The 71,173-nt window shown below is 44.9% G+C and overlaps 4 protein-coding genes and 1 pseudogene across 5 annotated transcripts; 1 reads left to right on the top strand and 4 right to left on the bottom strand.

The window, feature by feature from the left end:
* Window positions 1-17,849: 17,849 nt before the first annotated feature.
* LOC129856986 (platelet-activating factor acetylhydrolase IB subunit alpha1-like) lies at window positions 17,850-28,114 on the bottom strand. Of its 2 annotated transcripts, none has more exons than XM_055924823.1 (7): window positions 28,092-28,114; window positions 27,714-27,747; window positions 27,130-27,222; window positions 26,852-26,941; window positions 26,554-26,670; window positions 26,209-26,331; window positions 17,850-19,273 (listed from the first exon to the last, which is right to left on the bottom strand). In XM_055924823.1, the coding sequence occupies exons 1-7, from the start codon at window positions 28,097-28,099 to the stop codon at window positions 19,013-19,015; spliced, it is 726 nt and encodes a 241-aa protein (XP_055780798.1). In that variant the 5' UTR covers window positions 28,100-28,114; the 3' UTR covers window positions 17,850-19,012. The 2 variants fall into 2 exon arrangements, with proteins under 2 accessions (XP_055780798.1, XP_055780797.1); XM_055924822.1 differs by lacking the exon at window positions 28,092-28,114 and adding an exon at window positions 27,967-28,009.
* An 85-nt stretch (window positions 28,115-28,199) lies between these two features.
* On the top strand, window positions 28,200-31,974 carry LOC129856987 (uncharacterized). Its single transcript, XM_055924824.1, has 3 exons — window positions 28,200-30,244; window positions 30,518-30,645; window positions 31,094-31,974. The coding sequence occupies exons 1-3, from the start codon at window positions 29,980-29,982 to the stop codon at window positions 31,304-31,306; spliced, it is 606 nt and encodes a 201-aa protein (XP_055780799.1). The 5' UTR covers window positions 28,200-29,979; the 3' UTR covers window positions 31,307-31,974.
* An 89-nt stretch (window positions 31,975-32,063) lies between these two features.
* LOC129856985 (toll-like receptor 13) lies at window positions 32,064-42,905 on the bottom strand. The gene is made up of 2 exons (XM_055924820.1): window positions 42,850-42,905; window positions 32,064-36,940 (listed from the first exon to the last, which is right to left on the bottom strand). Exon 2 carries the CDS (start codon window positions 36,683-36,685, stop codon window positions 33,761-33,763), a length of 2,925 nt encoding a protein of 974 aa, XP_055780795.1. The 5' UTR covers window positions 36,686-36,940; window positions 42,850-42,905; the 3' UTR covers window positions 32,064-33,760.
* An 8,573-nt stretch (window positions 42,906-51,478) lies between these two features.
* On the bottom strand, window positions 51,479-62,794 carry LOC129856783 (toll-like receptor 13; annotated as a pseudogene).
* A 110-nt stretch (window positions 62,795-62,904) lies between these two features.
* Window positions 62,905-64,816, bottom strand: cnfn (cornifelin). The gene is made up of 3 exons (XM_055924396.1): window positions 64,687-64,816; window positions 64,346-64,482; window positions 62,905-63,576 (listed from the first exon to the last, which is right to left on the bottom strand). The coding sequence occupies exons 1-3, from the start codon at window positions 64,814-64,816 to the stop codon at window positions 63,487-63,489; spliced, it is 357 nt and encodes a 118-aa protein (XP_055780371.1). The 3' UTR covers window positions 62,905-63,486.
* Window positions 64,817-71,173: the final 6,357 nt, after the last annotated feature.

The following is a 71,173-nucleotide window of genomic DNA, read 5'->3' as shown; positions in this document are numbered from 1 at the left end:
GAGTTTGACACCCCTGATCTAACTGATTGTCTATTGTATCATAGATGGACCGGAGATGCCTATTATAACAGGACCAGTATTAGGAGAAACAGGACACAGCGTGACCTTCAACTGCTCGGCCTCCTCTCAGCCTCCCAGCCAGTTCAGATGGTTCTTCAATGGCTCCCAGGTGGCGACTGGCTCAGTGTATGAGACTGGCCCACTGACCTTAGCCAGTCATGGGGAATACACCTGTGTGGCCTTCAACAACATCACTTGCCTTAACAGCACTGTCTCCAAGATGCTCACTGTTGTTGGTGAGACTCGTTCTAACCGTAATCTTTTAAATGATTAATTTGGTATACTTTCTTGAGAACAAATAATCCCTCTGCAGCCAATAAACCTACTGCAACCATTGAAACAGTTTCACTTTGTTCTCAGCGCCAATAACCTCAGTGTCCATAAGCACCAGTGGAACCCAGGCGATAGAGGGTGACCCCTTTACAATGACTTGCAATATCGTTGGTGATCCTAGCTCCATTCACTGGTGGAAGAACCTCACGTTAGTGCATCTGGATAACAGAACCCACGTCTCTTTCGACAACAGAACACTGACCTTCAACCCTGTCCAGTATTCTTCCTATGGAGAATATCAGTGTATGGCCAGAAATAGTGTGAGCAACAGAACTAGCAACCGCTACACACTCCTAGTGAATTGTAAGTAATAATGGGGATGTATTCTTGTCAAAGATAGAGAAGGAAATAACTGTGATGACATATTAAGAAGTCAATAATCAACCATAAGGTAGTTAAAGTTGAATGTTTCGATGTTGTTGTCTGATTTTCACAGATGGACCCATGCAACCTGTGATAGCTGGTGCACCCATTGCCGAAACAGAACAAAGAGTGACCTTCAACTGCTCAGCCTCCTCTCAGCCTCCCAGCCAGTTCAGCTGGTTCTTCAATGGCTCCCAGGTGGCGACTGGCTTAGAGTATGAGACTGGCCCACTGACCTTAGCCAGTCATGGGGAGTACACCTGTGTGGCCTTCAACAACGCCACTGGCAGAAACAGCACTGTCTCCAAGATGCTCACCGTCATTGGTAAATCAGACTACAGATTCCCATAAATTGTCCTTATGCACAAAAAGTGTATTTCTCTCAAAAGTTGTGCACAGATTTGTTTACATCAAAAATCGAATTCATTTATATAGCCCTTCTTACATCAGCTGATATCTCAAAGTGCTGTACAGAAACCCAGCCTAAAACCCCAAACAGCAAGCAATGCAGGTGTAGAAGCACGGTGGCTAGGAAAAACTCCCTAGAAAGGCCGAAACCTAGGAAGAAACTTAGAGAGGAACCAGGCTATAAGGGGTGGCCAGTACTCTTCTGGCTGTGCCGGGTGGAGATTATAACACAACATGGCCATGATGTTCAAATGTTCATAAATGACCAGCATGGTCAAATAATAATAATCACAGTAGTTGTCGAGGGTGCAGCAAGTCAGCACCTCAGGAGTAAATGTCAGTTGGCTTTTCATAGCCGATCATTAAGAGTATCTCTACCGCTCCTGCTGTCTCTAGAGAGTTGAAAACAGCAGGTCTGGGACAGGTAGCACGTCCGGTGAACAGGTCAGGGTTCCATAGCCGCAGGCAGAATAGTTGAAACTGGAGCAGCAGCACGGCCAGGTGGATTGGTGACAGCAAGGAGTCATCATGCCAGGTAGTCCTGAGGCATGGTCCTAGGGCTCAGGTGCTCCGAGAGAGAGAAAGAAAGAGAGAAAGAGAGAATTAGAGAGAGCATACTTAAATTCACACAGGACACTGGATAAGACAGGAGAAGTACTCCAGATATAACAAATTGACCCTAGCCCCCTGACACATAAACTACTGCAGCATAAATACTGGAGGCTGAGACAGGAGGGGTCAGGAGACACTGTGGCCCCATCCGATGATACCCCCGGACAGGGCCAAACAGGAAGGATATAACCCCACCCACTTTGCCAAAGCACAGCCCCCACACCGCTAGAGGGATATCTTCAACCACCAACTTACCATCCTGAGACAAGGCCGAGTATAGCCCACAAAGATCTCCGCCACGGCTGATTAAACAGAATGATCATTTCACAGTTGCATCTTGTGCTCGGGACAATAAAAGGCCACTCTAAAATGTGCAGTTTTGTCACACAACACAATGCCACAAATGTGTCATGTTTTGAGGGAGCGCGCAATTGGCATGCTGACTGCAGGAATGTTCACCGGAGCTGTTGCCAGATAATTTAAAATTAATTAATTTCTTTGGGGGCCGCACAGCCCTCCATGTGCTCGCCAGGGGTAGCCTGACTGCCATTAGGTACCGAGATGAGATCCTCAGACCCCTTGTGAGACCATATGCTGGTGCGGTTGACCCTGGGTTCCTCCTAATGCAAGACAATGCTAAACCTCATGTGGCTGGAGTGTGTCAGCAGTTCCTGCAAGAGGAAGGCATTGATGCTATGGACTGGCCCGCCCGTTCCCCAGACCTGAATCCAATAGGGAGGAGATCCCTCAGGAGATCATCCGCCACCTCATCAGGAGCATGCCCAGGCTTTGTAGGGAGGTCATACAGGCACGTGGAGGCCACACACACTACTGAGCCTCATTTTGACTTGTTTTAAGGACATTACATCAAAGTTGGATCAGCCTGTAGTGTGGTTTTCCACTTTAATTTTGAGTGTGTGTAAAGGTAGTCAATGTTGTTCTCCCCCTTAGACGAGAAGGAGCATGGATAGGACCAAGATGCGGATTGAGGGAAATAAGCCATCTTTTAATGAAAAAACAGCAAACAAGACACTACAAACTACAAAACAACAAACGTGACTAACCTTCAACTGTCCTGTGAGGACACAGGAACAAACACCCACAAAACACCAGTGAAACCCTGGCTGCCTTTGTATGACTCTCAATTAGAGACAAACAATACACACCTGTCTCTAATTGAGAATCATACCAGGCCGAACACAAAACCCCACATAGAAATACAAACATAGACAAACCCACCCAACTCACGCCCTGACCAACTAAAATGAATACAAAACAAAGGAAAACAGGTCAGGAACGTGACAGAACCCCCCCCTTAAGGTGCGAACTCCGGGCGCACCAGCACAAAGTCTAGGGGAGGGTCTGGGTGGGCGTCTGTCCACGGTGGCGGCTCTGGCGGTGGACGAGGTCCCCACCCCACCATAATCAATCCCCGCTTCTTTATCCCCCTCCCAATGACCACCCTCCCACTAACCCCACCTAAATGAAGGGGCAGCACCGGGACAAGGGGCAGCACCGGGACAAGGGGCAGCACCGGGACAAGGGGCAGCACCGGGACAAGGGGCAGCACCGGGACAAGGGGCAGCACCGGGACAAGGGGCAGCACCGGGACAAGGGGCAGCACCGGGACAAGGGGCAGCACCGGGACAAGGGGCAGCACCGGGACAAGGGGCAGCACCGGGATAAGGGGCAGCACCGGGATAAGGACCAGCACCGGGATAAGGGGCGGCAGGTCCTGGCTGAGGGACTCCGGCAGGTCCTGGCTGAGGGACTCCGGCAGGTCCGGGCTGAGTGGCAGCTCCGGACTGTAGGGCAGCTCCGGACTGTAGGGCAGCTCCTGACTGGCGGGCGTCTCTGGCAGCTCCTGACTGGCGGGCGTCTCTGGCAGCTCCTGACTGGCGGGCGTCTCTGGCAGCTCCTGACTGGCGGGCGTCTCTGGCAGCTCCTGACTGGCGGGCGTCTCTGGCAGCTCCTGACTGGCGGGCGTCTCTGGCAGCTCCTGACTGGCGGGCGTCTCTGGCAGCTCCTGACTGGCGGGCGTCTCTGGCAGCTCCTGACTGGCGGGCGTCTCTGGCAGCTCCTGACTGGCGGGCGTCTCTGGCAGCTCCTGACTGGCGGGCGTCTCTGGCAGCTCCTGACTGGCGGGCGTCTCTGGCAGCTCCTGACTGGCGGGCGTCTCTGGCAGCTCCTGACTGGCGGGCGTCTCTGGCAGCTCCTGACTGGCGGGCGTCTCTGGCAGCTCCTGACTGGCGGGCGTCTCTGGCAGCTCCTGACTGGCGGGCGTCTCTGGCAGCTCCTGACTGGCGGGCGTCTCTGGCGGCTCCTGACTGGCGGGCGTCTCTGGCGGCTCCTGACTGGCGGGCGTCTCTGGCGGCTCCTGACTGGCGGGCGTCTCTGGCGGCTCCTGACTGACGGACGGCTCTACTGGCTCGGGACAGACGGGCGGCTCTACTGGCTCGTGGCAGACGGCTGACTCAGATGGCGCTGGGCAGACAGATGGATCAGACGGCGCTGGGCAGACAGATGGCTCAGACGGCGCTGGGCAGACAGATGGCTCAGACGGCGCTGGGCAGACAGATGGCTCAGACGGCGCTGGGCAGACAGATGGCTCAGACGGCGCTGGGCAGACAGATGGCTCAGACGGAGCTGGGCAGACGGGCCGTTCAGGCACCGCTGGGCAGACGGCAGACTCTGGCCGGCTGAGACGCACTATAGGCCTGGTGCGTGGTACCGGAACTGGAGGTACCGGGCTGAGGGCACGCACCTCAGGGCGAGTGCGGGGAACAGGAACAGGGCACACTGGACTCTCGTGGCGCACTCTAGGCCTGGTGCGTGGTACCGGAACTGGAGGTACCGGGCTGAGGGCACGCACCTCAGGGCGAGTGCGGGGAGAAGGAACAGTGCGTCCAGGGCTCTGGAGACGCACAGGAGGCTTGGTGCGTGGTGCCGGAACTGGAGGCACCGGGCTGGAGACACGCACCATAGGGAGAGTACGTGGAAGAGGAACAGGGCTCTGGAGATGCACTGGAAGCCTGGTGCGTGGTGTAGGCACTGGTGGTACTGAGCTGGGGTGGGAAGGTGGCGCCGGATATACCGGACCGTGAAGGAGGACACGTGCTCTTGAGCACCGAGCCTCCCCAACCTTACCAGGTTGAATGGACCCCGTAGCCCTGCCAGTGCGGCGAGGTGGAATAGCCCGCACTGGGCTATGCAGGCGAACCGGGGACACCACCTGTAAGGCTGGTGCCATGTACGCCGGCCCGAGGAGACGTACTGGAGGCCAGATACGTTGGGCCGGCTTCATGGCATCCGGCTCGATGCCCAACCTAGCCCTCCCAGTGCGGCAAGGTGGAATAGCCCGCACTGGGCTAAGCACGCGTACTGGGGACACCGTGCGCTTCACCGCATAACACGGTGTCTGACCAGTACGACGCCCTCTTACTCCACGGCAAGCCCGGGGAGTTGGCTCAGGTATCCAACCCGGCTTCGCCACACTCCCCTTTAGCCCCCCCCAAGAAATTCTTGGGTGAGCCTCTCGGGCTTCCAGCCTCTCATACGTGCTGCCTCCTCAATCCACCGCTCCTGGGCTGTGGCTGCCTTCTTCACCTCCCGAGAGCGGCGATTCTCTCCAACCCTTCCCCAGGGTCCTTTTCCGTCCATGATCTCCCAAGACCATTCCTCCTGTGTCCAGTGCCTTAGTTCTTTTTCTCTCTCCTCAATCCGCTTGGTCCTGTTGTGGTGGGTGTTTCTGTAAAGGTAGTCAATGTTGTTCTCCCCCTTAGACGAGAAGGAGCATGGATAGGACCAAGATGCGGATTGAGGGAAATAAGCCATCTTTTAATGAAAAAACAGCAAACAAGACACTACAAACTACAAAACAACAAACGTGACTAACCTTCAACTGTCCTGTGAGGACACAGGAACAAACACCCACAAAACACCAGTGAAACCCTGGCCGCCTTTGTATGACTCTCAATTAGAGACAAACAATACACACCTGTCTCTAATTGAGAATCATACCAGGCCGAACACAAAACCCCACATAGAAATACAAACATAGACAAACCCACCCAACTCACGCCCTGACCAACTAAAATGAATACAAAACAAAGGAAAACAGGTCAGGAACGTGACAGTGTGACTCCAAATCCAGACCTCCATGGGTTGATAAATTTGATTTCCATTGATCATTTTTGTGTGATTTTGTTGTCAGCACATTCAACTATGTAAAGAAAAAAGTATTTAATAAGAATATTTCATTCATTCAGATCTAGGATGTGTTATTTTAGTGTTCCCTTTATTTTTCTGAGCAGTGTATATATACATGTTTTATATATCCAACTTTTGTGTCGCTGGAACTCAACATTTGATCAAATGACAAATCTTGATACTGTACATAAAGCAATACACTTCCTCTGTCCTCACAGAGGCTATAAAGTCAGTGATGGTGAAACGAAACAAAACGCCGATATCATCTGACAACCTAACCCTGACCTGTGATGTCACCGGGCGTTATGACACCATCTACTGGATGAAGGACAACCGGTCTCTGGTCCTGAACAACACCTTGAACTCTGACATCACCATCTCTAACAACTCTCTGCACTTCAGTCCAGTCAAGGTGTCTAACGATGGAAACTATCAGTGCGTTGCCACCAACCTCTTTGGTCCACACACCAGCCCTAAATACCAGCTACTGGTGAACTGTAAGTACTGGTGTTTTAATCTGTTGGTAAAATGGTTAGTGCTTCTGGGATCTTTGGGACGTCCCTACCCAAGACCCTAACCTTAACCATAACTCTTACCTAACTCTGAGCTTTACCCTTACCTTAACCATTTTACATTTCAACTTCAATGGGGTGATTTCAGAGTTGGATATCCCAAGGATTCCGTTTTGACTTTTCCCTATTATGACCCCTCCTCTCTGAACCTCTCTCTGTAGATGGCCCTCTGAGTGTGAACGTCTCTGGCCCAGGCTTAGTGGTGATTGGCTCAGTAATCCCTGTCAATCTGAAGTGCTCAGCCGACTCCCGGCCAACCAGCGAGTACCGATGGAAATACAACAACCAATCATTGCCCGCGACTGGTCCTTTGATGGCTGTAGGCGTCTCCTTGAAAAATGCAGGGATATACACCTGTGTGGCCAAGAACTCTCTAACTAACATCTCAATGTCCAAGACCATTAGGCTGGATGTCACCGGTAAGTGGGTGTGTTGTTGTAGTAAGACCTAGGTGGGATATAATGCGTAATTAAATGTCACAAAGTTGTTTTTATTACGTAGAATTTAATTTGGTTATAGTTTGCGTACGTGTTTGTGCAGGGATCATTTTCATACATCATGGAAATGCAATACAGACATTTTCTGAACTGGTGGGTACAGACAGGAATCGAGAAGATATATACAATGGAATTCGGAAGTTTACATTTCCCCCTCTTCTCCGATTATCTTTGTACCCTCCTCTCCGATTATCTTTGTCCCCCTTCTCTCCCAATCTTCTTTCTCTCTCAGGCCACTCACCTGTCCCTCCATTCCAGTCCAGAGTTGGTCTGATGTTGATGGGCCTTGTAGCTCTCTCTCTGCCTCTGATCAACCACTGAGACTACCACACTGCACGTCTGCTGGCTGGGAGCCAATCACTTCCTTCCCTCTACCCTCACTGACTCCCCTCGAAGATCTGAAAAAGGACTGGATAGAAATAAGTGGTATTGTCAATATTGTAATTGCCCCATCTTGCCACTATAGGGCTGGGTTTAGTGTGCTCAGCTCCTTTCCAATGCTTTTACATTGTGAGGAGAGAGTCAACAAGAGGTCAGATGGGAGGGGTCTATCCCCTTAGAATAGAACCCACCTCGACAGTGTGTTTTTATGTCAATCATCTCTAAAAACTGATATTCTTTTTAAAAACTGGTCTTCAACAAGGTAATTGAAGGGGCAAACATCCACTGCTCTGTTGTGCTGCCTATTTCTGTTTCTAATTAAATGTTCTTAGATATTCACTGCCCTTGTGACTGACTGTTGCCCTGGAGTCCATTCACTGAGTCCCTTTCTGTGTTCTGCGTTTGATCATGTATGTAAACTCTATAGTTCAAGTACAAATTCAGGTTTATTACCTTATAAATACCTTAAAGTTAAAACGTTTCAAAACGATAATACATTTAACTGGTGTTCATGTAAAACATGGCTTGTTTTTCACATTTAATATATAAGCTTGTAAATCCTCGGAGGAGACTAAGGCTTGTGCTCTTGTCTTATGTTTATACTTCCTCTTCATTAATTATTGTCTTAAATTAAGTTTTGTCTTTTCACCCATGTCCTACTGAATGGTGCAATCTTGGGTGATTTCTTTATCAGCAAAATCGCTGTGAAGCAATGTGAATTTAATAAAGTAGCAACAGAGGTATTTAGAGTGGCACAAAAAACGCAAAAGGAAATATGAAATCTAATGATAAAATTATAAAATAATACATTGGAATTCAATTCACACACATAGTGAAACTTGTTATAAAAACATGTATTTCAAAGGAGTATAATTATATAAAACATTTTTATATAAAAAACTAGTCATGGTTCCTGAGCGAGCAATATGACATTACAAAACATTGTTACAAGGTTTATAAACTAGTTATTAAAGGTCAACTCTTTAAATTGGAATACTCATTAAGTTTTTGCCTTGGTCACCCTTTGACCTCTGTACTCTTTCCATGATCTTCTGGCATTTCCACTGATTCTTAAATCTTTTTCTTAGGCACATTGCCACAACTGGATTGTGCGTAGGTCAGAGAGGATGGGATGGGAGAGAGATACACAGATTGGTGACTTTGGGAGAGTCCATGGTAACAAGTGTTGTAGAAACTCTTGAATGTACTGCTGTTGGTGTTACAGAAACTCACAGGCCTTCCTGGGCTTGTGGTAGGATTTGGCAGACTCCTGGCAGAGGCAGCCTCCACTCAAACCCTCTCTCCTCCTCCCTGAGTGACACAAAGTAAACTGCTGTATTAGTCTGAGTACCATTCAGTTTCTGCCAACTAATTGCCATTCAAAAACATTACTATCATGGTTTGTAAGAAACAGACTGACAAGCAGGCTAGGATGGTAAAAAAACTAAACAACACAGACTACTGTATACCCTTATAATATACATAATGGACAAATAGCAATGACTTCCTAATCACTCACCCTTACAGTCACACAGTCTGTCATGGTGTCTGGGGGGGTTGATCTGGTCTCCAACTCTCCCTGGGTACTACACTGTACCTGTAGCTTGACTGACACCTGAACGTTGTACATCAGTTACAGGAATCCCTTGGTAGAGAGGATGAGTGAGAGAGGTTGATCAGAATGGATATGTACAGTAAGTATGATGGATATTTTTCAATGATTGATGAGTATGTATGATGGATATGTACAGTTGAAGTTGGAAGTTTACATACACCTCAGTCAAATACATTTATACTCAGTTTTTAACAATTCCTGACATTTAATCCTAGTAAAAATGACCTGTCTTATGTCAGTTAGAACACCACTTTATTTTAAGAATGTGACATGTCAGAATAATAGTAGAGAATGATTTATTTCAGCATTTATTTATTTCATCACATTCCCAGTGGGTCAGAAGTTTACATATACTCAATTTGTATTTGGGTTGCATTGCCTTTAAATTGTTTAACTTGGGTCAAACGTTTCAGGTAGCCTTCCACAAGCTTCCCACAATAAGTTGGGTGAATTTTGGCCCATTCCTCCTGACAGAGCTGGTGTAACTAAGTCAGGTTTGTAGGCCTCCTTGCTCGTACACGCTTTTTCAGTTCTGCCCACAAATTTTCTATAGGATTGACGTCAGGGCTTTGTGATGGCCACTCCAATACCTTGACTTTGCTGTCCTTAAGCCATTTTGCCACAACTTTGGAAGTATTCTTGGGGTCATTGTCCACTTGGAAGACCCATATGCGACCAAGCTTTAACTTCCTGACTGATGTCTTGAAATGTTGCTTCAATATATCCACATAATTTTCCTTCTCATGATGCCATCTATTTTGTGAAGTGCACCAGTCCCTCCTGCAGCAAAGCACCCCACAACATGCTGCTACCACCCCCGTCCTTCACAGTTGGGATGGTGTTCTTCGGCTTGCAAACCTCCCCTTTTTTCCTCCAAACATGACGATGGTCATTTTGGCCAAACAATTCTGTTTTTGTGTCATCAGACCAGAGGACATTTCTCCAAAAAGTACGATCTTTGTCCTCATGTGCAGTTGCAAACCATAGTCTGGCTTTTTTTATGGTGGTTTTGGAGCATGGTGGATTTGGAGCCTTTTCCAAGCTTCTAACTTGCTGAGTGGCCTTTCAGGATATGTCGATATAGGACTCGTTTTACTGTGGATATAGATACTTTTGTACCTGTTTCCTCCAGCATCTTCACAAGGTCCTTTGCTGTTGTTCTGGAATTGATTTGCACTTTTCGCACCAAAGTACGTTCATCTCTAGGAGACAGAACGTGTCTCCTTCCTGAGCGGTATGATGGCTGCATGGTCCCATGGTATTTATACTTGCATACTATTGTTTGTACAGATGAACGTGGTACCTTCATGCGTTTGGAAATTGTTCCCAAGGATGAACCAGACTTGTGGACGTAAACAAAAAAAATTCTGAGATCTTTGCTGATTTCTTTTGATTTTCCCATGATGTCAAGCAAAGAGGCACTGAGTTTGAAGGTAGGCCTTGAAATACATCCACAGGTACACCTCTAATTGACTCAAATAATGTCAATTAGCAGAAGCTTCTAAAGCCATGATATAATTTTCTGGAATTTTCCAAAATGTTTAAAGGCACAGTCAAGTTAGTGTATGTAAACTTCTTATGATACAGTGAATTATAAGTGAAATAATCTGTCTGTAAACAATTGTTGGAAAAATGACTTGTGTCATGCACAAGATAGATGTCCTAACCGACTTGCCAAAACTATAGTTTGTTAACAAGAGATTTGTGGAGTGGTTGAAAAATTTGTTTTAATGACTCCAACCTAAGTGTATGTAAACTTCCGACTTCAACTGTATGTAATCAAATCAGATTTCACAACATACCCAATACACACAAATCTAAGTAAAGGCATGGAATTAAGAATATATAAATATATGGACGAGCAATGTCAACACGGCATAGACCAAGATACAGTAGAATAGTATAGAATACAGTATATACATATGAGATAAGTAATGCAAGATATGTTAACTATTAAAGTGACTAGTGTTCCATTTATTAAAGTAGCCAGTGATTTGAAGTCTGTATATATAGTCAGCAGCCTCTCTGTGCTAGTGATGGCTGTTTAACAGTCTGATGGCCTTGAGATAGAAGCTGTTTTCAGTCTTTTGGTCCCAGCTTTGATGCACCTGTACTGACCTCGTCTTCTGGATGATAGCGGGGTGATCAGGCAGTGGCTCGGGTGGTTGTTGTCCTTGATTATCTTTTTGGCCTTCCTGACAGGTGCTGTAGGTGTCCTGGAGGGCAGGTAGTTTTCCTGGCACCACACTCCCAGCGCCCTCACCTCCTCACTGTAGGCTGTCTTGTCGTTGTTGGTAATCAAGCCTACTACTGTTGTGTCGTCTGTAAACTTGATGATTGAGTTGGAAGCGTGATTGGCCACGCAGTCATGGGTGAATAGGGACTACAGGAGGGGTCTGAGCATGCACCCTTGTGGGGCCCCAGTGTTGAGGATCAGTGAAGGTGTCGTTTCCTACCTTCACCACCTGGGGGCGGCTCGTTAGGAAGGCCAGTACCCATTTGCACAGGGAGGGGTTCAGACGCAGGGCCTCGAGCTTAATGATGATCTTGGAGGGTACTATGATGTTGAATGCTGAGCTTTAGTCAGTGAACAGCATTCTTACATAGGTAATCCTCTTGTCCAGATGGGATAGGACAGTGTGATGGCGATTGCATCGTCTGTGGACCTATTGGGGCGGTAAACAAATTGAAGTGGGTCTAGGGTGACAGGTAAGGTGGAGGTGATATGGTCCTTGACTAGTCTCGCAAAGCACTTTATAATGACTGAAGTGAATGCTACGGGGCAATAGTCATTTAGTTCAGTTACCTTTGCCTTCTTGGGTACAGAAACAATGGTGGCCATCTTGAAGCATGTGGGGACAGCAGACTGGGATAGGGAGAGGTTGAATATGTGCCAGCTGATTGAATATGCCAGCTGGTCTGCGCATGCTCTGAGGACGCGGCTAGGGATGCCGTTTGGGCCAGCAGCCTTGAGAGGGTTAACACGTTTAAATGTCTTACGTCGGCCAGAGGAGAGCCCACAATCCTTGGTAGCGGGTCATGTCAGTGGCACTGTATTATCATCAAAGAGGACAAAGAAGGTGTTTAACATGTCTGGAAGCAAGACGTCGGTGTCCGCGACGTGGATGTTTTTCCTTTTGTAGTCCGTGATTGTCTGTAGACTCTGCCACATACGTCTCGTGTCTGAGCCGTAGAATTGCGACTCCATTTTGTCTCTATACTGACGTTTCGCCTGTTTGATTGCCTTGAAGAGGAATGACTACTCTGTTTGTATTCTGCCATATTCCCAGTCACCTTGCCATGGTTAAATGCGATGGTTGGCACTTTCAGTTTTGCATAGAATGCTGCCATCTATACAACGTTTCTGGTTAGGGTAGGTTTTAATAGTGGATACACAGTGGATACAACATCTCCTATACACTTCCTCAGTTACCGTCTCGGTGTATTCGTCGATATTGTTCTCGGAAGCTACGATGGATATGTCTGTATGATGGATATTTCTGTATGATGGATGTCTGTATGCAACTACTATGAGATGGCTATCTCTGTCTGCAGCGCTTCATGAAACACTCAAAACATCAGAAGGAAACAATCAAATTCACATGTCAATTTGTCTATAAGACTCCCTATGAGTTAACTTCTCTAGGGTAGGGGGCAGCATTCTGAATTTTGGAAGAAAAGCATGCCCAAATTAAACTGCCAGCTACTCATCCCCAGAAGATAACATATGCATATTATTAGTAGATATGGATAGAAAACACTCTGAAGTTTCTAAAACTGTTTGAATTATGTCTGTGAGTATAACATAACTTATTTAGCAGGCGAAACCCCGAGGACAAACCATTCGGATTCTTTTGTTTTTGAGGTTACTCTCTTTTCAATGAGTTTCATTGGGAAACCAGATTTCTAAGGGACCTGCTTGCAGTTCCTACCGCTTCCACTGGATGTCAACAGTCTTGAGAAATTGGTTGAGGTTATTCCTTTGTCTAATGAAGAAGTGCGGCCATCTTGAACGAGAGTCACTTGAAGTGTCCTGTTAGTTAGAAGCGCGTGACCAGAAAGCTAGCTACAGTTGGTTTTAATCCTGTATTGAACACAGATCATCCCGTCTTCAATTTTATCGATTATTAACATTACAAAATACTAAAAGTTGTATTACAAAAGTAGTTTGACATTTTTTGGCAAAGTTTACAGGTAACCTTTGAGATATTTTGTAGTCACGTTTGAGCAAGTTGGAACCTGTGTTTTTCTGGATCAAAAGCGCCAAATAAATTGACATTTTGGATATATATCGACGGAATTAATCAAACAAAAGGACCATTTGTGATGTTTATGGGACAAATTGGAGTGCCAACAACAGAAGCTCGTCAAAGGTAAGGCATGAATTATATTTTTATTTCTGCGTTTTGTGTCGCGCCTGCATGGTTGAAATATGCTTCTCTGTCTTTGTTTACTATTGTGCTATCCTCAGATAATAGCATCGTTTGCTTTCGCCGAAAAGCCTATTTGAATTCTGACATGTTGGCTGGATTCACAACCAGAGTAGCTTTAATTTGGTATCTTTCATGTGTGATTTAATGAAAGTTTGATTTTTATAGTAATTTTCATAGTAATTAATTTTAATTTGGCGCTCTGCATTTTCTCTGGCTTTTTGCCAAGTGAGACAGTAGGGTCCCGCCTAAACTCAGATTTTTGGATATAAATATGAACTTTACCGAACAAAACATACATGTATTGTGTACAATGAAGTCCTATGAGTGTCATCTGATGAAGATCATCAAAGGTTAGTGATTAAATTTATCTCTTTCTGCTTTTTGTTACTCCTCTCTTTGGCTGGAAATATGGTCTTTTTCTGTGACTTGGCTCATACCTAACATAATCGTTTGGTGTGCTTTTGTCGTAAAACCTTTTTGAAATCGGACACTTTGGCTGGATTTACAACAAGTGTATCTTTAAAATGGTGTAAAATACTTGTATGTTTGAGGAATTTAAATTATGGGATTTCTGTTGTTTTGAATTTGGCGCCCTGCAGTTTCACTGGCTGTTGACGAGGTGGGACGCTACCGTCCCACATACCCTAGAGAAGTTAAGAGCTAAATGTAGTTCTTTCACAGACACCTCAAATAATGCACATCAGTAGCATCTGTAATAAGTGTAACCTGCTATAGCTCACTGTACATGCAACAGTAAATCACACAGAATATTCCATACTTTACCTTGTCCTTGACCGGTGAATGCCAATACACAGAACAGCATTAGCATCTTTAATCCCATTCCTATGGCCACAATATCCTTGTGAATGTGCAATAAAACCTCTGCAGCTTCTGCTGAATGAACAACTAACCTCTGCAGTTACCTCAGCCCTTTATATAGACGTGTGTCTCAGTCTGAGATGAAAGGGCCATGTTGTGTGAAGCGCGTGCCTCTACCTAAACCAACACCTGCCTTGTGGCTTGTGTTATATACGCCAAGCGTTTTGGAAAGAGTGGACGTTGGCCAAAACAACACCTCATAGTGCTACTGATGAGTGAAGTCAGCCTGACAGGTGGATGAGGGCCCTTTATGATACTGACCTGTCAAAGTGTCTATAGCAAAACACTCTTCTGCCTTCATGGCTTATGTTCAATAAATATACCTTCTTTGAGAGCAAACTAGCAAATAACATTCATTAAATAGAATGTTCACCTGAAGACTTGAAGGCAGCTTGAAACTGTCAGCCAGACACTGTGATTGTGTTTCCTTGGCAAACATGAAGACAATTATCAAATGTTCCTCTAGCAAAACAATGAGGAAATTAAAGCATCATTGATCTGATAGGTCAATATGCTGCCCAGATCATCATTCAAGCGATTAGGACAAACTAAAATGACAGTTTGTGTGAAAGGGTTAGAGAAGTTCTGTTTGCACCTAGTCAAATCTCACATTGACTATCACAGGACATGAACATTCTTTCACAGCATAATGGTTTGATGCTTGCTGGATTCCATTAATCAGTCACGGTATTGGGCTCCACACCGCTACGCTGGATTGGCTGGATCATTCACCCCCATGTCGATGATATCTCTGATTCTCTGAAGACCAACTTAAAAACAGATATTTACACTTGGTCTCTTGAGCATGTTAGAAGCTATATGGTGGAACTGGTAAATAAATACTTCTTGACAACTGACACTGCCAACTAACCATACAAAGGAGTGGGTCCAATGTCTCATCACAGTACAGTGTGTCACTAGACAGCTCTCTTGTGGTTCTCTGCTCAGACATAACTCAAGGTGTGGTATCTTGGATGTGCTCAGAACATCACACGCAGGTATAAAACGGTTTGGTCATCCCAATTCAATAAATCTCACCATTATTGTGTACTCCGTTAGAATTGGCTAACCTTTGAACATTGAGATATTAAATGATAAAGAAGAAGCCTTGAATAGAAAGAGTCTGTAGAAAGCCAAAAGGCTTTGGAATGTGTTTGATGGAGAGGAGAGCGCCGTATTGATATAGGGAAGACAGATGGATATCTGTGGATTAGGTGAAGGAGGGGTTGAGGTCAGGAGGTGAGGTCAGTTCCCCTTAACCTGTTGAGGCTAGGGGGTGCTGTTGTCACTATTTATGGAAATCGTGTAATTTTTAAACGGCTTCCTACTAAATTCTTGATCGTACAATATGCATATTATTATTATTATTGGATAGAAAACAGTCTCTAGTTTCTATAGCCGTTGAAATTTTGTCTCTGAGTGGAACAGAACTCATTCTACAGCAATTTCCCTGACATGGAGTCAGATTTCACACATTTTGGCCCCTGATCTGGAGTCAGTTTAAAGGCCACTGTGAACGCTATGAGCATACAGACACTGCTTACGTCTTCCCCTGGATGCCTTTACGTGATGACGCTTTGAATGGTGTCGATTGCGCAATCACAGCCCCTATAAAACAAAAACACGTGTAGGTAGGAACTCTTTTCCAGATGCGTCGGGTGCGCGGTGGACACCGACCTGCTCTTTTTCCAAGCATTAGTGTAGCCAGTTATATTTCTCCGGTCATGTTTCTACTCGTTATAGGAGTTAAAAACATCATAAGGTAGTTAATTTAAACCGTTTTATAGCAATTTATATCCGTTTAGTGCGATTTTGGGACATTTATTTCTGAGACACTGTGAATCTCTGGGCACGGTTCCAGTTCATGCCGAACGCAATGGGCATTTCTACATGGCAAGAGGACAGCTTTCGACCAAAAAACGATTAGACCCAAGAAAGGATTCTTTGCCCAAGATTCTGATGGAAGAACAGCTCAAAGTAGGAACAATTTATTATGATAAATCGTGTTTGTCGAAAAATGTTAATCGCTTATGACGCCATTTTGTTTGACGTAGCTTCGCTTGGCGCAAACTGTATTGAAAAGTAAGGATAATTTAAAAAATGTAAATCAGCGATTGTATTAAGAATTAAATTGTCTATCAATCGCTGTCCACCCTATATTTTTTTGTCACGTTTATGAGTATTTATGTATACGACTAGATCACTGTCTAATATGGCGCACGACATTGTCTGACCAGCTGGGCAACTTTTGTCATTGTCTAACCATGATTTTGGTGGCTAAATATGCACATTTTCGAACAAACTGTATATGGATTGTGTAATATGATGTTACAGGAGTGTCATCGGAAGAATTCTGAGAAGGTTAGTGAAAAAATTAATATATTTTGGCGATGTTTACGTTATCGCTCTCTTTGGCTAGAATCAATGCTCTGGTAACGTTTGCATATGTGGTATGCTAATATAACGATTTATTGTGTTTTCGCTGTAAGACACTTAGAAAATCTGAAATATTGTCTGTATTCACAGGATCTGTGTCTTTCGATTAGTGTATGCTGTGTATTTTTACGAAATGTTTGATGATTAGTAATTAGGTAAACACGTTGCTCCATGTATTTATTCTAGTCCATTTGTGACGGTGGGTGCAATTGTAAACTATGACATCTACCTGAAATATGCACATTTTTCTAACAAAACCTATCCTATACCATAAATATGTTATCAGACTGTCATCTGATGAGGTTTTTTCTTGGTTAGTGGCTATCAATATCTTTATTTGGCCGAATTGGTGATAGCTACTGGTGTTGGTGGACAAATAAAAGATGGTGTCTTATGCTAATGTGTTTAGCTAATAGATTTACATCTTTACATATTGTGTCTTCCCTGTAAAACATTTTAAAAATCGGACATGTTGGCTGGATTCACACGATCTGTGTCTTTTATTAGCTGTATTGGACTTTAATGTGTGAAAGTTAAATATTAAAAAAATATTTTTTTTTTGAATTTCGCTGCTCTGCCTTTTCAGTGGAATGTGGGGGGGGTGTGTCGCTAGCGGCACCCCAGTCCTAGACAGGTTAAGGGAGTAATCAGGGTTTAGTATCTGGTTACCTTCTTCCTGTTGGGCATAAACTATAAGGAATGGAGAGAGGAAGTGTCTTAAGTAGGATGTATATAACTGTGATGGAGAGAAATGTTTTGCTGTCTGATTACAGCTGACCAGAACCTTTGGGAAGAATTAAACTTGGTTAAAGCTTCTCTAGTGTCCGTGGGTTATTTACTGAAAAATAAGAACCTAACAACTCTCACCGCACCCATTAGTTTGAGTACATTAAGCAATCAAACACACACACACACACGGGACGTTTTGACAAGCTACAGCTGAAGGTCAATTATGTTATTATTTTGGTTTAAAAACTTTTCTTTGCAGAACCATCGTGCAGACACACTTCAGTGGTTGAAAGCTGCAAACAAAGAAGCAATGTCCATAGTGTAAGCCTTCATTGGTTTTAATGCATTGCATTTTGACATCACATATTCCACAATCAACATTCAAAATACAGAGGCAGGTAGGACTACACAGGCAGTATATACAAACAGTCAAAGCAGCCTTTTACAGGGAGTCTTGGGTCCCGTGGGGTGACTGCCTTTGAATAAAGAGTATAAGCTAGCTACAACACATCCATACACACTGACTATGGTATCATATCCAAGCCAAATACCCACCAGTCTCAGCGCTACTTTGAAATGCCCTCATCGTTCACTCCAAAAACACCATACCCTTACCTTTCATTCTCCATATTTGTACAGCCAAAATAAGACATATTGATGGTAAATCTTCACAAGAAACAAAAAGTTATGGTTGTAAACAGATACCGGAAACAAGTAATGCTTTAACAGTGGAGCCAACTGGCCAAGTGACGCCTTGTTGCATCGTCAACATAAATGGTCTCTGTGTCTAAACACATGATACCATTAAAGGGATTTTAAATGATACTATTAGTAACCAATCAGATCAATAGGACTGTATATGTTTTCAAAGTTAAGAGAAAAAGACAGGAAATGTGGGTATTTTGACAGAGGAAACAAAACAAACCTTTAGGATGGTAGCTTTTCAGATTCTCCTAACCTTTGTGGGGAAGCTCTTATAATGTATCTATCAGCCAGATGAGAGAGATCCTGGCATATTATTCATCATATCCACCATACAGTATGAAACTAAAGAGGATAATCTCTCAAATCAGCTCAATCAAATCTCAGTTGGTGATAAGCAGTGAAATCTGACTAGCAACACAGCTGTTTGATCCTATTAGTGCTTAGTGGTCTTCTACTCAGCCATTTTGGTGGTAAGTTACAGTATCGTCCCATAGAATAGAGTTGTGCAGTGGTTACCAACCCTGGTTCTGGAAAGCCTTTCAAGAGAAGGCTTTTCTTCCAGCCCAGCATTCAACACATTCAACCAATCAAGGACTAGATATTATTTGAATCATGGGATGGAACAAAAGGCTGTACTAAAATACTAAGTGTTCTTATTAAAGTAGTGAATGTGCTAAAAGCCTGTACTCTTGTGGCTCTCCAGGACCAGTGTTTTTACCTCTGATGTAGTGAGTCATTTGGTCATTGGCCATCAGTTCTCCATCAGTTGGTCTTTGGCCTTCAGTTTTCAGCCTGTTTCTCCAGCAGGCCCTTGAGGTGGGCGTGTAGCGGCTGGCACACAGCCTGGTAGCCCTGCGGGGTGAGGTGGAGGTAGTCATACAGGTCCTGGTGGGAGATGCTGCCGTCCGAGTGCACCAAGCCGGGGTCCACATTGAGGAGGGAGGCGTGGGGGAGAGAGGACACAGCCTCCTGAACCAGCTTGTTAACCTGGGCGTTCCTCTCCCGCAGGGAGTTGGGCATCTTACCCCTGGGTAGCACTCCCTGTGGTTGGAAACATACATGATAGCACAGGAGGCTGCTGAGAGGCGAAGAGCTCACAATAATGTCCGGAATGGAGCAAGTGGAATGGCATCAAACACCTGAAAACCATGTGTGTGATAGCATTCCACTGATTCAGCTCCAGCCATTACCACAAGTCCGTTCTCCCAAATTAAGGTCCCACCAACCCCCTGTGCATTGTAGTCACTAGATTCCCATGCTAGAAAGGACAAATGTGCCAATATGGTTAGCAATGATAATGGAGTCCATAAAGTATGCAGTTCATAATTTAAGTTTGTGTTATCAAAAAGGTTAATGGTTGTAAAGGGGATTTTCGAGGTGAACAAAACGGAGAGCAGTCTATCATATTAATCTAAATCCTTTCAGTTTATTACAAGAATTCAAGGAGAACATCTCCAGAAAAGAAGCCAAGAGAAGTGTCTAACGAATTTCTCTTAGAAGGCGCTTATATTTTTTATTTTACCTTTATTTAACCAGGTAGGCTAGTTGAGAACAAGTTCTCATTTACAAATGAGCAGTTCGACACAAACAACAGAGTTACTCATGGAATAAACATAAAGTCAATAATACAGTAGAAAAAAAAGAAGTATATATACAGTGTGTGCAAATGAAGTAAGGGAGGTAAGGCAATAAAATAGGCCATAGTGGTGAGGTAATTACGATATAGCAATTAAACACTGGAGTGGTAGATGTGCAGAAGATGAATGTGCAAGTAAAGATACTGGGGTGCAAAGGGGAAAAATAAATACAGTATGGGGATGAGGTAGTTGGATTGGCTATTTACAGATGGGCTATGTACAGGTTCAATGATCTGTGAGCTGCTCTCACAGCTGGTGCTTGAAGTTAGTGAGGGAGATAAGAGACTCCAGCTTCAGCGACTTTTGCAGTTCGATCCAGTCATTGGCAGCAGAGAACTGGAAGGAAAGACGGCCAAAGGGGAAGTGGCTTTGGGGATGACCAGTGAAATATACCTGCAGGAGCGCGTGCTGCGGGTGGGTGCTGCTATGAGATAAGGCGGGGCTTTACCTAGCAAAGAATTGTAGATGACCTGGAGCCAGTGGGTTTGGCGACGAGTATGAAGCGAGGGCCAGCCAACGAGAGCATACAGGTCGCAGTGGTGGGTAGTATATGGTGCTTTGGTGACAAAATGGATGGCACTGTGATAGACTACATCCAATTTGTTGAGTAGAGTGTTGGAGGCTATTTTGTAAATGACAATGCCGAAGTCGAGGATCGGTAGGATAGTCAGTTCTACGAGGGTATGTTTTGCAGCATGAGTGAAGGATGCTTTGTTGCGAAATAGGAAGCCGATTCTAGATTTAATTTTGGATTGGAGATGCTTAATGTGCGTCTGGAAGGAGAGTTTACAGTCTAACCAACACCAACACCCACATATTCTAGGTCAGAACCATCCAGAGTAGTGATGGACGGGCGGGCAGTGATCGGTTGAAGAGCATGCATTTAGTTTTACTTGCATTTAAGAGCAGTTGGAGGCCATGGAAGGAGAGTTGTATGCCATTGAAGCTCGTCTGGAGGTTAGTTGGCACAGTGTCCAAAGAAGGGCCAGAAGTATACAGAATGGTGTCGTCTGCGTAGAGGTGGATCAGAGAATCACCCGCAGCAAGAGCGACATCATTGATGTATACAGAGAAGAGAGTTGGCCCGAGAATTTAACCCTGTGGCACCCCCATAGAAACTGCCAGAGGTCCGGACAACAGGCCCTCCGATTTGACACACTGAACTCTGTCTGAGGAGTAGTTGGTGAACCAGGCGAGGCAGTCATTTGAGAAACCAAGGCTGTGGAGTCTGCCGATAAGAATGTGGTGATTGACAGAGTCGAAAGCCTTGGCCAGGTCAATAAATACGGCTGCACAGTATTGTCTTATCGATGACAGTTTTGATATTGTTTAGGACCTTGAGCGTGGCTGAGGTGCATCCCTGACCAGCTCGGAAGCCAGATTGCATAGCGGAGAAGGTACGGTGGGATTCGAAATGGTCGGTGATCTGTTTGTTAACTTGGCTTTCAAAGACCTTAGAAAGGCAGGGTAGGATAGATATAGGTCTGTAGCAGTTTGGGTCTAGAGTGTCTCCCCCTTTGAAGAGGAGGATGACCGCGGCAGCTTTCCAATCTTTGGGGATCTCAGACGATACGAAAGAGAGATTGAACAGGCTAGTAATAGGGGTTACAACAATTGCGGCAGATAATTTTAGAAAGAGAGGGTCCAGATTGTCTAGCCCGGCTGATTTGTAGGGGTCCAGAATTTGCAGCCCTTTCAGAACATCAGCCACCTGGATTTGGGTGAAGGAGAAATGGGGAGGCTTGGGCGAGTTGCAGTGGGGGGGTACAAGGCAGTTGACCGGGATAGGAGTAGCTAGGTGGAAAGCATGGCCAGCCGTAGAAAAATGCTTATTGAAATTCTCAATTATTGTGGATTTATCAGTGGTAACAGTGTTTCCTAGCCTTCAGCGCAGTGGGCAGCTGGGAGGAGGTGCTCTTATTCTCCATGGACTTTAGTGTCCCATAACTTTTGGGAGTTTGTGCTACAGGATGCAAATTTCTGTTTGAAAAAGCTAACCTTAGCTTTCCTAACTGCTTGTGTATATTGGTTTCTAACTTTCCTGAAAAGTTGCATATCGCAGGGGCTATTTGATGCGAATGCAGTACACCACAGGATGTTTTTGTGCTTGTCAAGGGCAGTCAGGTCTGGAGTGAACCAAGGGCTATATCTGTTCCAGGTTAAAAATAATAATAATAATGGGGCATACTTATTTAAGATGGTGAGGAACGCACTTTTAAAGAATAACCAGGCATCCTCTACTAACGGGGTGAGGTCAATATCCTTCCAGGATACCCGGGCCAGGCCTGCTCACTGAAGTGTTTTAGGGAGCGTTTGACAGTGATGAGGGGTGGTCGTTTGACCGCAGACCCATTATGGGTGCAGGCAATGAGGCAGTGATCGCTGAGATCTTGGTTGAAGACAGCAGAGGTGTATTTGGAGGGCATGTTGGTTAGGATGATGTCTATGCCCGTGTTTACGGATTTGGGGTTGTACCTGGTAGGTTCATTGATAGATCATTTGTGTGAGATTGAGGGCATCAAGTTTAGATTGTAGGATGGCCGGGGTGTTAAGCATGTTCCAGCTTAGGTCATCTAGCAGCACGAGCTCTGAAGATAGATGGGGGACAATCAATTCACATTTGGTGTCCAAGGCACAGCTGGGGGCAGAAGGTGGTCTATAACAAGTGGAAACAGTGAGAGACTTGTTTCTGGAAAGGTGGATTTTTAGAAGTAGAACCTTGAATTGTTTGGGCACAGACCTGGATAGTATAACATAACTCGACAGGCTATCTCTGCAGTAGATTGCCACTCTGCCCCCTTTGGCCGTTCTATCTTGTCGGAAAATGTTATAGTTAGGGATGGAAATTTCAGGGGTTTTGGTGGTCTTCCTAAGCCAGGATTCAGACACGGCTAGGACATCCGGGTTGGCAGAGTGTGCTAAGGCAGTGAATAAAACAAACTTGGGGGGGGAGGCTTCTAATGTTAACATGCATGAAACAAAGGCTTTTACAGTTACAGAAGTCAACAAATGGGAGCGCCTGGGGAATGGGAGTGGAGCTAAGCACTGCTGGGCTTGGATTAACCTCTACATCACCAGAGGAAGAGTAGGATAAGGGTACGGCTAAAGGCTATAAGAACTGGTCGTCTAGTACATTCGGAACAGAGAGTAAAAGGAGCATGTTTCTGGGCGCGATAGAATAGATTCAAGGCATAATGTACAGACAAAGGTATGGTAGGATGTGAATACAGTGGAGGTAAACCTAGGCATAGAGTGACGATGAGAGAGATATCTCTAGAAACATCATTTAAACCAGGTGATGTCACTGCTTGTGTGGGAGGTGGAACTGAACGTTTAGCTAAGGCATATTGAGCAGGGCTAGAGGCTCTACAGTGAAATAAGACAATAATCACTAACCAGAAGAGCAATGTACAAGGCATATTGACATTAGGGAGAAGTATGCGTAGCCGATTGATCATAGATGTCCAGTGAGTAGTTAAGCTGGCTGGAGACACGGCGATTCAGACAACCAGCGGGCCGGGGCTAGCAAGCTAGCAGAATGGCCTTAGAGGTACGTCTCGACGGAAGAGGTCTGTTGTAGCCTCCTCATGCGGAGCCTCGCCGTGATGGATTAGTAGGGTTCCGTGTAGTAAAGGTGCCCAGTCCAATTGGCAAAATAGGTATAGTGGCCCAAGAAAATTGGCCGATGGACCTATTCAGCTAACAGTCCGATATGCTCTAGACAGCTAGCGGGCCGTGGCTGGCAGGCTAGCAGATGACGTCGCAACGGAGGGGCTTGTTGCAAAAAGAACCCTCGGGCAGATTACGTCGGAAGTCCAGTCGTGATGGATTAGCAGGGCTTCGTGTAGTGAAAGAGGTCCAGGCCAATTGGAAAAATAGGTATTGTAGCCCAATGAGTGGCTGAAGGACCTCTTCAGCTAGCCGGGAGATGGGCCTAGCATGGGAAAGCTCAAGGCTAATTGGTGCTTGAGACAGAGACGTTAGCCAGGAGTAGCATCTCAGATTGCAGCTAGCTAGCTGCGATGATCCAGTTGAAAAGGTTCAGAGCTTGAAGTAGGAATCCAGGGATATGGAGAGAAAATAAGTCCGGTATGCTCTGGTTTGAATCGTGTTCAAACTGATACAAACTGGCGAGAGATTTCCGAGCTAGAGGTTAGCTGATGTCCGCTAGCAGTGGTTAGCTGACTACTACCTAGTAGCTAGTTAGCTGGTTTCTGGTTCAAAAGTAAAGAAAAATACTTGAGAAAATAGCAGAACATACCACATTGGGTGAGGCGGGTTGCAGGAGAGTATATTGAAGTTGAGATTTAGGAAAAATATAAAAAAGATATGCAATAAAAAAGATATATACATGGGACACGGGACAAGACGAGGACAAAGACATCTGACTGCTACGCCATCTTGGAATTTTGGAATATATTAATCCTACAGCACTGAGTGTTGACTAAACACCAGCCCGAAGGAAGTCACAACATCAGCGGCTACAGAATCACAGTGATACAGTTGAAGACGGAAGTAAACATACACTTAGGTTGGAGTCATTAAAACCCGTTTATCAACCACTCCACAAATTTCTTGTTAACAAACTACAGTTTTGGCAAGTTGGTTAGGACATCTACTTTGTGCATGACAAGTAATTTTTCCAACAAATGTTTACAGACAGATAATTTCACTGTATCACAATTCCAATGGGTCAGAAGTTTACATACACTAAGTTGACTCTGCCTTTAAACAGCTTGGAAAATTCCAGAAAATTATGTCATGGCTTTACAGGCTTCTGATAGGCAAATTGACATAATTTGAGTCAATTGGAGGTGTACCTGTGGACGTATCTCAAGGCCTACCTTCAAACTCAGTGCCTCCTTGCTTGACATCATGGGAAAATCAAAAGAAATCAGCCAAGACCTCAGAAAAAAATTGTAGACCTCCACAAGTCTGGTTCATCCTTGGGAGCAATTTCCAAATGCCTGAAGGTACCACGTTCATCTGTACAAACAATAGTACGCAATTATAAACACCATGGGACCACGCAGCCGTCATTACCGCTCAGGAAGGAGACGCTTTCTGTCTCCTAGAGATGAACGTACTTTGGTGCAAAAAGTGCAAATCAATCCCACCCAGAACAACAGCAAAGGACCTTGTGAAGATGCTGAAGGAAACAGGTACAAAAGTATCTATATCCACAGTAAAACGAGTCCTGTATCGACATATACTGAAAGGCCACTCAGCAAGAAAGAAGCCACTGCTCCAAAACCGCCATAAAAAAGCCAGACTACGGTTTGCAACTGCACATGAGGACAAAGATCGTACTTTTTGGAGAAATGTCCTCTGGTCTGATGAAACAAAAATAGAACTGTTTGGCCATAATGACCATCGTTATGTTTGGAGGGAAAAGGGGGAGGCTTGTAAGTCGAGGAACACCTTCCCAACCGTGAAGCACGGGAATGGCAGCATCATGTTGTGGGGGTGCTTTGCTGCAGGAGGGACTGGTGCACTTCACAAAATAGATGGCATCATGAGGTGGAAAATTATGTGGATATATTGAAGCAACATCTCAAGACATCAGTCAGAAAGTTAAAGCTTGGTCGCAAAGGGGTCTTCCAAATGGACAATGACCCCAAGCATACTTCCAAAGTTGTGGCAAAATGGCTTAAGGACAACAAAGTCAAGGTATTGGAGTGGCCATCACAAAGCCCTGACCTCAATCCCATAGAAAATGTGTGGGCAGAACTGAAAAAGAGTGTGTGAGCAAGAAGGCCTACAAACCTGACTCAGTTACACCAGCTCTGTCAGAAGGAATGGGCCAAAATTCACCCAACTTATTGTGGGAAGCTTGTGGAAGGCTACCCGACACGTTTGACCCAAGTTAAACAATTTAAAGTCAATGCTACCGACTACAAATTGAGTGTATGTAAACATCTGACCCACTGGGAATGTGATGAAGGAAATAAAAGCTGAAATAAATCTCTTTCTACTATTATTCTGATATTTCACATTCTTAAAATAAAGTGGTGATCTAACTGACCTAAGACAAGGAATTTTTACTAGGATTAAATGTCAGGAATTGTGAAAAACTGAGTTTAAATGTATTTGGCTAAGGTGTATGTAAACTTCCAACTTCAACTGTACATTATCATTGTGTCCTCAGCGAAGTCTGGCAGCAAACTTTAACCAGAACATTCCACACCGGCAGACATTTGATATTGGCAGTTAAACAGGTCAAAGATAGAACATCAGTACTTAGTAACAGTAAATCAAATACAGGAAAATTATTAATCAAACATTTCCCATTAATGGTTTAAGTCACATTTGTGGTAGAAAAGAGGTAATACAACCTACCAGTACGAGAGTGTAAGCCTTCGGCAGCTTGTCCTTGATGAGTTGGACTATGGCCATGATGCCTCCACAGATCTGTTCTGCAGTGTGACCATGATTATTGGTGCCCACCCACAGCACCACAACCTGGTGGAGGCAGAGACACAAACATCAACTTGGTGGGCAGTTTCATTCATACCACTTGATTTAAAAGCATGTTGAATGATTGATACTGAAAGTGCTTTTTGGCCCAGGAACAGGCTTGGGACCATGGGTCTGTGCAGCCATTAGGGTTTAAATCTGAACAATGAGGAGTGTATGATCAACTCTAATGTAACATCCTAACATGTTGTCTGTATGTATACATGCCTTTGGGCTGATGTGGGCCAACTCTCCATTGCTCAATCTCCACAAGACATGCTGTGTTGCATCACCTCCCACCCCAAAGTTGAGAGCGTGGAGAGGGGAAAACAGGTCTCGCCACACCTGACAAAGACACATCAACACCATTATGTCAACTAGCATAACATAGCAGCTAACATGTACTTTCTTCAGACTTGTAATCAGAAAATATTTCAATGTGCCAAATGATGTTAGCTTCAGTTTCAAACAACAAACGTCACCAATGTTTGCAGTCCCCTTAAAGCTGTCAGGATAGAGAGATTACCTCAAACTGGTGCAAGAGCTGGACAAGAGAGTCTCCTACAAACAGGACATCAGGCTCCTTGTCCTTGCTGTTAGACACAAAGTGGTTATGCTGTATGCAGAGGGAGAGAGGAATGGAGATACCTAGTCAATGCATTCAACCCGAAATGTGTCTTCCACATTTAACCTAACCACTCTGAATCAGGACACGAGAGGAAATTGACCTTCCAAGACTAGAACTACTGCTGTTCTAAAATGGCAGATGTAATGTATTGGTGAGGCAAACAGCAGGATACACACCAAAGACATCCATCGCCCATCTCCCTGGGTGTCCACACCAGGAGTGGGTGTGGCGGCGGGGTTGGAGTCTCCTGAGCTCATCACTTTGTCTGTCTAGTGTCAGAAAGAATCAAAGTGAAAATCATGGCTTGGTAGATTAGAGCTGATGGATGGATGCTTATTGTATGTGAATCAATAAAGCAACTAACTATAGGTAGCTAGCTAGGTCACTACAGTAGAATAGCGCAAAACAATTCCAAGTGAAATGTGTAACCCTATTCACAAATGGGCGTACACTGGCATTATGGGGGCTAATAATAATATATAACGAATAACGATGTCAGAAAATAATACTTTAGCACAAGTAACCAAAACACGAGCTAGCTAGCTGACCATTCCTGTAGCCTGGCATATTTCAAGCCAGGCTACAGGAATAGTCAGCTAGCTATACAGTACTGTAGCTAGCTAATCATTCAGTTAGCATAAAGTGCTATGAACCAATGATGCATTGGCAATGTGGTGCATCAACATACAGGCGTACAGACTTTTTCATATTAATAGGTGAGATCGCTAAATAGCTAACAATTATTATTGTTTTACAATACCGTAATGGTGGTTCGGTCGGTCCGCCTGATGTTCCTGAAAGTAACATTTCAAGTCACTACAGAATGTACCATTGGCCACTCATAGGTGAGCTACTTCAGTAAAATACCGTTTTGTTTTCAGTCTAGTAATATGTGTACGCATATAAGTAGTAATGTGTATGATTACCTCCCTAAAACGCGATTTTCACAGTAAATTACGGCTATCAACGTGACTGCCAAAGGGAATTATAGTTGCGGATAAAATGTAGCCTACCTCCGCATGTCTAGATTTGGACTAGTTCGATGGTGTTCACGAGGTAAGAGGCATGCCGCCGTTGCGCAGATTTGACGTTTTAGTCATTTAGCAGAAGCTCTTATTCAGAGCAATAGAGTTCTTACATTTTCATACTTTTCCCCGTACTTGTCCTCCGTGGGAATCGAACCCATAACCCTAAAGCTGGTAGGCGCCGTGCGCTGCTATGTGAGCTACACGGGACCAACTATCTGACAGACCATGAGAGCTTCTCAACTTCTTAATTCAAACATATAACTTTACAAAGACCTCTCGCATCATTAGTCAATCCAATCATGTCCATTTTACGTCTCCCCAATTTCACAAACGTGTATGGTTGTTTCATTGAACGTGATTGTAATTGCAAGATTGTTTAGTCAGCTACAACGTTACTCTGTATATTACATTTAGTTCGCCCTAGCTAGTTAGTCAACTGCACGTACCACTTGCTGAGGAAATTATGCAAATTAAATGTGCTATTTTACTAAGTTTGGGGATATTGTTGAATATATCCTACACACACGCAGTCTCATTGATTAGCATCACTTTTTCAATGTGATATTGGCGGCTAGTCCGGGATTTTGCTGGGCAACCCAACAACTTCAAATGCAAAACTAGAACGTTTACCCCAACTTCCATTTTTGGATAGTTTGCGAAATTGTAGATTACACGTTTTCTGAGTCTTGCTAGCTAACGTTACAGTGTTGCGTTTACCAGTAATATTATGTATCAGGGTGTCTTTCTGTGTCTTCTTTTTAAAGATTTGCCTTGATTTCCTGCACGTGTGCCTTAATTTGTGTTAATGACCAAAATGATTGTTTTCCAATAATACTTATGCATGTGAACCAACAGCCATCTAGAATTGTTTTAAATTATTCAGTCTTTTCTGTACACCTAGCATTCCACCTCATGATTAGCAATCTACATGGCAGAGCCTTAACAGAGAAGCAGAATGTCCTGCATGTTTTTAGCAAGCAATTCAAGTCTACAGATAAAACCTGTTGCCCAACCAACAGATCCACTACACACTGCTGTCCTTCAAGCCATACCAAGAACACAGAAGCACAAAACAGCCAGATGAACAAGACCAAACGACTGAAAACACACAAAGAGAAGGACCCCTGTCATGGTTGCTGTCAAAGCAGCTGTTGCCCTCCTCCACGGAGAGATGCCCTGTTAGCCCGCGTCCTCCCCGCTGGGCTCTTGCCCAGCATCATCACGAACAACCGCCTCATCGGCCACCATGGCTTGTTCAACCATGAGGTGAACTCCATTGACATTGAGCGGCTGCTGAGTGAGCAGAGGAAGTTGGAGAAGCTTGGGCAACGCGGGGGGCGAGGCAAAACCACAGCTACTCTGCCTCCCCTTCCACCTTCATCTTCCCTTCCTTTCTCCTCTCCTGGGCCTGATTCAGATGTGGGTGAAGTTGCTGTTCCTGACAATGTATAGGAGGCTCCAGTTCAAGGGAGAGTAGAAAGAGTAGTAGCAAAGATTAGTACTAAGGCCAACACGCGTGATGAGTGTAGGTCTAATTCAGAAAGCAGACTTTTTAAGTGTTCTCATGGGGATACACACGAGGATTTCAGAAGAAAATTTACATCTATTCAGGTTTGTCTGGAGAAGAATGTAGCCAGTCACTCTAACAGCCAAGAGTCTGGTATCACACCAGGGCATACACATCACAGCGGTCTGACATCAGAGGGCGACGTAGTTACCCTATCATCCACAGAGAGTCCCTCATGTGTGGTACGAAACAAGAGCAAGGGGCCCAGGCCTGTAGTCCGTGAAACACTGTTGTCACCCAGTGGAAAGAATGAAAATGAGAGACCACCTGACACAAGGGCCGAGGTTAAGCCCGTTGTCCTCACTTTGGAGCAGACCCCCAAAAACAATGGACTTATTCTTCCACACACACAGCCATTCAGGCCCAGTCCAAACATCACAGTGTCTTCCTTCCCAGCAAGAGGTGGAAGCAGTGAGAGCTCAGACAATCAGATGCAGCAAACTGTCACCAACCCTGTCAGTGTGGTAGCTGTGCGTCTGTGCAGGTCTCTGCAGCTGCCACTGCTCCGCAGGAGACACCTGGTGGCGGAAGGTAGGGAGGTGCTGTTGCAGGCCCTACGGGAGAGGCACGGGCTCCAGCTGCAGGAGAACATCCTCAGCATGCAGCGACGTCTCACCTTCTGTACAGGACCCACCACAACCAGGGCCAGCCAGGGGCAGAGCACAATCGTAGATGCAGATGGAGGCTGGCCTGCAGGTACGGTATATAATGTGCTTGTGGTTGTGAGTGTTGGGTTGAGGACCGCAATAAGAAATGGAATCCTCTGTACTCTTGATCATATAGTCATACTGTAACTAATCAGATCATATTGATTGTAATGTTGGCCTATCTGTATTATTTGTCAAATGTTTTATTGGTCTAACTGCATTTGGATATCGATAGTATTGTACACCAAAGTGGGGACTTTGAAAATATCTTCAGTGGTGTAGTTTAGTTGAATGATTTTTCAACTATGTCTTCCTATCACAGCTCCATTGGATGGTGGTTTTGGAGAGAGCATGGTGGAGCATTCGTGCCTGGACTCCCAGAGGTCACCCCCCAACAAGAGGAGAAGGAAGCAGCTATGCTGCTTTGGGTCGCAGCACAGCCTGGACACGGTACGAGCATAAGACATTGGGCTATCAGTCATCATCAGCTATATAGTGTAATAGTAAATTAAAATGGTGAATTTACATCTAATATATAACATCAGTCATATAGTGTAATAGTACATTAAAATGGTGAATTTACATCTAATATATAACATCAGACAAATAGCGTAATAGTACATTCAAATGGTGAATTTACATCTAATATATAACATCAGCCGTATAGCGTAATAGTACATTAAAATGCTCAATTTACATGTAACATATATTTGGTAATTGTAGGGTTAATATGATAGGATTTCCTAAATAAATTAGCAATAGAACGTGCCACTATAATGCTACAGTACATTTTGTTCGTGAAATTGTCACAGAATGTTCTAAATGACAGTCTTCTTTGCAATACTTAGATGTACTGTATGATAACAAACCAATTGCTGCCACACTTGCTTCTCTTTAGGCTGCTGCATGGAACCCCAACCCCAGTGTCGAGCAGGTTGGGGAACTGATCAGAGAACTACTTAGGCCCGCTTCCTCCTCGCACTTCCTCATGGACCTCCAGCCCTCTTGTTCCCCCTCTCGCCACCACGTCTTTGCACCCCTGCCTCACCTTGGGCAGCTCAATCTGGTCCGCCTCAGCCCTGGGATGACGTATTCTACAGGGAAAGCATGAGATAGTCAACCAGGGAGGATCCATTTGAGAACTGGAGGTATGACCCAGATTTGAGGTTTCTAAACCAGACAGAAACAGTGAGGGAGAGAAGCAGTGGGCCTTTCTATCAGAGGAGTATGCAGTGTTTCCTGCAGTATCCCACAGGGCCACCAGGGGGACACAGAGACAGACACTTGCCACAGCAGCAAGATCCATACGACATTGAAGAGGCCATTCCTTTTGTGCTCCCACCCACTATCAACTACTAGACAGTCATCAGCTCCACCCTTTTTATCGCTTCAACCACCGCCCCCCAACCAGCCCTGTAAACTCCAGGTCCCACCTTCCTGACATGGCTTACTATCCCCCCTCCCATATGCTGGAGAGTGGCCTGTCCCCTCCTCTGCTCCCCGGGTCCCTGCCTGCTTTCCCCAGCCCTGAACGCTGGTCTTTCCCCCGGATGAGACTGTACTGATCCACATCCACTGTGCCTGTCCAGAGACTGCATAGTGATGCCTCTGTGTAGTAGAGACATGCATAAGTGCAATGCTGTTGAGTATTTTCCAAATGCATACCATCAAGTCTAATTGTTTACAATTACAACTGACTTTATTTTATTTATTGTTATTGAATATCATCATATGAGGGGCAGAAAGACAAACTGCCATCCAGGAAATGTTGTTTGTATTTTTACAGATATAAGTTAAATGTGTGAGAAAACATTACTATTTTAAATAATATTTTCTTTCATGTTTCACATACTCTAAAACTACTTACAGACTGGAGAATGTATTTTTTATTGCATGAATACTTCTAAATGAAATATGCGCATGTAAAAACATACAGAAGCACTGTAAGAGAAAATGCATTGCAGAACTTATGCAGTATGTTGTTTACAGACAGCTACAGTGGACAAGTCAACTTTGGCAGCACATGTGAATGTGTCCCTCGTTATTTTTGGGGCCAATGGGCATACTCAAAGTATACTTTATTATTTTTGACAAGCAGAATGCTTTAGCTCAGATTATAAAAGACATGAATCAGCATTAATGCATTATGCAGAGGATTGTCTGCTGTCCATGGTTAGATCCCAATTGCATGTTCCTCGCCTCGTCTCCTTCTCAAAACCCATTGGATGAGAAAGCCAGAGGTCCCTCCCCTCTGGAGAAAAAGGTCAATTGGTTTTGAGAAGGAGCGAGGACACGAGGAGTATACAATTCTCTCCCTGTAAGATGGACTGAATATAATGAACCTGTGAATAAAAGACTACATAGTCACTCACTGCGTCTTATATTAAAATCTAATAATAGATTATTTATTTACTTGTTTTAGTTTGTGTACTACTGATTGAGACAGTGATATTTTCCAACAAGAAGTATACTTATAGAATATTTAAATTCACTTTGCAACATGATTTGTCAAGGTACGCCTGATCATCTTATTTCCAATTTCCATCTTTTAAATGTACATACAGTATTACAATATTAAGTACTGATCACAACAGGATTAAGTTCATTTTTTCCATGACAGCAAATTACAAATACAAACAAATGATGGCTTTAGCTTATTATAGCAGTCAATCAAAGCATCAACAATGCTGAATTTCAAGCAAGTAAAACGAACAACCAAATAACGTCAAATGTTATTTGTCACATGCACCAAATACAACAGGTGTAGACCTTACAGTGAAATGCTTACTTACAAGCCTTTAACCAACAATGCAGTTTTAAGAAAAAAATAAGTGATAAGTACATTTAAAAAAATAAAAGTAACAAATAATTTAAAGAGCAGCAGTAAAATAACAATAGCGAGGCTATATACAGATGGTTCCGGTACAGAGTCATGGCACGGAGGACACATTTACAAGATTTTCAGTTCCTCTCTCTGTTTCTATATGTGGGTAGGCATAATGTCAGTACTTTTACTACATTGAACTTTGTTTAATGTCCTGGAAACAGGCTGCTGCCAGGGCCAAGCGTGTCCTCTAACCCTTTCCTTAAGTCATTAAGTAATAGGTCTCATCTGTCGGTGTATTGCTGATTTGAGACAGTGATATTTACCAACAAGAAGTATACTTAAAGAATACTTTAACTTTGCAACATGATTTGTCAGGGTATGTCTGATCATCTTATTTCCATTTTCCTCTGCATCTTTTAAATATACATACATTCTTACAATATTATTTAGTACAGAACAGGATTAAATGTGTTTTTTTTCCATGAGCAAATTACAAAAGCCCCCCAAAAATGAATTAAGCTTATTATAGAAATCAATCAAAGCATAGACAATGCTTGATTTCAAGCAAGTAGAAAATCATGGCACAAAGAACATATTTACAAGAGATTCAGTTCCTCTCTCTGTCTTTGTATGTGTCTGTGTGTGTGCATAATTTCTGTACTTTTACTACATGGAACTTTGTTTCATATCCAGGAATCAGGCTGCTGCTAGGGCAAAGTGTGTCCTATAACCCTTTCCTTAAGGCATTAAGTAATAGTTATCATCCGTCGGTGGCTGATTGAAGTATTCCTCCCTCCCCTCATCCTCCTCTTCAAACCTGCTGCTCCCGCTCCTCAGTGCCCTCCTCAGATGGTTCCAAAACAGTTCCTGGGCTTTGACCGGGTCAGTGCAGTCTGACCCCGGCCACTGCAGGTAGGTCTCCTTCAACATTACCTTTCTCATACGGTGGTAAGCCGACAGCTGTCTTTCAGGGATGGGCTCCAGGAAGATGAGCAGGAGCACGTCCCGGAGCTCGTGGAAGAGCCTGTAGCTGGCCAGCTGGATCTCCAGGGAGCACCACTCGCTGCACAGGAAATTCCTACTAACCACGCAGATGGTCTTGCGGCTGCTGTACACGGCGGAGACGATGTTGTCCACAATGTTGCGGCCCAGCTCAAAGTCACGGTGGTGCAGGCACAGCCGGAAAGAGGCTCCGTTGCCCTCCAGGTTGGGAAGTAGCTGGTCTAGTACCCAGGGCTCGTCCGCCGAGTTATAGGAGATGAAAGCATCGTATTTGCAGTGCTCCTCTTTCTGCCTCAGCCTGCGCCAGTGTTGGCCGAACCAGGAGCGGAACACATAATAGCTATACTTCAGTTTCCAATACAGCTTGTTGTAGAGAAGCGGGATTATAGTCAGCAGTAAAATCACAGTGGTTGTGGTGGCAAAAAGGTACTCTCCCAGGTCCAGGTAGCAAACATTGGTGTCAAAGTTGTAGAAGCTTTTTTGGAGTTTTTTATCTTGGCACTGTAAACTGTATAGTAAGACTAACTGGACTCTCTGGTTAGTCAAAGTCCAGTTCTGCAGGTGACTGTTGATGCAGGTGCAACTAAGAGGAATGTTGCGCAGGTCCAGGTAGCGCAGTTTAGGGAGAGCCTCCAGCACATTCACATCTAAGGATTGCATTACGTTTTGGTTGAGAAGCAAGATCTGCAGCTCTGTCAGATTCCCAAAAACCTCATTTGAGAAGGACTGGATGCCCATGTTCCTTGCACTGAGCTTGCTCAATTTCCGCAGGTTTTTGAAGACGCCCGGCTGCAGCTGCATCACCCCGGCACAGGAGTTGTCCAAGGAGAGGAAAGTCAAGTTTGTCAGATCGTCAAAAGTGTCTGCTGCGAAGCTGAAGATGTGATTGTCGGTGAGGTAGAGCGATTGGAGGGAGTTGAGACCACGGAAAAAGGCATAAGGCAGCATGTTGAGGCCGTGGGGCATCTGCGCATCTAGTTTGAGGTTGCGAAGTTTTGTTAGATTCACGAAAGGAGAGTTGGTACGTTTAGAGGAGAAGCTAACCTGATTCCCATGTAGATCAAGAACTTCAAGTGTGGCGTGGAATGGTTTAAACTTGGCGCTGTCGATCTGTTTGAGATTGTTTCCGTCGAGGTACAAATTGGCCAGGTTAACGAGCCCCACAAAGGCTGACTCTTCAAAATGACTGATTTTGTTCCCTCCAAGATCCAAAATGTGCAGGCATTTGAGTGAATGGAAAGTCTTGTTGAAAATAACAGCTATCTGATTGTTACGTAGATTAAGTATTTCCAGGCTATGCAGATCTTCAAAGCTATCCTTGTACAGATCGGTCAGGAGGTTATTGTCCAGACGCAGTGTGACAAGACTAGTCAGCCCACTGAAAGCCTTATGGTCAAGATAGGCGATTATGTTTATGTTGAGTTGTAGGGTCTTCACATTTGGTGTGTGGTGGAAAGCAAAAGAGTTGACTTTGAGTATGCGATTGTAACGGTAGCTCAGATCTGTCAGATTTGGGAAAGAGAGGTTCTGTCTGTTGCAGGACATTAGGGAGGTGAGGTGGTTTTTCTCTGCTGTGAAGTTCTTGATTTGATCCTGTCCTTTAAGAAAGTGGAGGCATCTTACCTTCCTCAACTGGTTGAAGGAAAGGTCCAATAAACCTCGGATTGGTGGACAGTTTGAAAGTGTGTTATTTCGCAATGACAGAATCCCATTGCTTCCCAGACTCAACTTTTTAACAAATGTGACCTTTGTACTCAAAAGGCTGCATAACTCCATGAGCAGATTGTCAGTCTTCAACCCCATACCAGAGAAGTCTATGTTCCCAGCTCTAACATTGCTGACATTCAAAAGCTCTGGCACTGTAACATTGGTTGAACGCAAACGCATGTAGTTTAGCTTCTGCAAGTCCAGACCTTGAAAAGCCCTCGAAGGGAGCTGGTTATTGTAGGAGAGATCCAGCAGTAGTACATGGCTGAGGAAGCCCCACTCACATGCTAAAGTGACCAGTTTGTTTTTACAGAGATAGAGGGAGGTGAGGGACTCCGGTAGGTCTGTATGGTTAGAATGATGGAGGGACGTTAGATAGTTATTGCACAGGTCTAGTTTTGTCAGCTTCGTTAAGTGAGTCACAGATTCTGCCACCGCAGAGAAGTTGTTCAGGTAGTTCTGCCGTAATATGAGGACATCCAGATTGGAGAGTGAAGAGAAAATACCCGGAGGGAGCATAATCAGTGAGTTATTATTTAGTGACAGGTTGACAAGGTTTTTGAGGTCTTGAAATACAGAGGAGCTGAGATTTGATATTTTGTTCAAGGACAGGTTTAGGCTCTTCAGTTGGCTCATATTTTGGAATGGCTGGTTATCTATGGTCTCCAGATGGTTATTGTCAATCTGAAGAGTCCTGAGGTTAGGAAAGTGATCAAAGGTATTGTCAGGTATGTGTTTTATCAGGTTTTCGGAGATTATAATTGTGGTGGCATAAGGTGGCAGGTCACCTACAATGGTAGAAATGTTCTTTGCCTGGTGACGGATGCAAATGAATTTTGTGTGGTTTGAGGTTGGATCCTCAGTGCAATTCCTGAAGCTATAGCCAACTGTGAACTGGGCAATGTGAAGGACAATTGCCACTGATGCCAATATTTTATATTTTAGCCCGGCCATGTTGTCTGACGTGTACAGCAGGAGAGTAATAAGGTGAGTAATGTTCTACATCTCCTCCAATGGTTCTGAACTCTTTCCAAGGGGAATCTTGTCCTTTAAAATCACAGTACGTTCATTTTAAGTTCCAGGAAATGCATGCATTGGGAAAATAAAGCTGTTGATTTTCTTTCTTCAAAAGAGCTGTATGGCTGTCATAATCATCCTGAATTATACTTCTTTATTCTCCATGGTTGAGAATGCTGATAAGAAAGCCAGCTAAATGGAAGAAGGGAAAAACACATTTTAGCAACTTTACAATACATTTCTCAGTGACTTCACTGGAAAACAAAAGTCTTAGTTCTCGTGGCTTTCAGGTTCCTCTTTTCCATTAGGTACAGTGGCTTGCGAAACTATTCACCACCCTTGGCATTTTTCCTATTTTGTTGCCTTACAACCTGACTTATTTTTTTGGGGGGGTTGTATCATTTGATTTACACAACATGTCTACCACTTTGAAGATACAGAATAGTTTTTATTGTGAAACAAATAAGACAAAAAAACAGAACTTGAGCATACATAACTATGCAACCCTCCTCCAAAGTCGATACTTTGTAGAGCCACCTTTTGCAGCAAATACAGCTGCAAGTCTCTTGGGGTATGTCTCTATAAGCTTGGCACATCTAGACACTGGGATTTTTGCCCACTCTTCATGGCAATACTGCTCCAGCTCCTTCAAGTTGAATGGGTTCTCCTGATGTACAGCAATCTTTGTCACACCACAGATTGTCAATTGGATTGAGGTCTGGGCTTTGACTAGGCCATTCCAAGACATTCAAATGTTTCCCCTTAAACCACTCGAATGTTGCTTTAGCAGTATGCTTAGGGTCATTGTCCTGCTGGATGGTAAACCTCCGTCCAAGTCTCAAATCTCTGGAAGACTGAAACAGGTTTCCCTCAAGAATTTCCCTGTATTTAGCACCATCCATCATTCCTTAGATTCTGACCAGTTTCCCAGTCCTTGCCGATGAAAAACACCATCCTGAGAGGATGTTTTCAGGGTGATGAGAGGTGTTGGGTTTGGCCAGACATAGCGTTTTCCTTGATGGCCAAAAGGCTCAATTTTAGTCTCATCTGACCAGAGTACCTTCTTTCATTTGTTTTGGGAGTCTCCCACATGCCTTTAGGCAAACACCAAACGTGTTTACTTATTTTTTCTTTTTAAGCAATGGATTTTTCTGGCCACTTCCGTGAAGCCCAGCTCTGCGGAGTGTACGGCTTAAAGTGGTCCTATGGACAGATACTCCAATCTCCGCTGTGGAGCTTTGCAGCTCTTTCAAGGTTATCTCTGGTCTCTTTGTTGCCTCTGATTAATGCCCTCCTTGCTTGGTCCGTGAGTTTTGGTGGGCGGCCCTCTCTTGGCAGGTTTGTTGTGGTGCCATATTCTTTCCGTTTTTAAATAATGGATTTAATCTTGCTCCGTGGGATGTTCAAAGTTTCAGATATTTTTTTATAACCCAACCCTGGTTTGTACCTCTCCACAACTTTGTCCCTGAACTGTTTGGAGAGCTCCTTGGTCTTCGTCGTGTCGCTTGCTTGGTGATACCCCTTGTTTAGTGGTGTTGCAGACTCTGGGGCCTTTCAGAACAGGTAAATATATATATATATATATATATATATATATATATATATATATACACTGCTCAAAAAAATAAAGGGAACACTTAAACAACACAATGTAACTCCAAGTCAATCACACTTCTGTGAAATCAAACTGTCCACTTAGGAAGCAACCCTGATTGACAATAAATTTCACATGCTGTTGTGCAAATGGAATAGGCAAAAGGTGGAAATTATAGGCAATTAGCAAGACACCCCCAATAAAGGAGTGGTTCTGCAGGTGGTGACCACAGACCACTTCTCAGTTCCTATGCTTCCTGGCTGATGTTTTGGTCACTTTTGAATGCTGGCGGTGCTTTCACTCTAGTGGTAGCATGAGACCGAGTCTCGGGGCTGTCGATGGGCAATACGGACTTTCAGCTCCCTCCAAAGATGTTCTATTGGGTTCAGGTCTGGAGACTGGCTAATCCACTCCAGGACCTTGAGATTTTTCTTACGGAGCCACTCCTTAGTTGCCCTGGCTGTGTGTTTCGGGTCGTTGTCATGCTGGAAGACCCAGCCACGACCCATCTTCAATGCTCTTACTGAGGGAAGGAGGTTGTTGGCCAAGATCTCGCGATACATGGCCCCATCCATCCTCCCCTCAATACGGTGCAGTCGTCCTGTCCCCTTTGCAGAAAAGCATCCCCAAAGAATGATGTTTCCACCTCCATGCTTCACGGTTGGGATGGTGTTCTTGGGGTTGTACTCATCCTTCTTCTTCCTCCAAACACGGCGAGTGGAGTTTAGACAAAAATCTCAATTTTTGTCTCATCAGACCACATGACCTTCTCCCATTCCTCCTCTGGATCATCCAGATGTCATTGGCAAACTTCAGACGGGCCTGGACATGCGCTGGCTTGAGCAGGGGGACATTGTGTGTGCTGCAGGATTTTAATCCATGACGGCGTAGTGTGTTACTAATGGTTTTCTTTGAGACTGTGGTCCCAGCTCTCTCCAGGTCATTGACCAGGTCCTGCCTTGCATGGAGCCCCAGACCGAGGGCGATTGACCGTCATCTTGAACTTCTTCCATTTTCGAATAATTGCGCCAACAGTTGTTGCCTTCTCACCAAGCTGCTTGCCTATTGTCCTGTAGCCCATCCCAGCCTTGTGCAGGTCTACAATTCTATCCCTGATGTCCTTACACAGCTCTCTGGTCTTGGCCATTGTGGAGAGGTTGGAGTCTGTTTGATTGAGTGTGTGGACAGGTGTCTTTTATACAGGTAACGAGTTCAAACAGGTGCAGTTAATACATGTAATGAGTGGAGAACAGGAGGGCTTCTTAAAGAAAAACTAACAGGTCTGTGAGAGCTGGAATTCTTACTGGTTGGTAGGTGATCAAATACTTATGTCATGCAATAAAATGCAAATTAATTACTTAAAAATCATACAATGTGATTTTCTGGATTTTTGTTTTAGATTCCGTCTCTCACAGTTGAAGTGTACCTATGATAAAAATTACAGACCTCTACATGCTTTGTAAGTAGGAAAACTTGTAAAATCGGCATTGTATCAAATACTTGTTCTCCCCACTGTATATACTGAGATCATGTGGCACAATATGTGACACAATGTGTGACACTTAGATTGCACACAGGTGGACTTTATTTAACAAATGATTTGACTTCTGAAGGTAATTGGTTGCACCACATACATGTGCACGCACCACTTTTCCGATTATAATTTTTTTACATTTTTTGAAAAGTTATTTTTCTAATTTCACACAAAATAGTCCAAATTGGTGAAGTATGTCCATCACATGAAATTCAAATAAAAATATATTTAAATTACAGGTTGTAATGCAACAAAATAGGAAAAACACCAAGGGGGATGAATACTATTGTAAGGCACTGTACTTTCCTTCACCTTATCATGATACACCTCAACCTCACCTCAGACATCTCCCAATGGGTCTTTTAAGTTGGACAGAGTTCAGTTTTGTTATTAAATCTTTTATTCATTTACATTTTTTATAAAATGTAGTCGGAAATGTGGAGGGGAGGCAGATGCAGAGAGGACGGGTTAAGAGGGAATTGTACTCATATCGCCAGGGGTATATGTGGCCCAGAGTCTTGAAGGATAACCACTAAACCAGACTGCCACAGTTCACAGTTTTAGTGTTTAAAAAGATTTCACTTCAGTCAATTCGGGAAGCAATTTGAAATTCCAATGACATAATTTAAATGAGAATTTATCTAAAATGAATTGCAATTATTATACTTGCATCCTTGAAAGTATGAATAGTATGACAATTTGAACTGACATTTTAGTTCTAATCCTGAATGACACAAAATTAAGTTGGAAATGACCCCAATCCAGATCAAGAAATGGATCATACAGCTCGTGTCATAGGTATGAATGCTGCTCAAGGGTTTTTCTGTAAATAGTGGGGCCCAAGTGTAACATTGGGATCAAATCAGTCCATTTCATTAAGTTAGGCCCTAGTCTATGGATTTCACATGACTGGGCAGGGGTGCAGCCATGGGTGGGCCTGGGAGGGCATAGGCCCACCCACTGGGGAGCAAGGCCCAGACTCTCCGCAAAAGGGCTTTATTACAGACAGAAATACGCCTCAGCACCCCCCCCCCTCTCACCCACAATTGCACACTCCCTCAAACTTGAGACATCTGTGGCATTGTGTTGTGTGACAAAAATGCACATTTAAAGTGGCCTTTTGTTGTCCACAACACAAGGAGCACCTGTGTAGTGATCATGCCGTTTAATCAGCTTCTTGATATGCCACACCTGTCAGGTGGATGGATTATCTTGGCAAAGGAGAAATGCTCACTAACAGGGATATAAACAGATTTGTGCACACAATTTGAGAGATGTTTTTTGTGTGTATGTTGGGACCAACACTTTACATGTTGTGTTTATATTATAGTCTGCCGACACAATGCGCGTTAGACTGTGTTCAATCCGAGGCACAAAAACGTCTGAAAGTTATGATTTGGAAAGGCACATACCTGTTTATATAAGGTCCCACAATTGACAGTGATGTCAGAGCAAAAACCAAGCCATGAAGTCGATGGAATTGTCCGTAGAGTGCCGAGACAGGATTGTGTCGAGCCACAGATCTGGGGAAGGGTACCAAAAAAATGTCTGGAGCATTGAAGGTCCCCAAGAACACAGTGGCCTCCAATATTCTTTAATGAAAGAAGTTTGGAACCTCCAAGACTCTTCCTAGAGCTGACCGCCCTGCAAAACTGAGCAATCTGGGAAGAAGGGCCTTGGTCATGGAGGTGACCAAGAACCCGATGGTCACTCTGACAGAGCTCCAGAGTTCCTCTGTGGAGATGGGAGAACCTTCCAGAAGGACAACCATCTCTGCAGTACTCCACCAATCAGGCCTTTATGGTAGTGGCCAGATGGAAGCCACTCCACAGTAAAAGGCACATGACCGCCCGCTTGGAATTGGCAAAAAGGCACCTACAGTAAAGATTCTCAGACCTCTGGTCTGATGAAACCAAGATTGGAGGAAACCTGGCACCATCCTTACGGTGACGCATGGTGGTGGCATAATCATGATCCTTGATGAAAACCTACTCCAGAGCTCTCAGGACCTCAAACTGGGGCGATGGTTCACCTTCCAACAGGACAATGACCCTAAGCACACAGCCAAAACAACACAGGAGTGGCTTTGGGACAAGTCTATGAATGTCCATGAGTGGCCCAGCCAGACTTAAACCTGATCGAACATCTCTGGAGAGACCTGAAAATAGCTGTGCAGAAACGCTCCCCATCCAACCTGACAGAGCTTGAGAGGATCTGCAGAGAAGAACGGGAGAAACTCTCCAAATACAGGTGTGCCAAGCTTGTAGTGTCATACCCAAGAAGACTGGAGACTAATTGCTTCCAAAGGTGCTTCAACAAAGTGCTGAGTAAAGGGTCTGTTTGCCGGGTTTTATTTTTAATAAAATTAGCCAACATTTCTAAACCTGTTTTTGCTTTGTCATTATGGGGTATTGTGTGTAGATTTGATGAGGGGCAAACAAAATTGAATACATTTTAGAATAAGGCTGTAACTTAACAAAATGTGGAGAAAGTCATTGGGTCAGTATATTTTCTGAAGGCACTGGAACTTGTGAACCCAAAATGCACGAACACGACAGTTGATCGTCGCTTGACTATCATTCAGAAATGTTCTTCCTGATGATGTGGAGAAATGGCAAAATGTAGGCTAATTAAACAGCTAGTACCCTAGTTTATTGAAAGACCCTCAACCACTGTGAGAAATCAAAGCATTGACTTTTGTAATGCTGCATGCAGCAATTTTCATAATCTGACAAATTAGTTTAATTTCATTCATCATAATCCATAGCAACTTCTACAGCTTTCATTTGCCTATCATAATCCATAGCAACTTCTACAGCTTTCATTTGCCTATCATAATCCATCATAACATAATTGAATGAAGGGTTATCAAACACGTTTCAAGAGTTATTTTACAAATCACATTAAAATAAAGCAAAATCATATCTCAAGTTCCATTTCATCTTTAATTAAAAGCCTCGAGTCCAGCCTTACCTCCGTTCTGGGGGCTGTATCATGTCTGTATCATGTCCTTTCTGCTACATTATGAAAGCTAGGCTCTTATTCATCGTGTAATGACTGCCTCGCTTTGGTTGTACAGAAAGAGGAAGGAAAGGGACAACGGACATGGAGTCATGCGACACGATCAATTAAAAGTTGTTCTCCATTTATTGTTCTTCATGTACATGGCGAGGGAGAGGAAAACCCAGGGACTCCAGTCAACAATGTGCCAAACACAATATACACAGATTCAACAGCATATACAATCTCTTTATTCTGCTGGGGAAGGTTTTCATTTTTAAAACTCAGTAAATAAATATTTGTTTATTGAATTATTTTAAAATAATTGTGAAACACTATTATACACTAGAAGGATTGATTGCAAAAGAAAGTGGGAGGTCTCAATATTCTACTGATAATTAGGACCAAATAACGCGTTAAGAGGGATGGGTCTTATTTCATATAAAAAGGAAAGGTGTTCCTGGTTGGCAGTTATGACAATTAAAGTTTTTGTTTGTCGTATTTCTAAAATATTTTTTTATCTATATATTTTTTTACGTAATTCCTGTTTGTGTTTTTGTAGTTGGTTGGATTAATTGTGTCCACCACACCGAGGTAGTTGGCTGAAGAGAGTGTGGCAGGTAGTCTGGAGGACCAAGAACATTTAGCAAACCTTTACAAATAAAAAATTGCCAAAAGAGGCTTTGGTAGAAGCTTTATTTACTCAGGTAATCAGGTACTTTTCAGACAAACAAATACACACATTTCTTAACTGAATCATGATATAAAACACTATACAAAGTACATCCTTTGAGGAAACTGTAAACTGGCCGTCTGACAGATTCTGCAGAGAGGCAGGCAGGCAGGCCATGACTACCCAGCAGTGGTGGAAAAAGTATCCAATTGTCATACAGTACTTGAGTAAAAGTAACACTGTTTCCCATGCTTGTTCAATGAACCATAAACAATTAATGAACATGCACCTGTGGAACGGTCGTTAAGACACTAACAGCTTACAGATGGTAGGCAATTAAGGTCACAGTTATGAAAATGTAGGACACTAAAGAGGCCTTTCTACTGACTCTGAAAAACACCAAAAGAAAGATGCCCAGGGTCCCTGCTCATCTGCATGAATGTGCCCTAGGCATGCTGCAAGGAGACATGAGAACTGCAGATGTGGCCAGGGCAATACATTGCAATGTCTGTACTGTGAGACAGTGCTAAGACAGTGCTACAGGGAGACAGGACGGACAGCTGGTCGTCCTCGCAGTGGCAGACCACATGTAACAACATCTGCACAGGATCGGTACATCTGAACATCACACCTGCGGGACAGGTACAGGATGGCAACAACAACTGCCCGAGTTACACCAGAAATGCACAATCCCTCCATCAGTGCTCAGACTGTCCACAATGGGCTGAGAGTGTCTGGACTGATGGCTTGTAGGCCTGTTGTAAGGAAGGTCCTCACCAGACATCACCGGCAACAAAGTCGCCTATGGGCACAAACCCATAGGCGATGGACCAGCGATGGACCAGCGATGGACCAGCGATGGACCAGACAGGACTGATCTCGCTCTGGAGCGGGATCAATTTGGAGTTGAAGGGTCCGTCATGGTCTGGGGCAGTGTGTCACAGCATCATCGGACTGAGTGTTGTCATTGCAGGCAATCTCAACGCTGTGCGTTACAGGGAAGACATCCTCCTCCCTCATGTGGTACCCTTCCTGCAGGCTCGTCCTGACATGACCCTCCAGCATGACAATGCCACCAGCCATACTGCTCGCTCTGTGCGTGATTTCCTGCAAGACAGGAATGTCAGTGTTCTGCCATGGCCAGCAAAGAGCCCAGATCTCAATCCCATTGAGCACATCTGGGACCTGTTGGATCGGAGGGTGAGGGCTATGGCCATTCCCCCCAGAAATGTCTGGGAACTTGCAGGTGCCTTGGTGGAAGAGTGGGGTAGCATCTCACAGCAAGAACTGGCAAATCTGGTACAGTCCATGAGGAGGAGATGCACTGCAGTACTTAATGCAGCTGGTGGCCACACCAGATACAGACTGTTACTGTTACTTTTGATTTTGACCCCCCCTTTGTTCAGGGACACATTATTCAATTTCTGTAAGTCACATGTCTGTGGAACTTGTTCAGTTTATGTCTCAGTTTTTGAATCTTATGTTCATACAAATATTTACATATGTTAAGTTTGCTGAAAGTAAACACAGTTGACAGTAAGAGGACGTTTATTTTTTTGCTGAGTTTATTTGGTTTTAAATATACTTAAGTATCAAAAGTACATGTAATTTCTAAAATATACGTAAGTATCAAAAGTAGAAGTAAAAGCATAAATCATTTCAAATTCCTTAAATTAAGCAAAACAAACTGCACCATTTTCTTGTTTTTAAACTGTATGGATAGCCAGGGGCATACTCCAACATTATTTACAAAAGATGCATTTGTGTTCATTTGAGTCTGCCAGACCAGAGGCTGTAGGGATGAGCACGTGTTCTCTTGATAAGTACGTGAATTTCACAACTTTCCTGTCCTGCTAAGCATTCAAAATGTAATGAGTACTTTGGGTTGTAAGGAAAAATGTATGGAGTAAAAAGTACAGCATTTTCTTTAGAAATGTAGTGAAGTAAAAATATAAAACTATAAATATATAAAGTACAGATACCCCCCAAACATACTTAAGTAAAAATACTTTAAAGTACTACTTCAGTACTTTACACCACTGCTACCTAGTCATCACGCACGGATCCCTGGATAAAAACAAACAAACAAACATAAATCTTGACATCACACACTATGAAACCACTTAAAGGTAGGGCCTTGACTTTTTCTTGACTAAGTGACCTTAAAGAAAGAGCTCTCAGCCAGGCTGCAGTTTTAGGCTGTAAATACAGTCTTGGCCCTAAAATAAAGAACAACTATAACAGAGGGTGAAGACACAGAGACAGACACTTGCCACAGCAGCAAGATCCATATGACATTGAAAGGAGCCATTTTCCTCATCCTCATCTGCTCTCACCCACTATCCACTAGACAGTCATCAGCTCCACCCTTTCAATCGCCGCCCCCCAACCAGCCCTGTAATCTCCAGGACCCACCTTCCTGACATGGCTTACTATCCCCCCTCCCACATGCTGGAGAGTGGCCTGTCCCCTCCTCTGCTCCCCGGGTCCCTGCCTGCTTTCCCCAGCCCTGAACGCTGGTCTTTCCCCCGGATGAGACTGTACTGATCCACATCCACTGTGCCTGTCCAGAGACTGCATAGCGATGCCTCTGTGTAGTAGAGACATGCATAAGTGCAATGCTTAGGCTATATGCTATGTTGATGAGTGAGTATTTTCCAAATGCATACCATCAAGTCTAATTGTTTACAATTACAACTGACTTGATGTTTTATTTCTCTGTTGAATAGCGTCAGGCCATATGATTGGCAGGAAGACAAAGTGCCAGCCAGGAAATGTTTGCATTTTTACAAATATTTTGAAATCTTTTCTTTCATATGTTTTCCATACTCTAAAACTACTTACAGCCTGGACAATAAAAACACAATTATGCTGTGGAAAAGTAACAGCAGCAGATTGTATTTTTTATTGTATGAATACTTCTAATTGAAACGTGTGTATGCAAAAACATATAGAAGCACTATAAAATAAAATGCATTGCATAACTTATACAGTATGCTGTTTACAGACAGCTACAGTGAGAACTTTGGCAGAACAAAATATCCACAAATGTGTCCCTCAGGTTTTTTTTGCCACTGGGCCTACTCAAAGTATATTTTTAATTATTTTTGACAAGCAGAATTCTTTATCACAGATGATCAAAGACATAAATCAGCATGAATGCGTTATGCAGAGGATTGTCTGCTGTCCATGGGAAGATCTCAATTACATACTTCTCACATCTTCTCTTCTCAGAGGTCACTCCCCTCTGACCTTTTCCTCTGGGTTTTGAGGATGAGAGAGGATGCGATTATGTAATTGAGATTCTCACCATTTAAGATTGACCGAATAAAATTAAACCTGTGAATATAATACTGTACATAGTAACGCACTATTTTATATTCAAATCTAATAATAGATCATTCATTTATTTGTTTTATTTTGTGCATTCCTCATTGAGAAAGTGATATTTACCAACAAGAAGTATACTTATAGAATATGTAAATTAACTTTGCAACATGATTTGTCTGATCATCCTATTTCTCATGTCCATATCCATTTTCCTGTAATACATACAGTATTACAATATTATTAAGTACTGATCACAGCAGGATTAAGTTAGTTTTGTCCATTACAAAAGCTGGATTTCAAGCAAGTTGTCACGATCGTCTATGGGTGAGAGAGAGGACCAAGGCGCAGCGTGTGGAAAATACATATTTTATTTAGAAGAGAGAAAACACGAAACGAACACTATACATAAACTGAAACAAAACAACAAACGACCGTGAAGCTACAAACGTTAGTGCACACACAAGCTACAAACGTTCAACATAGACAATTACCCACAAACACCTAAAGCCTATGGCTGCCTTAAATATGGCTCCCAATCAGAGACAACAATAAACAGCTGTCTCTGATTGAGAACCAAATCAGGCAACCATAGACTTTCCTAAACACCTACACTGAACACTACCCCATACCTACTACAAAACCCCCTAAACAATACACACACCCTAAACTAGACAAAACCCACAAACATTCCCATACCACCCTGCATACCACTGCTGGCTTGCTTCTGAAGCTAAGCAGGGTTGGTCCTGGTCAGTCCCTGGATGGGAGACCAGATGCTGCTGGAAGTGGTGTTGGAGGGCCAGTAGGAGGCACTCTTTCCTCTGGTCTAAAAAAAATATCCCAATGCCCCAGGGCAGTGATTGGGGACACTGCCCTGTGTAGGGTGCTGTCTTTCGGATGGGACGTTAAACGGGTATCCTGACTCTCTGAGGTCATTAAAGATCCCATGGCACTTATCGTAAGAGTAGGGGTGTTAACCCCGGTGTCCTGGCTAAATTCCCAATCTGGCCCTCAAACCATCATGGTCACCTAATAATCCCCAGTTTACAATTGGCTCATTCATCCCCCTCCTCTCCCCTGTAACTATTCCCCAGGTTGTTGCTGCAAATGAGAACGTGTTCTGGAAAAATCCTGGTAAAATAACGGAAAAATAAATAAATAAATAAATTCCCCATGTCACACCCTGACCTAACTAAATGTCACGTTCCTGACCTGTTTTCTGTTGTTTTTGTATGTGTGTGATGGTCAGGGCGTGAGTTTTGGGTGGGCAGTCTATGTTTTCTGTTTCTATGTTGGTTTTGGGTTGCCTGGTATGGCTCTTAATTAGAGGCAGGTGTTTTGCGTTTTCCTCTAATTGAGAGTCATATTTAGGTAGGGTGTTCTCACTGTTTGTTTGTGGGTGATTGTCTCCTGTGTCGTCCATGTCTGTACCATACGGGACTGTTTGGCTGTTCGTTCGTTTGATGTAGTCTGTTTCCTGTCCGTGAGTTCTACGTATAGTTGTGTAAGTTCATGTTCAGGTTTTGTCTACGTAGTTTTCTTATTTTGTTAGTTTTGTAAGTGTTTTGTTTTGCCGTCGTATTCAATAAAGAGATGGCTTATTTTCCTACTGCTGCGTATTGGTCCACTGATCCTTCTCTCCTCTCCTCGTCCGAGGAGGAGGAGGACAACAGCCCTTACAGAATCACCCACCAAACTAGGACCAAGCGGCAAGGGAAAGCTCAACAGAGCAACCAGGACTCCTGGACTTGGGAGGAGATCCTGGACGGTAAAGGACCCTGGGCTCAGCCAGGGGAATATCGCCGTCCCAGGGCGGAGTTGGAAGCAGCGAAGGCAGAGAGGCGCTGGTATGAGGAGGCAGCGCGGCGACGCGGTTGGGAGCCCGTGAGTCAGACCCAAAAATTTCTTGGGGGGGGGGGGGGGGGGCACACGAGGAGTGTGGCAAAGCCGGGTAGGATACCTGAGTCAACTCCCCGTGCTTACCGTGGAGTGAGAGGGCGTTGTACTGGTAAGACACCGTGTTATGCGGTAAAGCGCACGGTGTCCCCAGTACGCGTGCTTAGCCCAGTGCGGGCTATTCCACCTCGCCGCACTGGTAGGGTTAAGTTGGGCATCGAGCCGGATGTCATGAAGCCGGCCCAACGCATCTGGCCACCAGTGCGTCTCCTCGGGCCGGCATACATGGCACCAGCCTTACGAATGGTGTCCCCGGTTCGCCAGCATAGCCCAGTGCGGGCTATTCCACCTCGCCGTACTGGCAGGGCTATGGGCACCATTCAACCTGGTAAGGTTGGGCAGGCTCGGTGCTCAAGAGCACGTGTCCTCCTTCACGGTCCGGTATACCCGGTGCCACCTCCATGTACCAGTCCTCCGGTGGCAGCCCCCCGTACCAGGCTGTCTCTCCGGGTTCTCTCTCCAGCTGCTCCCACCTGTCCAGCGCTGTCAGAGCTTTCCTCCTCTCCAGCGCAGCCAGTGCCTATACCACGCACCAGGCTGTCTCTCCGTCTCCTCCCTACAGAGCCGTCCTGCCATGACCAGCCAGAGCCGTCCTGCCATGACCAGCCAGAGCCGTCCTGCCATGACCAGCCAGAGCCGTCCTGCCATGACCAGCCAGAGCCGTCCTGCCATGACCAGCCAGAGCCGTCCAGCCAGGACCTGCCAGAGCCGTCCTGCCATGACCAGCCAGAGCCGTCCTGCCATGACCAGCCAGAGCCGTCCTGCCGGGACCTGCCAGAGCCGTCCAGCCGGGACCTGCCAGAGCCCCTCAGCCGGGACTTGCCAGAGCCCCTCAGCCGGGACTTGCCAGAGCCCCTCAGCCGGGACTTGCCAGAGCCCCTCAGCCGGGACTTGCCAGAGCCCCTCAGCCGGGACTTGCCAGAGCCCCTCAGCCGGGACTTGCCAGAGTCCCTCAGCCGGGACCTGCCAGAGTCCCTCAGCCGGGACCTGCCAGAGTCCCTCAGCCGGGACCTGCCAGAGTCCCTCAGCCGGGACCTGCCAGAGTCCCTCAGCCGGGACCTGCCAGAGTCCCTCAGCCGGGACCTGCCAGAGTCCCTCAGCCGGGACCTGCCAGAGTCCCTCAGCCGGGACCTGCCAGAGTCCCTCAGCCGGGATCTGCCAGAGTTCCTCAGCCGGGACCTGCCGCCCCTTGTCCCGGTGCTGCCCCTTGTCCCGGTGCTGCCCCTTGTCCCGGTGCTGCCCCTTGTCCCGGTGCTGCCCCTTGTCCCGGTGCTGCCCCTTGTCCCGGTGCTGCCCCTTGTCCCGGTGCTGCCCCTTGTCCCGGTGCTGGCCTTTCATTTAGGGGGTTTTAGTTGGAGGGTGGTCATTGGGAGGGGAATACAGAAGCGGGGAGTGACTATGGTGGTGTGGGGACAGCGTCCGGAGCCTGAGCCACCACCGTGGTCAGATGCCCACCCAGACCCTCCCCTGGACTTTGTGCTGGTGCGCCCGGCGTTCGCACCTTGAGGGGGGGGGTTCTGTCACGTTCCTGACCTGTTTTCTGTTGTTTTTGTATGTGTGTGATGGTCAGGGCGTGAGTTTTGGGTGGGCAGTCTATGTTTTCTGTTTCTATGTTGGTTTTGGGTTGCCTGGTATGGCTCTTAATTAGAGGCAGGTGTTTTGCGTTTTCCTCTAATTGAGAGTCATATTTAGGTAGGGTGTTCTCACTGTTTGTTTGTGGGTGATTGTCTCCTGTGTCGTCCATGTCTGTACCATACGGGACTGTTTGGCTGTTCGTTCGTTTGATGTAGTCTGTTTCCTGTCCATGAGTTCTACGTATAGTTGTGTAAGTTCATGTTCAGGTTTCGTCTACGTAGTTTTCTTATTTTGTTAGTTTTGTAAGTGTTTTGTTTTGCCGTCGTATTCAATAAAGAGATGGCTTATTTTCCTACTGCTGCGTATTGGTCCACTGATCCTTCTCTCCTCTCCTCATCCGAGGAGGAGGAGGACAACAGCCCTTACACTAAAATGATAAAGAAAACAAAGAATACTAAGGCCAGGGCGTGACACAAGTAGAATATTGTGGTAATGAAGGCACTTTCACAAGATATTCAGTTCCTCTCTGGCTTTGTATGTGTGTGGGTAGGCATAATTTCAGTACTTTTCTACATTGAACTTAGTTTCATATCCTGGAATCAGGCTGTTGCCAGGGCAAAGTGTGTCCTCTAACCATTTCCTTTAGTCATTAAGTAGTAGATCTCATCTGTCAGTGTATTACAATTTGAGCCAGTGATATAATTATTATAGAATATTTAAATTAACTTTGCAACATGATTTGTCAGGGTACGTCTCATCAATTTAATACCCATTTCCATTTCCCTCTACATCTTTTAAATGTACACACAGTATTACAATATTATTAAGTACTGATCACGACAGGATTAAGTTTGTTTGCCATGAGAGCAAATTAAAAAAGGAAACAAATTATGACTAGCTTATTATAGCAATCGATCAAAGCAAGTAGAACATCATTGTACTGAGGACACATTTACAAAATATTCAGTTCCTCTCTCTGTGTATGTGTGCCTCATTTTAGTACTTTTACAACATTGAACTTTGTTTCATATCCAGGAATCAGGCTGCTGCTAGGGCAAAGTGTGTCCTCTAACCCTTTCCTAAAGGCATTAAGTAATACTTAGCATCATCGTCGGTGGCTGAATTAACTATTCTTCCCACCCCTCTTCCTCTTCAAACCTGCTGCTCCCGCTCCTCAGTGCCCTCCTCAGATGGTTCCAAAACAGTTCCTGGGCCTTGACCGGCTCAGTGCAGTCTGACCCCAGCCACTGCAGGTAGGTCTCCTTCAACATTACCTTTCTCATACGGTGGTAAGCCAACAGCTGCCTTTCAGCGATGGGGTCCAGGAATATGAGCAGGAGCACGTCCCGGAGCTCGTGGAAGAGCCTGTAGCTGGCCAGCTGGATCTCCAGGGAGCACCACTCGCTGCACAGGAAATTCCTACTAACCACGCAGATGGTCTTGCGGCTGCTGTACAAGGCAGAGACGATGTTGTCCACAATGTTGCGGCCCAGCTCAAAGTCACGGTGGTGCAGGCACAGCCAGAAAGAGGCTCCTTTGCCCTCCAGGTTGGGAAGTAGCTGGTCTACTAAGCGGGATTATAGTCAGCAGTAAAATCACAGTGGTTGTGGTGGCTTAAAGGTACTCTCCCAGGTCCAGGTAGAAGACATTGGTGTCAAAGTTGTGTATGGTTTGTTGGAGTTTTTTTCTGGGCAATGTAGTCAATAGAGTAAGACTAACTGGACTCTCTGGTTTGTGAAAGTCCAGTACTGAAGATCGCTGTTGAGGCAGGTACAACTAAGAGGAATATTACGCAGAGCCTCCAGCACATTCACATCTAAGGATTGCATTACGTTTTGGTTGAGAAGCAAGATCTGTAGCTCTGTCAGATCCCTAAACTAACTAAAATGATAAAGAAAACAAAGAATACTAAGGCCAGGGCCTGACAGTAACCCCCCCCCACCCCCAAAGGTGCGGACTCCGACCGCACAACCTGACATAGAAGGGGGGGATCCGGGGTGGGCCTTATTATGGTGGCGGCTCGGGTGCGGGACGTGGCCCCCACTCCACCATTGTCAATACCCGCTTTGGTGGCGCCTCTGGAGCGGCGACCCTTGTAGCAAGTCCCGGACTGAAAACCATCCCAGATGGCGCCACCGGACGGATTGGTAGCTCCGGACTGAGGGGTAGCTCCGTACTGAGGGGTAGCTCCGGACTGAGGGACGGCAGCTCCGGACTGAGGGACGGCAGCTCCGGACTGAGGGACGGCAGCTCCGGACTGAGGGACGGCAGCTCCGGACTGAGGGACGGCAGCTCCGGACTGAGGGACGGCAGCTCCGGACTGAGGGACGGCAGCTCCGGACTGAGGGACGGCAGCTCCGGACTGAGAGACGGCAGCTCCGGACTGAGGGACGGCAGCTCATGGCTGGCTGACGGATCTGGCTGCTCATGGCTGGCTGACGGATCTGGCTGCTCATGGCTGGCTGACGGATCTGGCTGCTCATGGCTGGCGGACGGATCTGGCTGCTCATGGCTGGCGGACGGATCTGGCTGCTCATGGCTGGCGGACGGATCTGGCTGCTCATGGCTGGCGGACGGATCTGGCTGCTCATGGCTGGCAGACGGATCTGGCTGCTCATGGCTGGCGGACGGATCTGGCTGCTCATGGCTGGCGGACGGATCTGGCTGCTCATGGCTGGCGGACGGATCTGGCTGCTCATGGCTGGCGGACGGATCTGGCTGCTCATGGCTGGCGGACGGATCTGGCTGCTCCTGGCTGGCGGACGGATCTGGCTGCTCCTGGCTGGCTGACGGCTCAGACGGTGCTTGGCAGACGGGCGGCTCAGACGGTGCTTGGCAGACGGGCGGCTCAGACGGTGCTTGGCAGACGGGCGGCTCAGACGGTGCTTGGCAGACGGGCGGCTCAGACGGTGCTTGGCAGACGGGCGGCTCAGGCTGATCCTGTCTGGCGGACGGCTCTGGCTGATCCTGTCTGGCGGACGGCTCTGGCTGATCCTGTCTGGCGGACGGCTCTGGCTGATCCTGTCTGGCGGACGGCTCTAGCGGCTCGGGACAGACGGGCAGCTCTGACGGTGCTTGGCAAACGGGCAGCTCAGACGGTGCTTGGCAGACGGGCAGTTCAGACGGTGCTTGGCAGACGGGCAGTTCAGACGGCGTTGGGCAGACGGGCAGTTCAGGCGCCTTTGGGCAGACGGGCAGTTCAGGCGCCGCTGGGCAGACGGGCAGTTCAGGCGCCGCTGGGCAGACGGGCAGTTCAGGCGCCGCTGGGCAGACGGGCAGTTCAGGCGCCGCTGGGCAGACGGCAGACTCTGGCCGGCTGAGACGCACTGTAGGCCTAGTGCGTGGTGCCGGAACTGGAGGTACCGGGCTAATGACACGCACCATCAGGCTAGTGCGGGGAACAACAACAGGGCACACTGGACTCTCAAGGCGTACTATAGGCCTGGTGCGTGGTACCGGCACTGGTGGTACCGGGCTGAGGGCACGCACATCAGGGCGAGTACGGGGAGAAGGAACAGTGCGTACAGGGCTCTGGAGACGCACAGGAGGCTTGATGCGTGGTGCCGGAACTGGAGGCACTGGGCTGGAGACACGCACCACAGGGAGAGTGCGTGGAGGAGGAACAGGGCTCTGAAAACCCACAGGACTCTGGAGACGCACAGGAGGCTTTGTGCGTGGTGTAGGCACTGTCTCAACCAGATGGCTAGCACGCACCTCAGGACGAGTATGGAGTGCTGTTCCCGGTGACATTAACTCACCAACACGTTCAGTCGGACGGATGCCGTGCCTCATGCACCAAACCAGTACATCCCTCATAACTCTCTCCTCCAATTTCTCCTTTACTGTCTCTGCGTCACTCACCTCCAAATCCGCCCTCACCAGCTCCTTACGGTAAGCAGGAGGAGTTGGCTCACGTCTCCTGACTGACCCAACTACACTACCCGAGAGCCCCCCCCCCCCCCCCCCCCCCCCAATAAATTTTTGGGTTTGACTTACAGGTTTCCAGCCTTGTTTCCGTGCTGCCTCATATCGCCGCCTCTCCGCTTTAGCTGCCTCCAGCTCTTCACAACGGAGGCGATATTCTCCCGGTTGTGCCCAAGGTCCCTTTCCATCCAATATCTCCTCCCATGTCCATGAATCCTTTATGCACTGCTCCCGTTGTTGTTTTACACGCCGCTTGGTCCGATTCTGGTGGGTAATTCTGTCACGATCGTCTATGGGTGAGAGAGAGGACCAAGGCGCAGCGTGTGGAAAATACATCTTCTTTTATTTAGAAGAGAGAAAACACGAAACGAACACTATACATAAACTGAAACAAAACAACAAACGACCGTGAAGCTACAAACGTTAGTGCACACACAAGCTACAAACGTTCAACATAGACAATTACCCACAAACACCTAAAGCCTATGGCTGCCTTAAATATGGCTCCCAATCAGAGACAACAATAAACAGCTGTCTCTGATTGAGAATCAAATCAGGCAACCATAGACTTTCCTAAACACCTACACTGAACACTACCCCATACCTACTACAAAACCCCCTAAACAATACACACACCCTAAACTAGACAAAACCCACAAACATTCCCCATGTGACACCCTGACCTAACTAAAATGATAAAGAAAACAAAGAATACTAAGGCCAGGGCGTGACACAAGTAGAATGTTGTGGTAATGAAGGCACTTTCACAAGATATTCAGTTCCTCTCTGGCTTTGTATGTGTGTGGGTAGGCATAATTTCAGTACTTTTCTACATTGAACTTAGTTTCATATCCTGGAATCAGGCTGTTGCCAGGGCAAAGTGTGTCCTCTAACCATTTCCTTTAGTCATTAAGTAGTAGATCTCATCTGTCAGTGTATTACAATTTGAGCCAGTGATATAATTATTATAGAATATTTAAATTAACTTTGCAACATGATTTGTCAGGGTACGTCTCATCAATTTAATACCCATTTCCATTTCCCTCTACATCTTTTAAATGTACACACAGTATTACAATATTATTAAGTACTGATCACGACAGGATTAAGTTTGTTTGCCATGAGAGCAAATTAAAAAAGGAAACAAATTATGACTAGCTTATTATAGCAATCGATCAAAGCAAGTAGAACATCATTGTACTGAGGGCACATTTACAAAATATTCAGTTCCTCTCTCTGTGTATGTGTGCCTCATCTTAGTACTTTTACAACATTGAACTTTGTTTCATATCCAGGAACCAGGCTGCTGCTAGGGCAAAGTGTGTCCTCTAACCCTTTCCTAAAGGCATTAAGTAATACTTAGCATCATCGTCGGTGGCTGAATTAACTATTCTTCCCACCCCTCTTCCTCTTCAAACCTGCTGCTCCCGCTCCTCAGTGCCCTCCTCAGATGGTTCCAAAACAGTTCCTGGGCCTTGACCGGCTCAGTGCAGTCTGACCCCGGCCACTGCAGGTAGGTCTCCTTCAACATGACCTTTCTCATACGGCGGTAAGCCGACAGCTGTCTTTCAGGGATGGGCTCCAGGAAGATGAGCAGGAGCACGTCCCGGAGCTCGTGGAAGAGCCTGTAGCTGGCCAACTGGATCTCCAGGGAGCACCACTCGCTGCACAGGAAATTCCTACTAACCACGCAGATGGTCTTGCGGCTGCTGTACACGGCGGAAACGATGTTGTCCACAATGTTGCGGCCCAGCTCAAAGTCACGGTGGTGCAGGCACAGCCAGAAAGAGGCTCCGTTGCCCTCCAGGTTGGGAAGTAGCTGGTCTACTAAGCGGGATTATAGTCAGCAGTAAAATCATAGTGGTTGTGGTGGCTTAAAGGTACTCTCCCAGGTCCAGGTAGAAGACATTGGTGTCAAAGTTGTGTATGGTTTGTTGGAGTTTTTTTCTGGGCAATGTAGTCAATAGAGTAAGACTAACTGGACTCTCTGGTTTGTGAAAGTCCAGTACTGAAGATCGCTGTTGAGGCAGGTACAACTAAGAGGAATATTACGCAGAGCCTCCAGCACATTCACATCTAAGGATTGCATTACGTTTTGGTTGAGAAGCAAGATCTGCAGCTCTGTCAGATTCCCAAAAACCTCATTTGCGCTGAGCTTGCTCAACTTCCGCAGGTTTTTGAAGACGCCCGGCTGCAGCTGCATCACCCCGGCACAGGAGTTGTCCAAGGAGAGGAAAGTCAAGTTGGTCAGATTGTCAAAAGTGTCTGCTGCGAGTTGTAGGGTCTTCGCATTTGGTGTGTGGTGGAAAGCAAAAGAGTTGACTTTGAGTATGCGATTTGTAATGGTTGCTCAGATCTGTCAGATTTGGGAACGAGGTTCTGTCTGTTGCAGGACATTAGGGAGGTGAGGTGTTTTTTTTCTTTGGTGAACTTCTTGATTTGATCATGTTCTTTGAGAAAGTGGAGGCATCTTACCTTCCTCAACTGGTTGAAGGAAAGGTCCGATAAACCTCGGATTGGTGGACAGTTGGAAAGTGTGTTCTTCCGCAATGACAGTATCCCATTGGTTTCCAGACACAGCTTTTTAAAAATGTGACCTTTGTACTCAAGACTGCATAACTCCATGAGCAGATTGTCAGTCTTCAACCCCATACCAGAGAAGTCTATGTTCCCAACTCTAACATTGCTGACGTTCAAAAGCTCTGGCACTGTAACATTGGTTGAATGCAAACGCATGTAGTTTAGCTTCTGCAAGTCCAGACCTTGAAAAGCCCTCGAAGGGAGCTGGTTATTGTAGGAGAGATCCAGCAGTAGTACATGGCTGAGGAAGCCCCACTCACATGCTAAAGTAACCAGTTTGTTTTTACAGAGATAGAGGGAGGTGAGGGACTCCGGTAGGTCTGTATGGTTAGAATGATGGATGGACGTTAGATAGTTATTGCACAGGTCTAGTTTTGTCAGCTTCGTTAAGTGAGTCACAGATTCTGCCACCGCAGAGAAGTTGTTTAGGTAGTTCTGCTGTAATATGAGGACACCCAGATTGGAGAGTGAAGAGAAAATACCCGGAGGGAGCATAATCAGTGAGTTATTATTTAGTGACAGGTTGACAAGTTTCTTGAGGTCTTAAAATACAGAGGAGCTGAGATTTGATATTTTGTTCAGATCATATTTTGGAATGCCTGGTTGTCTATGGTCTCCAGATGGTTATTGTCAACCTGAAGCGTCCTGAGGGTTGGAAGGTGGTCAAAGGTATTTACATTACATCTTTTACTCCGGCCATGTTGTCTGACGTGTGCAGCAGGAAAGGGAAAAGGTGAGTAATGTTCTACAAGGGAAAATAAACGTGTTATTTTTGTTTCTTTAAATGAGTTAGACTCCTATATTCTCCATGGGTATGCATGCCAATAAGACAGCTCAATTGGGAAGGGAAAAACACATTTTAGCGACTTTACAATACATTTCTCAGTGACTTCATTGGAAAATAAAAAAAGAACTGTGCCATTGTTAATTGTTAGTTCTCTTGCGGCTTTATGTTCCTCTTTTCCATTAGGTATTTTCCTTCACCATATCATGATACACCTCAACCTCACCTCAGACATCTCCCAATGATGTCATTGTAAGTTGGACAAAGATCACAGTTTTGTTTTTAAATTATTATTTTTTGTTATTGTTTTATGGACAGTGATAGTCGAAGATGTAGAGGGGAAGCAAATACAGACGGAGACTGAGAGGACGGGTTGAGAGGGAATTGTATCCACATCACCAGGGGTATATGTGGTCCAGTGTCTTGGGGGCTAACCACTACACCAGACTGCCACAGTTTGGTGGCATGTAATTTTAGTGTGTACAGTATATTGTAATTATAGTTTATGTAATTATAGTGTACAGTATATAGTGTTTAAAAATATTTCACTTTAGTCAATTCGTGAAGTGAATTGAAATTCCAATTACATCATTATACTTGCATCATTCAAAGGGTATGAATGGTACATTTACATTGCATATTTCCGTTTACAGTATGTTTACATACACCTTAGCCAAATACATTTAAACTCAGTTTTTCACAATTCCTGACATGTAATCCTACTAAATATTCCCAGTCTTAGGTCAGTTAGGATCACCACTTTATTTTAAGAATGTGAAATGTCAGAATAATAGTAGAGAGAATGATTTATTTCAGCTTTTATTTCTTTCATCACAGTCCCAGTGGGTCAGAAGATTACATACACTCAATTAGTATTTGGGTAGCATTGCCTTTAAATTGTTTATCTTGGGTCAAACATTTCGGGTAGCCTTCCACAAGCTTCCCACAATAAGTTGGGTGAATTTCTGCCCATTCCTCCTGACAGGGCTGGTGTAACTGAGTCAGGTTTGTAAGCCTCTTTGCTCACACATGCTTTTTCAGTTCTGCCCACAAATTTTCTATATGATTGAGGTCAGGGCTTTGTGATGGCCCCTCCAATACCTTGACTTTGTTGTCCTTAAGCCATTTTGCCACAACTTTGGAAGTATGCTTGGGGTCATTGTCCATTTGGAAGACCCAGCATTGGCTTGTTCCTTGCTGAGCGACCTTTCAGGTTATGTCGATATAGGACTTGTTTTACTGTGGCTATAGATAATTTCATACCTGTTTCCTCCAGCATCTTCACAAGGTCCTTTGCTGTTCTCGCACCAAAGTAGGTTCATCTCTAGGAGACAGAACACGTCTCCTTCCTGAGCGGTATGACGACTGTGTGGTCCCATGGTGTTTATACTTGAGTACTATTGTTTGAATAGATGAACGTGGTACCTTCAGGCGTTTGGAAATTGCTCCCAAGTATGAACCAGACTTGTGGAGGTCTACAATTTTTTTCTGAGGTCTTGGCTGATTTATTTTCATTTTTCCATGATGTCAAGCAAAGAGGCACTGAGTTTGAAGGTAGGCCTTGAAATACACCCACAGTTACACCTCCAATTGACTCAAATAATGTAAATTATCCTATTAGAAGCTTCTAAAGCCATGACATCATTTTCTGGAATGTTCCAAGCTGTTTAAAGGCACAGTCAACTTAGTGTATGTGAACTTCTGACCCACTGGAATTGTGATACAATGAATTATAAGTGAAATAATCTGTCTGTAAACAATTGTTGGAAAAATTAATGGTGTCATGCACAAAGTAGATGTCTTTTTTTTTTTATTTTTTTTTTTTATCCCATTTTCTCCCCAATTTTCGTGGTATCCAATCGCTAGTAATTACTACCTTGTCTCATCGCTACAACTCCCGTACGGGCACGGGAGAGACGAAGGTCGAAAGCCATGCGTCCTCCGAAGCACAACCCAACCAGCCGTACTGCTTCTTAACACAGCGCGCCTCCAACCCGGAAGCCAGCCGCACCAATGTGTCGGAGGAAACACCGTGTACCCGGCCCCCCTTGGTTGGCGCGCACTGCGCCCAGCCCGCCACTGGAGTCGCTGGAGCGCGATGAGACAAGGATATCCCTACCGGCCAAACCCTCCCTACCCCGGACGACGCTATGCCAATTGTGCGTCGCCCCACGGACCTCCCGGTCGCGGCCGGCTGCGACAGAGCCTGGGCGCGAACCCAGAGACTCTGGTGGCGCAGTTAGCACTGCGATGCAGTGCCCTAGACCACTGCGCCACCCGGGAGGCCCCCAAAGTAGATGTCTTAACCGACTTGCCAAAACTATAGTTTGTTAACAAGAATTGTGTGGAGTGGTTGAAAAACGAGTTTTAATGACTCCAACCTAAGTGTATGTAAACTTCCAACTTCAACTGTACATGAAGGTAGAGTTATTAAAGTGACTATGATGTAAAGACGGGGGGGGGGGGGCAATGCAAATAGTCTGGGTAGCCATTTGACTAGATGTCCAGGAGTCTTATGGCTTGGGGGAAGAAGCTGTTAAGAAGCCTCTTGGACCTAGACTTGGCTGTGTGGTAGCAGAGAGTATAGTCTGTGACTAGGGTGGCTGGAGTCTTTGACAATTTTTAGGGCCTTCCTCTGACACAGCCTGGTGTAGCGGTCCTGGATGGCAGGAAGTTTGGCCCCAGTGAAGTACTGGGCAGTTCGTACTACCCTCTGTAGTGCTTTGCGGTCGGAGGCCAAGCAGTTGCCATACCAGGCAGTGATGCAACCAGTCAGGATGCGCTCGATGGTGCAGATGTAGAACCTTTTGAGGATCTGAGGACCCATGCCAAATCTTTTCAGTCTCCTGAGGGGGAATATGTTTTGTCGTGCCCTCTTCACAACTGTCTTGGTGTGCTTGAACCATGTTAGTTTGTTGGTGATGTGGACGCCAAGGAAGTTGAAGCTCTCAACCTGCTCCACTGCAGCCCCGTTGATGAGAATGGGGGCGTGCTCTGTCCTCTTTTTCTTGTAGTCCACAATTATCTCCTTTGTCTTGATCACGCTGAGGGAGAGGTTGTTGTCCTGGCACCACACGGCCAGGTCTCTAATCTCCTCCCTATACGCTATCTCGTCGTTGGCGGTGATCAGGCCTACCACTGTTGTGTCATCGGCAAATTTAATGATGGTGTTGGAGTCGTGCCTGGCCGTACAGTCATGAGTAAACAGGGAGTACAGGAGGGGACAGAGCACGTGCCCCTTCACATTAATTATTCGAATATGACTTACTATTCTGTATTTATATCAGTTTTGTAGTGGTAAAAAACGGTGATGGGTAAACTATAATATCCAATGGGTGATGGAGATAAGACAAACAAACATCGATATAAACAAAAACGTATTACATTTTTAGAACTGTATTGTTAGCATGTTGATGGCATTTTAAATAGGCCTATAGGGAAGATAGGCCATGTGGATATGTTCATAATTAAATAAATCTCCTTTTTTAAAGTTCTTAACTTGTTCGATAAGATTAGTACAGATTTTCTCAGGAGACCTGACATGGGGCCCCACCCCAAGTTTGGGAACCACTGTACTAACCTCTCTCTCTTCTGCTTCCTTCTGCATGCATTGCAGCCTGCCTCAGCCTCACCACTGACGCTTCTATTACACCAACAGCGTTTTTGCATTTTGGACCAGAATTACACCAGAATTACATTCATTTCCAATGAAACGCTGCTTTTGCCTTGCAGCAGTGCGTTCGTTCGGTGTGGTGCTATCTAACGTATGCTCAAACTGTATGTGTAGACGGCTTGACAGAAATTGGGTGAATGTTTAACTTTTGTTGCATACATATCCAGATGATGCTGCATACTACGGTGTGTTCGAAGCGTGAGAGCTACATCACGGGTCTGTCTCAGTAGCCTCTTCTCTGTAAAGCAAAGTTATTGTGAGAATTTAGTAGTCTATTTTTTGCTCAGCTTAGGCACTGTTTAAAGCTGCAATATGTAACTTTTTGGGCCACCCGATCAAATTCAAATAGAAATGTGATTTGTAGTTGTATACACCAGCTTAAAACAGCTAAAAATACAATATTTTGGTTATTTGGTCTTCGGCACAACACCTGCTCTGAGCTGGGGTAGTCCGTTTCATGTTTCAGGCCCTCCGCCTGTGCCGCGTGAGGGCGGAGTTGGCCGCTTGAGGGAGTGGTGAATGTGCTGCTAAAAAGGACAAATCCGAGGGACACAAGCAAACATAACGAACAAACCACTGTTAATGATTCCACTTGTTCACAAAGGCAGGCGTGATTAGAACTCTATCAGATCAAGAAGATAAATAAGCCTTCTGAGCTTTGATCGACGCTGGAAGCAATATTTAGAAGTTGAACAATCACTTATTTTCTTTATTGTGTACAAATTATATATTTTATTATTATTTTCAAATTAGAAAAAATGACCGAGGTCCGGACCTCGGTGTCGTCATATGTAGTTATGTGTTACTGGCTTTGGTTTTTCCATTTATATATGTCGAGGTTGGACGTTAGCACGTGGGGCGCACCGATTTGGGTCACCTCGTTAGTCAGTATGTTACACCTAAGCTGGTTTGTCATCTCTTTCTTGGGAAGGTGTTTCACCCGTGCTAGCCCTGGTGCTATTTAAGAGTGGCTGGCCCAGTGTCCAATTGTCTTGAGAGACGTAACGCCTTTAGTTGGCTCTACCTATTTGATTTCTATACAAACAATCCTTTAACTGATCTTCCCTGTTTTTGATTTGGTCCACTTTTTGGTTTGCTTCCTTTGAGTTTGGTGTGGGTTTTTCTTTTCTTTACCTCTTCTTGGCCAATTTTTGTGGCTGCTCATGTTGGATGTTTTTTTAGGTCCTAGTTGTTGCTAGTCAACTTTCAGTGGACCCCACCTGCATAATCTACAACTTTCATTAACCTATCATAATCCATCATAACATAATTTGATTATGAGTTATCAAATACTTTTGTTATTTTTAGGATAAGAGAGTCTAAATATAACATTAAAATAAAGCAAAATCATATCTGAAGTCCCATATAATCTTAATCAAAAGCCTCCAGTCCCGCTTTACCTGTGCTCTGAGGGCTGTGTCATGTTGGTCCTTTCTGCTACATTATGAAAGTGTGTCTCTTAATACTTGATTAATGACTGACACGATTTTCACTTTGGTTGTACAGAAAGAGGAAGAAAATATACAACTGACCTGAAGTCATGGGACACATTCAATTGAAAGTTGCTCTCCATTTATTGTTCTTTATTTACATCGAGAGGGAGATGAAAACCCAGGGACTCCAGTCAAGAATGTGTCAAAAAAAGTTTTGGTAGAAAAGCACATTCTTGACTTTTCTACCCCTGGATTTTCCTCTCCATCTCCATGGAAATGAAAAAAAGTGGAGAACAACTTTAATTTGAATGTGAAAATTGGGCTTTATTGAAATCCGAAACATCTCAATCATTTTCAGACAAGAAAATACACACCATTGGATCATGATACAAAACACCACTATATAAAGTACCTCATAGTAGTAAACTATAATGTATAGTTTAAGCTACAGTTCTTAAGTAGTATAATGGTATTATAAGAGTATTACACAGCTCATAATAAATATAGGATGGACTGGCCACAGTCAAGGCAATACTTCAACACAGTTGTGTTCAAAGCATAGGATATTCCAACCAGGCTGTGACATCATACCTGTGACGTCAGAAGGCACACAGTGTTTTTTTCCCCATGACTGGATGCATGATTGTCATTAAGCCTGTCCCTATTCCCCTCATTTAACCGATCAGCCTCTCATCTTCTGCTCCCTGGCCATCTGACAGAGTCCGCAGAAAGGCAGGCAGGTCATGACTACCCAGTCATCACACACGGAACCCTGAGTAAAAACATAAAAGGTTAACATGTCAAGCATAACATAAACACTATGACAACACTTATAGGTAGGGCCTTGACTTTTGCTTGACCACATGACCTGAAAAGTAAAATCTTAGTCAGGTCGCAGTTAGGCTGTAAATAGGGTCAGAGTTTTTCTTGGTCGGGTCATGTTGTCAGGAAAAACTCCTGACCCTATTACAGGGGAGTTCTATAAAGGAGGGTGGAGAGAGAACAGGGGGGGGGGGGGGGGGGGGCATAAGATTGACTTGTCTAAACTCTCATCTCTGCATTCTTTTTTTCCCCATCTTTTTTTGCATTCTATGGTCTGCAGTAGAAAAACAGAATGAAAACCCCCAGTTGTGGCTAACTGTAAACTTGCACATCCTTGACTGCATTGTTTTTTAATAGGAATAGCCAACTGTTGACTCCTTCAGTCTTCACTACTAGACTAAGGCCAGTATTCAATTAAATCGGAGGTTATATGCATTGCATCTCAGGCAATGTTCCTGTGTTCACAGAGATCGCACTCACGGTAAATACTACATATATTGTCTCAATTGGATTGCCTTTAAAAAACATAATGCCTATCAACTCGAGATCGGATTGATTCCCAGCCTTACACTATATACTATACTCGCTAACATTCAGTTAGAGTGATAAAGGAAATATTTAAATTACAACTCTTTGAGGAGGCTTAGAATTGTATTTTTCCCATTATATTTAAGTCCTGGACATAGGGTTTGTATTGAGGATGTAGTTGGGTCACTCACAGGGATGCGGTATTTGCTGCGGATGCTTGTCCTCAGGGCGATCAAGGCTCCAGGGAGGAAAGGCACACAGCAACTGTCCCCATTGTCCTGTGCAACCTTACAGCCCAGGATACAGGGCACGAAGGTCGCACACAGACCTGGAAGAAAAAACATTAAAGTCACACACTGTCTCCACCATTAATTGTTGGCGTGGCCGTTTGAGTGGTCATCACGGTTACATTAGTTGTGCAGAACTCCTGATACCGAGTAACCTCACCCAGTCTATGGATTTTTAAACAGTGTACTCAACACAATGCAAACGTTGTGCTTGCATAATTTTACACACACAGAGAGGGACTCACAGATGCCACAGTCATCGCAGCAGTCACAAACGTTGGAGCTCCAATCTGAGGACCCAGAGGAGGTCACGGTGTAGTTGTTGATGGTGACCTGAGGCTGGGAGCTGATCACCATCTCACTCTGATAAGCCATTACTATCAGAGAGAAGAAGAAGAAGTTTGGACAAAGTTCTACATCCGTTTACACCTCCACACACTGATACCATTCAATATTCATATTTAAAGGCGACTAGAGTCCCAATGGTTATCTCCTGACACTCACCTGCTGGTGCTCAATCCCTGTCAGTCTCCACTGGGGCCTTAGATATCCTGGTTGAGCTTTGGGAAAAGCTGTGAATGGGAGGGCCACGGGGGCCCTTTGCTCTTATACCCATGGTGACATCATCATATGGTGACAGTACCATTTCCATGGAATATGACGAGACGAAGAGTACCTGCGTTCTGCCCACCCATTTGGAACTGTAGGAACACCTCATAAAGAGAAATGTCAAATGTTTGGTTTCTGGGCGTAGAAGTTTCAGTCCTTTCAAAAGTCAACCTCTTTATTTGGTTGTTGTTATCAGTATGGTAAATGGAACAAAGCAGGAACATAGTGTGGCACCTTCTACTTCAGCCACTCAGGTGTGTGCATGTGCGTGTTTGTGTGTTTAATGATGAATGTACAAGCCAAGTTTGTGTTGTGTACACTCTCTTAAAAAATACATAGACTGGGTGAGGATAATCAAGACCAGCAGTTCTGTACATCTAATGCAAGAGTGATGGCCATTAACAGACCCAACGGCCCCATCCAATATCAGAAATTGAACAAATGATCAGGGATACAACACTACTGACAGGGCATTTTGGGGGGCCCTAAGGGAGATTTGGTTGGGGGGCCACCTACATCGCGGCAAAACATTTTAGTGACCCCCGTCTTGATGGCGGAGAGACAAATGTAAGTTTGAAAGTTTATTTCCTGCAATTCCACACATTTTGCCATGGGGGGGAAGATAATTGTTTTGCAATTTTGTAACAAAATTCATGCCTCATGGGCCAGAGGTTAAAAAAATTCTGTTTTACAGGTAATTTCATTCAATTCTACCCATTTTGGCATGGGGTGGAGAGACATTTTTACAGTTTTAAAGAGAATTTCCTGCAATTCTACACATTTTGCCATGACTTATGCCATATTATTATGATATCTGAGTGAGAATGACAGAACATATATGGGGTCTCCCTGGCTATTGACATTTGTGTGGTAGTTGTCAAGAAAACAATCATCTTCACAATTAAATCTCATCTCACTGAGGTCATTTTGACCAGGAGGCATATTTTTTTATCATAGCCCAATCAGTTCTTCAAAATATTCATGACTTTGTCAATCAATTTATCAATCGATTAGGCCTACTTCTAGGATGCCTTTTAAATTCAGAAAGGAGGCTCACGAAATGTCCATTTCATACCTTTCTGTTTTCTCAATGAAATTCAAATCAGCATTGGAAAAAGGCGCAAGTTTACATTTGTTCAGCCTGAGCGAGTCTGACCACAAGTTGGAGACCACTATGATGACACACCAAATGGGTTTGAAGGATCATGGGAAAAGAGCAGGAATAGGCTTGCAGGCTACAGTCCAAGCTGTTGCATATCTTCCAATGGTGTGACTGCTGTTGGTATCCAAACATGATCCAACTTGAATAAACACTTGGAGGTAAAGACGACAGCAGTGGTGTAGCCACGGGCGATACGGATATTGCTTATTGATATCTACATAGCTCATTGATGTGAATCACACTTCTGCTCTCATTTAGCTTTTTGCACTTTACAGATTGTGGTTGTTGTGGATGGCTTTTCACAAATGTAGACTATATGTGTATTTTAACCCATTAATGGTTGAATTGAAGATGTTTAAACTGCCTATCAAGCTTGTTTTTGCGACCAGTGGAGAGTCAGTGAAAAATAAGCTCTTATAGCAGCTGCCTAGTGCGGACCACAGTCTTTGGAAAACAAGTTTGAGGGAGTTCCTGGTGTTGTGCTCCATACTGTCAAAAATGACTTGAATTTAAGAAGACCACGAGTGGGGCTTTTATTGCTTAATCTACAGTAATTTGTGCTGATTTTGAAAAAAAAAAACATGTCAAAGGCCTACACTGTAAAAACAGAAAGACTTAAAACGCCATGATTGTGTAGTGAAAGTAGTTTACCAGGCCCTGCAGCGCCTAGCTCCACTCCCATTCCCCAGGCGCTCTCATTTGTTGACTTCTGTAACTGTAAAAGCCTTGGTTTCATGCATGTTAACATTAGAAGCCTCCTCCCTAAGTTTGTTTTATTCACTGCTTTAGCACACTCTGCCAACACAGATGTCCTAGCCGTGTCTGAATCCTGGCATAGGAAGGCCACCAAAAATCGTGAAATTTCCATCTCTAACTATAAAATCTATCGACAAGATAGAACTGCCAAAGGGGGCGGAGTTGCAATCTACTGCAAAGACAGCCTGCAGAGTTCTGTCTTACTATCCAGGTCTGTGCCCAAAAAATTCAAGCTTCTAATTCTAAAAATCCCCCTTTCCAGAAACAAGTCTCTCACAGTTGCCGCTTGTTATAGACCACCTTCTGCCCCCAGCTGTGCCCTGGACACCATATGTGAATTGATTGCCCCCCATCTATCTTCAGAGCTCGTACTGTTAGGTGACCTAAACTGGGACACGCTTCACACCCTGGCCATCCTAGAATCTCAACTAGATGCCCTCAATCTCACCCAAATTATCAATGAACCTACCAGGTACAACCCCAAATCCGTAAACATGGGCACACTCATAGATATCATCCTTACCAACCTGCCCTCTAAATACACCTCTGCTGTCTTCAACCAGGATCTCAGCGATCACTGCCTCATTGTCTGCGTCTGTATAGGGGCTGTGGTCAAACGACCACCCCTCATCACAGTCAAACGCTCCCTAAAACACTTCAGCGAGCAGGCCTTTCTAATCGACCTGGCCCGGGTATCCTGGAAAGATATTGACCTCATTCTGTCAGAAGAGGATGCCTGGTTATTCTTTAAAAGTGCTTTCCTCACCATCTTAAATAAGCAAGCCCCATTATTTTTTTTACCAGGAACAGATATAGCCCTTGGTTCACTCCAGACCTGACTGCCCTTGACCAGCACAAAAACATCCTGTGGCGTACTGCATTAGCATCGAATAGCCCCTGCGATATGCAACTTTTCAGGGAAGTTAAGAACCAACATACACAGGCAGTTAGGAAAGCAAAGACTAGCTTTAACAAACAGAAATTTGCATCCTGTAGCACAAACTCCCAAAAGTTCTGGGACACTGTAAAGTCCATGGAGAATAAGAGTACCTCCTCCCAGGTGCCCACTGCACTGAGGCTAGGAAAAACTGTCACCACTGATAAATCCACGATAACTGAGAAATTCAATAACCATTTTTCTAAGGCTGGCCGTGCTTTCCACCTGGCTACGCCTACCCCGGTCAACAGCCCTGCACCCCCCACAGCAACTTGCCCAAGCCGCCCTCATTTCATTTCTCTTTGATCCAAATCCAGATAGCTGATTTTCTGAAAGAGTTGCAAAATCTGGACCCCTACAAATCAGCTGGGCTAGACAATCTGGACCCTCTCAATCTGGACCCTCAACCCTTATTACTAGCCTGTTCAACCTCTCTTTCATATCGTCTGAGATCCCCAAAGATTGGAAAGCTGCCGCGGTCATCCCCCTCTTCAAAGGGAGAGACACTCTAGACGAAACCCGTGACAGACCTAGATCTACCCTACCCTACCTTTCTAAGGTTTGAAAGCTAAGATAACTTTGAAAGCTAAGATAACAAACAGATCACCGACCATTTCGAATCCCACCGTACCTTCTCCGCTATGCAATCTGGTTTCCAAGCTGGTCATGGGTGCACCTCAGCCACGCTCAAGGTCCTAAATAATATCATAACCGCCATCGATAAAGACAATACTGTGCAGCCGTATTAATCGACCGAGCCAAGGCTTTCGACTCTGTCAATCACCGCATTCTTATCGGCAGACTCAACAGCCTTGGTTTCTCAAATGACTGCCTCGCCTGGTTCACCAACTACTTCTCAGACAGAGTTCAGTGTGTCAAATGGGAGGGCCTGTTGTCCGGACCTCTGGCAGTCTCTATGGGGGTGCCACAGGGTTCAATTCTCAGGCTGACTCTTTTCTCTGTATACATCAATGATGTCGCTCTTGCTGCTGGTGATTCTCTGATCCACTTCTACGCAGACGACACCATTCTGTATACTTCTGGCCCTTCTTTTGACACTGTGGTAACTAACCTCCAGACGAGCTTCAATGGCATACAACTATCCTTCTGTGGCCTCCAACTGCTCTTAAATGCAAGTAAAATTAAATGCATGCTCTTCTACCGATCGCTGCCCGCACCTGCCCGCCCATCCAGCATCACTACTCTGGACGGTCTGACTTAGGTATTTGTAATTGTTCTAAGTGTCTGGTGAGACTGTAAACTCTCCTTCCAGACTCACATTAAGCATCTCCAATCCAAAATTAAATCTAGAATCGGCTTCCTATTTCACAACAAAGCAACCTTCACTCATGCTGCCAAACATACCCTCGTAAAACTGACTATCCTATTGATCCTCGACTTTGGCGATGTCATATACAAAATAGCCTCTACTCATCAAATTGGATGTAGTCTATCACAGTACCATCCGTTTTGTCACCAAAGCCCCATTTACTACCCACCACTGCGACCTGTATGCTCTCGTTGGCTGGCCCTCACTTCATATTCGACGCCAAACCCACTGGCTCCAGGTCATCTATAAGTCTTTGCTTGGTAAAGCCCCAGATCACTGGTCACCATAGCAACACCCACCCATAGCATGCGCTCCAGCAGGTATATTTCACTGGTCACCCCCAAAGTCAATTCCTCCTTTGGCCGCCTTTCCTTCCAGTTCTCTGCTGCCAATGACTGGAACAAATTTCAAAAGTTACTGAAGCTGGAGACTCATATCTCCATCACTAACTTTAAGCATCAGCTGTCAGAGCAGCTCACAGTTCATTGCACCTGAACACAGCCCATCTGTAAATAGCCCTTGTTTTAGCACTATAGTTAGCACAAAAAAATCTATAGTTGACTTCTGAAAAACTCAAAAGGAGGTAAAAACAAGTGCTATTTGGCTCATAGGCTCATCCCCATATTGTTATTTTTTTTTTGCTCCTTTGCACCCCAGTATCTCTACTTGCACATTCATCTTCTGCACATCTATCACTCCAGTGTTTAAATGCTAAATAGTAATTACTTCGCCACTACGGCCTATTTATTGCCTTACCTCCCTAATCTTACCTCATTTGCACACAATGTATATATATATTTTACTATTGTGTTATTGACTGTACGTTTGTTTATTCCATGTGTCACTCTGTTGTTGTTTGTGTCGCACTGCTTTGCATGATCTTGGCACGTCGCATTTGTAAATGAGAACTTGTTCTCAACTGGCCTACCTGGTTAAACCAAGGTGAAATAAATAAAATACAACTTTGTAGGCTTCCTTTCTCGCACCCCCACAACATGATGCTGCCATTCCTGTGCTTCACGGTTGGGAAGGTGTTCTTTGACTTACAAGCCTCTCCCTTTTTCCTCCAAAACATAACAATGGTCATTATGGCCAAACATGTTCTATTTTTGTTTCATCAGACCAGAGGACATTTCTCCAAAAAGTACGATCTTTGTCTTCATGTGCAGTTGAAAACCGTAGTCTGGCTTTTTTATGGCGGTTTTGGAGCAGTGGCTTCTTCCTTGCTGAGCGGCCTTTCAGGTTATGTCGATATAGGACTCATTTTTACTGTGGATATAGATACTTTTGTACCTGTTTCCTCCAGCATCTTCAAAAGGTCCTTTGCTGTTGTTCTGGGATTGATTTGCACTTTTCGCACCAAAGTACGTTCATTTCTAGGAGACAGAACGCGTCTCCTTTCTGAGCGGTATGATGGCTGCGTGGTCCCATGGTGTTTATACTTGCGTACTATTGTTTGTACAGATGAATGTGGTACCTTCAGGCGTTTGGAAATTGCTCCCAAGGATGAACCAGACTTGTGGAGGTCTACAATTCTTTTTCTGAGGTCTTGGGTGATTTCTTTTGATTTTCCCATGATGTCAAGCAAAGAGGCACTGAGTTTGAAGGTAGGCCTTGAGATACATCCACAGGTAGACCTCCAAGTAACTTAAATAATGTCAATTAGCCTATCAGAAGCTTTTAAAGCCATGATATCATTTTCTGGAATTTTCCAAGCTGTTTAAAGGCACAGTCAACTTAGTGTATGTGAACTTCTGACCCACTGGAATTGTGATACAGTGAATTATAAGTGAAATAATTAGTCTGTAAACAATTGTTGGAAAAATGACTTGTGTCATGCACAAAGTAGATGTCTTAACCGACTTTCCAAAAGTATAGTTTGTTAACAAGAATTGTGTGGAGTGGTTGAAAAACTAGTTTTAATGACTCCAACCTAAG

This window comes from Salvelinus fontinalis, chromosome 6 (assembly GCF_029448725.1).
Source record: "Salvelinus fontinalis isolate EN_2023a chromosome 6, ASM2944872v1, whole genome shotgun sequence".
Taxonomy (NCBI): Eukaryota; Metazoa; Chordata; class Actinopteri; order Salmoniformes; family Salmonidae; genus Salvelinus; species Salvelinus fontinalis.
Note: the sequence above shows the minus strand (reverse complement) of the source record. Positions and strands in the feature narration are given on the sequence as shown.

Excerpts from the sequence above, each read along its gene's own strand:
- LOC129856986 (XM_055924823.1), bottom strand. Across the intron at positions 26,332-26,553 it reads TGGCCCACATCAGCCCAAAG|GTTGTGGTGCTGTGGGTGGG; the intron begins GCATGTATACAT and ends TGCCTCCACCAG. Across the intron at positions 19,274-26,208 it reads AGGCTTACACTCTCGTACTG|GGAGTGCTACCCAGGGGTAA; the intron begins GTAGGTTGTATT and ends TTCCAACCACAG.
- LOC129856987 (XM_055924824.1), top strand. The coding sequence starts at position 29,980 with ATGCAGCAAACTGTCACCAACCCTGTCAGTGTGGTAGCTGTGCGTCTG. Across the intron at positions 30,245-30,517 it reads AGATGGAGGCTGGCCTGCAG|CTCCATTGGATGGTGGTTTT; the intron begins GTACGGTATATA and ends TTCCTATCACAG. Across the intron at positions 30,646-31,093 it reads CGCAGCACAGCCTGGACACG|GCTGCTGCATGGAACCCCAA; the intron begins GTACGAGCATAA and ends GCTTCTCTTTAG.
- LOC129856985 (XM_055924820.1), bottom strand. The coding sequence starts at position 36,685 with ATGGCCGGGCTAAAATATAAAATATTGGCATCAGTGGCAATTGTCCTT.
- cnfn (XM_055924396.1), bottom strand. The coding sequence starts at position 64,816 with ATGGCTTATCAGAGTGAGATGGTGATCAGCTCCCAGCCTCAGGTCACC. Across the intron at positions 64,483-64,686 it reads CTGCGATGACTGTGGCATCT|GTCTGTGTGCGACCTTCGTG; the intron begins GTGAGTCCCTCT and ends TTTTTCTTCCAG. Across the intron at positions 63,577-64,345 it reads GCAGCAAATACCGCATCCCT|GGTTCCGTGTGTGATGACTG; the intron begins GTGAGTGACCCA and ends GTTTTTACTCAG.